Source organism: Phocoena phocoena, chromosome 1, assembly GCF_963924675.1.
Source record: "Phocoena phocoena chromosome 1, mPhoPho1.1, whole genome shotgun sequence".
NCBI lineage: Eukaryota > Metazoa > Chordata > Mammalia > Artiodactyla > Phocoenidae > Phocoena > Phocoena phocoena.
In genome coordinates, this window is record NC_089219.1 from 159,919,014 (window position 1) to 159,991,102 (window position 72,089).

Genomic DNA, 72,089 nt, shown 5'->3' on the forward strand with positions numbered 1-72,089 from the left:
AACATGAGTTCTCTGTTCATAGCTACTCATTAGAAGTGAAAGAAAAAAGTAAAATTCATCAAAAGTGAATTTTAAGACACAAAGAAAAATGTTTGCCTCGAATAGTACTTCTTTGGATGAAATATAATGTCCCCTTTGCATTTTTCTAGAAATCCCTCACTGTGAGAGGGTGTAGCCACTTAATAAATCTCAGGAGTTTGCTTGTCTCAACCTGGAGGGGGGCGGTTCTGTTGGACGAGACAGAAATGACTCAAGGGTCCCAGCAAGCCACCTGTGGTGTTGATGAGTTTGTTGAATGTATAGTGGAAATTTTATACTTATCTGGATTGAGATTTAAAGTTTTTATCTGTTGAATGTATTTTCACGTGAGTAGAAATGGGTTTGTTTTTTCAAATGCTCTCCTTTGAGGAAGTCGAAACTGAAAATTTGGTCAGAACCTGGCAATGCTCTTTCAGTGCAAAATCATACCCTTCCCTGGGACACTCTGGGAACCTGAGGGACATTGCAGACACTTGTGTTTGCTGAACTCTCCTGTCAGCAGCAGGCAGCAGGCAGTTGTCAGAGAGGGACCCGGACGGTCTGCATTCAGAGACAAGGATCTAAGACACTTAGGGAGAGACAAGACCTGTCTTTTATTTCATCTTACATGGTCTGTGCAGTCATCATTAGGGTACCATGTAGACCCCTGCAGTCTTGCTCTCAGAATAAATGTGAAGTTGGTCCAAAGAAAAAATGTGCTCTTTCCCATCATTGCATTGTTTCGCGGTCAGGTGGTGCAGAGAGAAACTTAACACGTGTCAAAGAGCATGATTCCTAGGAATAGCTGAAAAGACACTTCTCTCAACGTCAGTGAAAAAAAGAAACACAAAATCAGTTAGATATGAGATCTCATAAGATTTCTTATATTCAGACTGTGTTTAGGGAAGAAAACACATGAAGGATGCTTCCTGAATATGTACGTACCGGGAACTTGGTTTCACACGGGTGCTACTGTCTTAAGTCCATTAACAAACCATTGGATGTTACTAAACCAATATCTATTCAGCACCTACTACAGGTAAAGAAATATCTAATACTCTCTGTAAAATAAAATATTTCTAAAAAGTCTTATCTGGAATTTTGGTGTACTATGTAGAATACCTAGACTCATTCTGTAGGCTTAGATTAATTTAAAGCTATCTTTTTGGTAAAATAAAGGAAACTGAATTGAGATAATTCTAAAACAAAGGGGGGGAAATCCTCAGAATTTATTATGTTTTTAAGGAAACTGATCACTGGTTCACTGCTGAGCTGGGCACAAAACACTTTGTACTTGTCCCATCCAGCCATTATGTTTCAGTTCTATTCATCTCTTGATTTTTTTCTTTTTGTCTGACCCCATTCAGACTCCTTTATTCTCCCACACTGTTCCCCTCTCCCCAAGGGCTTAACGGATGAAAACCGCACACATGGAAAAATGCTGGATTCCCAACCCCCTAGGATAGCCAAAAGACACCTATTTAGTTCTTTATTGGGCTCTCAGTGGATATAAAGAATAAATATTTTGTATACGTATAAAGATAATATTATATTTATATCAGATAGAGACGATCTGAGCTTCTCTTCTGCTACCCATAGCTCTTCCATTCTCGAGACTTGCTTGGTGACTTTTCAATTCTACTCCAATATCCCTTGGCTGCTAAGTTCCTCAACTTTTCTCTGTGTCTTTTTCTCCTGAACCCAGTTCAGATGCTCTCCATCTGATCCTCTTCCCCAGGGTGGTTGTGGCCTTCGGGATGCAGTTTAGGTGTTAAATGAGTGATTATTCTTTGTAATCTCCAAGCATGAGAGCTCTCCTCTCCGTATAGAGGCTCTACTCCCTAGAGAACAGTTTGGCAGCATTTTTCTCAAAGTGGAATAAGAAAATGCATCACAGTTATATATATATTAAAAAAAAAAAAAACACATGGCATCTCCCAGGAGGCTCCTGATGCAGGTTCCATTTCTGTCAAGAGAAGATGCATGCTGTAGTGGAAAAAGCATTGAACTGGGATTCAAGAGACGCCCACACTTCCAGTCCTGGCTCTATTAATTACTAACTGGGGGATCTTGTACAAGTCACCTACCTCCCTGGGGGCCTTAGGTCCTCAATGTGAAACTAGAAGCTGAAACCAGGGAACATCCAAGGTCCTCTCAGCTCTGATATTCCCTGAGTCTAGGAAATGGGACACTGAGCCATTAAAAGGAGACTTTTGTCAAAGCTGGGATTTGATGCCTCGCGACTAGGTAACTCAAGCTTCTACATTTTTGGTACTTTACTTTCCAATCAAAGTAACTTTGCCCCCTTTGCCAGGCTTCTCTAGGAAGAACATCTAATAATTATTGAAAGTACAATTTACCTTCAGAAATGAATTTTTTTGAAAGCTTGAAACCAACATTCTTCCTTTTTTTTTTTTTTTTTTTGGCAATGCCTGCAGAGTAAGATGCAATAGATTTAAAAAATGGTCAACTTCATAATTTTGTCTACTTTATTGGTGAATACTACAAAGCATAAGGCTTATTCTGAGCAATCACTTTAAAAAAATAAAAGTTTTCTTTCTGATTTGAGAGCTACAGCTAGATCAACCCATAATTCTATCTATCTACCTGCCTATCCATATGCATACTTATTATACTATTTTAAAAATAAAGTTAGGAAACGTTCCTTTTCTCTTGTCTCGATAAATATTCCATATTAAGTACTTTGTGTTGAGAAGATTTTCATCATTGGGATGCATTTCAGATATACTTAAAAAAAAATTGTAGAGGATCTGGAAATAAATAATGAGAAAAACTGCTCCATATTTGCATGAGGAAAGGAGAGAAGAGAGGAAGGTGGGGAGGGAGGAAATAGTGAAAAGCAAACAGGCATGAATGATTGCTCTTAACTGTATTTGTACAGATCTGAGCAAGACCCATGTTCCCTGTGTTGGGGACAGACTCCATTACTACCCCTGAGCTCAGATACTGCACACTAAAAGTATTATGCCCAATTATATGAAGTAGTATAAGAAGTCTTTTAAAAAGTATCCTTTGATCATGGATGCTTTGGAAAGCTCGTTCAGTCCAGTGTTTTCCTCATCCCCAGCTCAGAATGCACTGGTACACCATGAAACCCTCTCTGAGATGTGAGTATAAGCCAAGCTTTCCCCAACCCAAAGGATACCTGTGACCCTGTTCCTGAGGCTCTTCCTTTCTTCCATCCGTTGGTCAACCCACATTTCTGAATGCCCTCCCAAATCAAGACCCAGTTCAAAGTCAGGCTGCTTGCAGCAATCAATCTCACCTTCTTCCTGGACCCCATCTCATTGTAACCACACATCAACCGTTTCTCCACTCCTCACATTTCTAACTATCTTGGAAGTCTCTTCTCTAAGTCTCTTCTCTTACCCTTCTTTGCCCCTTGATTTGGTTAGGGACACTTTCTCAACTTACCCTCTGGTAGATTAAGTTAAAGAAAATGTTAACCTCTGTCAGTAAATAAAACAAACATTTGCAAGGCACTGGACTGGCCTAGAGAGCCCAAATCCCCATCTGTAAGTTAAGTTAAATTCATTGTAGATGGATCATGTCTTAGATCTCTTAGATCACGTCTGCTCAAAACTTTCCAAAGTACTAGGATACTGTTTGGTGCTTATTTGTTATTATAATGTTATCAGGAAGTGACTTAGAATCACTTGATGTGAACCGATATTAAATCTCAACCTGGATATCATATGGGTCTTGAAGTTACATAAGGAGGCTAACTTTTCAGTCCATGGTAATTCCCTAAATTTGTAACAACTCAACATCTAAATCTATAGATTTGATAACCAAGTTTATAAATTATTGAAGTGATATTAACTACCAATTATTGAGTACTTACTGTGTTCTAGGCAGTGTGCTAAGCATTTTCTGTGTGTTATCTCCCTGCATTTTCTCAACAAACTTCTGTGGAAGGTGTTATTAGTCCCTGTTGGGCAATTTGCCCGAGATCACACAGCTAATAAAATCACAGTCAGAATAGGGACCAAAGCCTGACACATAAAACAGTACTTTCAATCATTATGTTAAACATGAAAATGTGTAGTTTATATTTCTTAAAGTGTTAACCATGGAATATAGACTCTGAAGCACATCATTCATAATGGGAGCATTTGAGTAAGACTTTGTGGAAGGATCCCACTGCAGGCTGCAGGGCTCTTTGATTCTAGTCTTCTTGGGCACAATGATCTCACACAGAAGACAGTAACATGTTATTCTTAAACTGGAGGGGAAAAAATGAACATTTGCTGGAATAAAAAGGATTTAGATTAGGTGTATAAAATATTTTCCCACAGTAGAGAGCTGTGAGAAGCAGGAATGTGTCTTGAATGAAAGTGATGGAACCTATTTCACTGTAGGATAGATTTTCCTTTGAACAGAAGTAGAGAAGATTCAAAGGCAGGGTCCAAGTTTCCTTTGTTTTAGGATTCTGCAATCATCACGCAATTCTAAATAGCCTCCTGGCTTAACATTCTTTTAGCAACAAGTCATCTGAGATCATGGTAACCAAATATATGCAGACCTCAATAAGTGAAGCCTGGGAGTCAAAACTGGATGAGATTCCATCATTCTGAACCTTAAAATGACAGTTTAGATGAGAAATGAGTCATTGCTGAAGGAAGGGCATGAATCAAGGAAGAGGATTTTTTCCTGATTTAATATTTGTTAATTGAATAAAATTAGACCTCATTCCTGTTCTTCAGGTACAGGATTCAATCCTATAACGCCATTGAAAAGAGAAAAATATTCTTCCTTTTCATTGCTCCTATAAGGGAGGCAAATTTTCTGATCCTTGATAGGCCTTTAAATTTGTAGCTCACTTCTATTCTGAAAGCTTAAGAAATAAAATAATAGTGTTTTGAAACAATGAAGGTTTTAAGTTTATACTTCTTAAAGTTGTTAAGCATTAATCAAAGAAAAAAATCTCTATTCATGTGCCAGGTGAATCAGGAATTTGAGATCTACTCAACAAACATCTGTAGAAGGTCTGTTAGTCCCCCTGTAGTAGGAAATCTACTTTAATTTGTGAGCATCATAGGGGTGGGTATCCTGGGGGGAGATATAAGAGGACATATCAGAGTTAAATCAGTCTGTGGGAAGTAAGAATTTTAATAAAATTTGGAACTGTGATCCAAAGAACTGTTTCTTGGTGATATCTCAAAGCTCTGATGGCTTACTGTTACCAGATGCATCATTATTTTGACACTAATAAATGTGGGAAAACCTGGGAAAATCTGGTGAGCTGGAAATTGCCTGTGAACTAGGTCTAGCTTTTAAAACTAATTTACTGGAAAAGATAATCACTGTCTTTTTTCTTTCAGTCGTAGAAAAGATTATTTCCTTTGTGCCATTAAGTGTGTTAGTCTATTTTTTTAAGAAGCAACAACAGTAACAATTTCCTAAAGCCCAAACACGCTTAAACAGGTTATTTTAAGAGAAATATACATGAGTTATGGATTTGAGCAAAATCCATATTTAATCCAGATTATAAATTCCATAGCAGTTTAAGAGAGTGTTTGTTTTCATTTCATTATTCAGCTCTCCATTATGTCACTTGGACTCTCTTCAGAGGTTCTGATTTGAGTGTAACTTTTCAATTGTTTTCTTTATTGATTTAATCTTATAATTTGAGGTTTGCAACTGATTATCCAGCTTTTTATACAGCAGTACATTTTTTTTTTCCCTGCTTAACACATCGCAGAGAACTGAGTGTCAGGTTTCTATCTCATATGTTCCGTAATTCTGTGTTCTGGTGTGATGCCGGCATAACTGGTATAATTTGAGATAAATAGTGATCTTTCCAAGTTTCATAAAATAAATGCTTGTGATTTATAGGAATTAGAAATGCAAATATTGAAATGCTTTAGAATAGCACATGGTTACATATTTTTTTTTTAATTTCAAAGGCAGAGAGAATTACATACAGTGACCTGCCCTTCTACAAACTACAGCTAGCATTCTAGATTGTTCAGGAATAAGTAGAATGAGTCCCTCAGAAGGACAATGTAGAAAGAGAAAACAACTGTCATCCTGTCACATTGTCTGTTTCTCATTTAGAAAGATGAACACCATTCTCACACGGCCATGCACACCTGTTCATATGTCCATTCAATATTGAAAAATAAAGCAATATTTAGGTGGATGTAAGCATCACTGTCAGTTGTTGAAGTCTCCACCGTTATACCAATTGTGTTTTCCCAAATGTCTTAAAAATCTGTTTAAATAAAAATGTCAAACACTCGTATGATTTCTAAAGTTGTGGGGGCATTTGAGGTGATATACATAGTTGAGGACAAGATCTTAATTATCTCTCTGTCTCCCACAATGCCTAGCACAGGGTTTTGCTCAATAATTATGTATTTAACGTTGGAATAATTGAATGGATCTAGTTCAACCGATATCACAACAAAGACGTCGCTGCTTTGCACCCCTGAATATCGCCCTCGTCAACCTTAGTCTACTGTAGTTTACCTCTAATGGTTCCAAAGATTCCCCTGATGTTGAGCTAAAGTTTGTCTGGCTGTGATCTCCACCCACCAATCCTGGTCTGTACTTTGGGGAGAGTGTTCTTTTCCCTTTACTACAGAACAATCTTTCAAATATTTTAAGGCAGTTATCAGACAGATGTTTACTGTCTTCTTGTAAACATCTCCAGAATATTTCCCAGTTCCTTCTACCATTTCTTGTAAGGGAGGCAGTGTAATAAAGAGGAAATTGTTAGTGAGTGCTCAGTAAACTTGCATTTGTGTCCCATCTTGGTTATATATGCGTATGAGCCCCATGACATTTGGTGGGCCACTTAATTTCTCTGGGCATTTATAGATTCATATATAAAACATGAATTATATTAATTACAGATTAACATTTGTCAGCTTACCTGAGAGTTCTGTTTTGGAAATTAAACCCTCTGGAAATTATAAGATGTTAAAGAAACGTAAGACATTATTATTATTATAAGATGTAGTTTCCAGCTACTTCACCAATCTAGCATCCACCTTCTGGCTGTACCTATAGTTTGTCATTGTGTTCCTTAAAATGTAGTGGCCAAAATTAAATACACTGTTGCTTCCATGACTGGCCTTGCACAAAGTACAAAAGAAATTAAAGGAGGAGAAAGGAAGAAGTGAACTCACATTATTTACAACTTACCATGTACCAGGCTCTCATTCGCGATTTATTTTAATCTACATAATAACCCTTTCAGGTATGTATTATATAGGAAAGGAAATAAAACCTCACATCACTTCGGTCAACTTGACTCATGGGCTTTCTACTCTGCCATGTTCCCCATAATTTCCAATATTCCCCTAATTAGGACACTGCTTCTGTGACTGGAGCATTAGATGCTGAGGACATTTTTACCTGGCTGGAATGTGATGCTACCTTGTGTTAAGCTTGCAGTCGGCTCAGGGCCGCCAGAACTGTGAGAGAAGAAATTTCAATTGTTTGAAGCCACCAAGTTGGTGGGTGTAGCAGCCACAGGAAACGAATACACTCCCTTATATTATTCTTATGTGCTCCTGAAGCTCTTTTGTAATCTCCTTGGGTTGTATGCTCCATCTTCCTTTTTTTCTCTATACATATTATTTATGTTTAAATGCACCACTTTCCATGTGTTTTCTTTTAACATTTGAGCTCACCATACTGCTATCCATGCTTCACATTGGTTTCTTTAAGTGTCAACGTTTAGAGGTCAGAAAATATAAAACATTGTTTGGACAGATATGTAATGATTTTCAAATGTCTTTCTTCTTGGCTTTTCAAATATCAGTGGTAGAAGGATGTTTACCATTTATTTTTAAAATAGAACTTTTGTTCAGTAGATTAAGAATTTTGTCTTAGAAGCTCTATTGATGCCAGGAGACCCAGTGAGCTAATACGACCTGGGGGGAGAGACCCTGCTGGATGGGAAATGGGTCCTACAGAGACCATGGACAACCTTCTCTGCAGTCAACCCCTGCCCTCCAACATCCTGAGGGAACGCACCTAAATCTGCTGACTTTTACTCTGGATAGACAGCTTAATGCCTCTTAATAACCCCATCAGTACTGGATAGTTAAGTGGGTCCCAATGTAACAGCAACAGAGAATTTATGTTTACTTAGATCCCTTTTCCTATTCTTTTTTAGTTGAAAAAGATATATATATTTCTTTGCCACTTGTCTAATGTTCAAAATAATCAAATCTTAGAGAAGTTGCTGTGTTTTAGAAGTGCCTGGAACAACCTCATATATCATTATATGTTTGCTCTGCATAAAACGTATCGTACATGGAAACGATTTAGAAAGGTATATATAGAGAGAAAGAATTCAGTGCTACCAAGGTTACTCAATTTTCTTGTGTTCTGTTAGAGCTATTCACCATATCTGGATATGTGAAAGGTGATTTGGGAGGGAGAGGAGAGGAAAGCAAGTGGAAAGGGAAGTAAGGAGGAGGTGGGACAGAAAAAGAAGGAGGCACAGAGAAAGGAAGCAGGTTTGACCTAGATTCCCAGCTGCCCATTCTTTGAATATCAGAACTCAATTAAATGCTGTTTGGGGGGAGGGGCAGAGAACAGAACTTTTAGAAGTATGAAGTTAGAGTCCAAATCTCTGATTCTATTCATTTTCAAAACAGTGTCACCGAAGGCCGGCTCAGTGTGTAAAGTCGCACTCTCAGATTCCCAGGCTTATCTTCCAACATGGTATGTCTTCTTTCTTTAGTGAGATGAAACTAATTTATTCTGCCACATGCCTCAGAAATACTTAACCTTGTTATTTGATAGCCGTGGAGGTGGGGGGAGCTGTTCGGACTCTTTTTCACTGTGAAAGACATGGACTGTTTGAATTGCAAGAGTCTTGGCAGTTGGGAGTGGCAGCTTGGGAAGTGATTAACTGAAGGGGACCCAGTACACCCCAGGGGTTGCTCAGACTCACCCTCAAGCCACCATACGGCAGGAATGGTGCCAATGCCTATTTCACTTTTCTATTTATAGAAAAGGATTCTTCCAGGAGTCTTGATGAGATAAACCTAACCTATTCACAGATACTAGTGGAAGAAGGTGAGGATTTTTTGTTTGCCTGTTTCTCTGATGTTCTCTGAGGCCAACAATCCTATTATTGCATCTTAGCTGTGCAGCTCTTTTTGTTTTTTAATTAATTTTTACTGGAGTAGAGTTGCTTTACAATGTTGGATTAGTTTCTACTGTACAGCAAAACGAATCAGCTATACATATACATATAGCCCCTCTTTTTTTGGACTTCCTTCCCATTTAGGTCACCACAGTGTATTAAGTAGAGTTCCCTGTGCTATACTGTATATTCTGTTATGCTCATGGATCTTTATTAAGCATCCATTGAGTGGAGGGCAAGGTATTTGGTCCTGTGATGAGCATAGCAGAGGAGCCTTGGTCCTAGAGGGGGACCAAGGACCCCAAACCTGCAGATGACAAGCACTCCCCCATGGCAACATGTAACCACAGTGCCCTTGACAGCAGGCAAGGGTTACATCAGGGGAGCTCCCAGCACTGAAAGTCTTCATCAGGGTTGCCCTGCAGGAGGAACAGCGTGGGAGGAGAGGAAACCACTAAGCAGGGCTAGGGCTAGGGCTAGGGCAAGCTGACTGAGGAATTTGCTCTGGTGCAAAATTTAAAGGTGCACCAAAAACTCAGTAATCAAGGTAAAGAATATTTTAGTGCAATATTTTAAGAATCACAATTCATATTAAACTTAAATTTGTAGAATACAAAATTAATAATGAACAAAATGTCAAAAATTTAAAGAGAGACGAAATTGATATTACTGATTTTTCCTGTTTTCTCAGGTTCTCATTTGATTCCACACAGCCTGCTACTGAGCCTGTAAGTAAGGAGGGAGAGGAGATGGGGTCAGCTTTAGTCATAGGTATAAAAGCTCTGAGGAAGGAGTAAAAAATTCACACTATGCTCTTAAGCAGATAAACTTAAGAGCATATAAGCTTAATCTTATTATTTTCCATTCTGAAAGTCCAAAAGGTCTAAACAAGGGGACAGTAAAAGATGAAGGGTGCAAAGGGGGAAAGAGATATGACAGTCACTGAGGGTGGGATGAAGAGTCACAGTGAGAACTGAGAAGCAAGGTCTGTCATAGTGGATTATCAAAAATGGTGGGGAGTGGTCCATAAAGCTAATTGTAGCAGTAGGGTATAGGATAGGCGGTAAAGGGCAGGGATTGCCTTTGGGAAGCCACTTAGGATAGACATGGGGTAAACACAGGTGTCTGCTAAGGGATTCCTGTGGCAATGGAAAAGAAACATTTCCAAAAGACGTTATAGATAAAAAGAACTGGCAGAACTCAATCATTTGGATGTGAGGAGAAAGGAAAAAGTAGAAGCAAAGACTAGCCATCTGCCAGGCTTCTGGGTGGATCTCAGTTGGAACTGCCCATGAGGACATCTTCGGCAGCAACTGGCATGGGGGACCTAGAGGACCACAGAGGGACAAAGTGGGAGAGACAGTCTTGAGGATCTTATGTGTATGTGGGAGATTTGATCCCAGTTGAAGCAAAGTGCTCAAAGGTAGGGTCTCAGAAATAATAAATGAAAGGTCAAGAACTTGGTTTTCCCACTGAGTGTTTCCCCAAAGTGTAGTGCTGTAAGAAGTCTTTGTCCTATGGAACAGTTCTGTGTATCCTAGAAAATTAGCATTCTTCCTCCTCTCCCCTCCCCCACCTCCCTCACATTACATGCCAGTAGCCTGTCACTGGACAACAGGAAGAGGCCCCTCATACATCCAGATTCTCTCCAGGATGTGGTTCCTGACCCTCCAACTCACTGAGAAAACCTCTGGAGAATAAGAAAATCTGAATTCAGAGAAAGAGTTGTCCAAGAGATAGCAAGAAATAATAGTGTGACAGAAAGTCCAAAGGCAAAAATGTTCCCAAAGGGAGGGTAATCAGTTGTGTCAAATGTAACTGAAAGACCAATGAACAAGGACACCTTGAAAAACAAAAGACAGCCGGGGTGGTGTTTCTCATAACACCTTTAGTTATTCCAAAACAATTAGGTGTTGTCCTATATGGTAAGTGATAGGACAGCTGCATTTTTTCAGGCAGGGTGCAATTTTTATGCTTCATTGTCATCATCATCTTCATACAGTTATGCAATCTGAAAATCTAGCTCTATTAAAAAATATACATGTTTGTATATGTACACGTGATATGGCTTGATTCACAGGAAGAGCACGGCTTTTATAATAAAATGTTATCTCATTGTTATACATCTATTAATGCCATCTGTGGAGCTATCTGTAGGATGACAATATGCAAATATCAGGAAACTTAGCTAAAAATTTCCTTTTACTTCTTTCTAAATGTAAAGAATATTTTTGTGGGTGTGTGTGTGGAGACAAAAGGGCAGCACCATCATTTGAAAATGAACTTGTCCAACTATATGTGATAATTTTTGTAATTAACTGCAGTCAAGAAGCTGATAATGGTCTCTTTCTTATCAGCCATTGCACCTTCAGAGATGTTTGGGCTCTTGACCTGCATTTCTTTGTATATATAGTTTATCCTTGAAGTTGCACAAAGGTTTTGTTATGGTTTCATCTTTTGGAATATTCTCTCTTGGAAGTAAAATGAAGAAGGTAATTTTCACATATTATTTTCCATTCTGTTTAGTCTACTCTTGCATTTGGACACTTAGTTTGGCATATGGTCTTTGGAATGATTATGGTTGTCCATTTCTACTCAGTTCTGTTGGTTATACTGAAACAGATCAGATACAATTTTGTGAATTTCTATTTCGTGTTCTATCAAAGTCTTCTCTAAATTGTTGGTTTAGGAGTACCAACAGAAGATTGGAAAAGGAACTATGGGATACTATTTCTAAACATAAATTACTACCTTTAAGTGTTTTTAATTCCTCTTTCCAAATCTCATATTGTCAACAAAGGTCTTGTTTCCTCCTCATGATGTTCAAAATGATCTGCCCTTTTATGAATGCCTTGAGACTATCACACAAAGTTAACGGTGAGGGAGCAGATGCCTCATTCAATTCCAAATAGAAGGAAATCTGTTGTCTCAAATAATCCCTAAATTCAGACACTTTCAGACAGCTATTATCAAGAGACCACATTCTAAGAGCAGATGTGTTATTAAGGCTGAGAAATGTTATGAGGACTTCGTGATCTGACAAATGATTTCAATCTATCCAACATTCCAACATTTCATCTTTTAATAAATTAGCGATTAAAATATTCATCTTGGGGAGACAAGTTGTATAAGGTAGTTGGGAACTGGAGTTGTAACTGATAAATCATTTCCATGTAAAACCTTCCTTAAATTATGCTTACAGATCCCTCTTATGTATCAAATCTGTTCATTTGACTAAAGCAATTATGATGTATTTTAATCTCCATATAAAATCCTATGGCTCCTTCCCACAGCTATGAAACACAGCTCCTGCCTTCCAGTGAGGAATGAAAAACAAATACCTCTAGACTTCAGTTGTCCCACCTAAATGTGCTCAATCATTTCTTTATACCATTAAGTTTACCATTATGTGATTACTCTATTTAGAGCCCTTTCAGTGAGGCAATTACTGGAAATTCTGCTGAGGGCTAATACTCTCCTTTTCTTGTCTGATACTAAACCTCTTTTCTCTCTCTCTCTTAAGGTGCAATAGAGTTCTTACACTCCTTGGATAATAGACTCTTGTTTTGCGTTCAAGTGAATGTTTTTCAACCAGCCCTATTCAGAGTCACAAAGTGTACCATCCATGACAAAGTGTACATTCCTCAGCATTTGCAAACTGCTTGTTATGCAGGGGTTGTACTTTGATCTCCCCGAAATACCTGTGGTGCTGTGAAATTTTTACGTAATCCTGTCATTGTCAAATATAATAAAACTTAGATCCAGGTGAACATCAATCACTGTAAATAACCTGGAAAGCAACAAAGGCGTCCAAATTCTCTTCAGCAGAGATGTCTCCAACCGTACCCAGGCAGAAGTTTATATTCCACCTGCCCTTACAGAAAGTGGGTAATAAAATGGTCTTGACTGGTTTTCTTTAATTGTCTGGAATTGCTCTCCTGGCTCAACATTTTTTTTTTTATAATTTATGTATATTTATTTTTGGCTGTGTTGGGTCTTCGTTTCTGTGCGAGGGCTTTCCCTAGTTGTGGCAAGCGGGGGCCACTCTTCATCGCGGTGCGCGGGCCTCTCACCATCGCGGCCTCTCTTGTTGCGGAGCACAGGCTCCAGACGCACAGGCTCAGTAGTCGTGGCTCACGGGCCCAGTTGCTCCGCGGCACGTGGGATCCTCCGAGACCAGGGCTCGAACCCGTGTGCCCTGCATTGGCAGACGGATTCTCAACCACCGCGCCACCAGGGAAGCCCCTGGCTCAACATTTGAAGATGCTTCTTCAGTGTGAAATTTGAGAGCAGAAAATAAATCTTCTCCTAATATTCTCCTTTGGCAGGTAATAATCTTATCTCAGACCTTAAGGATCAGAATTTGGCGACCAAATTCAGAAAACAAATGACACTTACGTTGTAATTTTAAAATACCTTAAATTGTCAAAATCCTCAATATGGAAATGTTGCACAACAAAGAGAATGGAACCTCACAGTTGGGCAGAGGGGCAACTCTCCTCTTTATTAGCAGTCTTGTGGCCTCACCTTGGCCTCCAGTGGGGTTCCCTCTGGCCAGAACACTTCTTATTTTTTTACGCTTAACAAATTTAAGTTTTATGGTGGTCATTATCCAAAGCTTGTTCATTTATTCATTCATTCAATGTTCATTTAGCTCCTACTATGTGCAGCATAAAATAAAAATGTTTGCAAAGTCTTTGGAAAATAGACATTTAAAGAAACTTGCTACAGACCACAAAAATGATATTTTATATAATTTTGAACTAGTTGCAGTGAAATGTTTAAGATTGCAGATTTGTACAAGGAGTTGAAAGAGAGCAAAAATTAGTGACAACTTTGCAATTTACCAGCTTTGATTTAGGGTACGTCTCTAAGAGCATCCTGCCTCAGATTCCTAATCTCTCTAAAACGGCAATGACTAAGTAAGTACCTACAGTGTACAGGCATGTATTGGCACTTTTGGGAGTACAAAGATAAGTCAGACACAGATTCTGACCTTATTTAGCTTCCAGTAGTTATGAGAGCAGACAGACACATAATTACAACACAGAGAAGAGGTGCTCTTGGTAGAAAGGCACAGGTCAATACGTAAGTTCAGGGAAGCAAGTCACTGTTTGCATTTGGGGACATGGGGAAGGAAAATGCATTTGGTTTGGGTCTGAGGAAATGCGTAGGATTTGGATGTACAGAAATAGGTAGAATTTTACCCCATGCAGAGGGAGCGTGACGAAAAAACTCAGAGGTGGGATGAAGCACAAGTGTCAGGCTCCAGTTCAAAGAAAGTGCCTTGTCATTGCTTGCTTCCTTGCTTGTTTATTTTTGGTGAGGAACACTCTTGATCTCATTTCTAGGCTCAGGGGCATTTGTCCAAGAAAATATTTTAAAGGTGGGTTGGGGGAGGGGGTGGGAAAACAATAGCATAGAGTCTTGGATCAGGTGTGGGGCACAGGGACAAGGGGAGCGACACTGTGGAGAAAGAAGGTGAGATGGAGCGAAGAATGAGTGTGTGCAGAGGTTCAGGCAGAGCTCAGGGGAGCTGGGAGTCCATACTTAATGGCATCCGTGTTCTCTAGGACAGGTTGGCATCTGTTGAGTCCAGGAGCCAGGGGGAGGAGGCTGAGAAGACTGATGAAGATTTAGAAGCTCTGATGAAATGGATGGGGAAAGAGGTCAACTACGGTTATGTAGAAGAATTGCTGAGCAGTCCTGAGGATCTGGCTGAAATTGGAACCATGCACTTGCAGTGGAACCAGACAGGATGGTGATTTCCTCTAAAAATTTGAGTATGGGAAGATCCAGGAAAAGGAAACATGAAAGACAGAAGGCAGAAAGAGGAAACATGATGGAGCCAGGCCATGGAGCAAGCAGAAGGATCAGGCATCAGTAGTGAAATGCAGTTAAGTAAAAAATGGAGGCCCATGTTGGCTTTGCGGGAGGTCTTGGAGAACTGAATAGACATTATTTTCTCTGAATAACAGGGAGGGAGGATTTTCAGCAAATTTTCTTTCTCTGAGGGTTAATACATTGAGGAATTTAATTGTGCCAGGTCCCGTTAAAACTGACAAATAAGTAATTTTCAAGGATATATTTTAGTGAACATTAAAAAATAATAACAAAGAAGCAGGCAAATGAAGCTTTGTGCTCCCTTATGTGAATTCATTCCTAATGTAGACAACACTTGGAAATAAGTCTAACTCAAGGAAGCAAATAGACTTAAACTAATCAATCAATTCCAGTTGCTTGATGGTGGCTGCTTGGAGTGTTCGTTAACAATTCTGAGGATCAATATTGCAATCAGTTTATGATGGCAGGTGAGGTCCCAGAAGAGGAGAGCGGGGTCTATACAGCACATACTTGCTGTTCATGCAGTTGATAGAATTCAAAAAGCTTTGTATTTTCTTATGTATTGTCACCAAAGTATTCAATAGTATAAAATCGTATGCAAATCGCTTAATTTGTTTTTATTAATTTACCTAAAATTAAATATAATATTTAACCATATCCGTATGCATTGCAAGTATTTTTATTTGCGAAGCCCTTTGGGCTCTTGCACAGAAGATGACACATAGTTACAAATTATTATAATGTGAGCAATATATTTTGTTAAATACATATCTATCTTTTATCTGAACTAAATTACTAACAGGAGACAGGTTTTGCTTAAGTGAACTCTGTCCATGGTCAAACCCTGGGAGCTTTAAAGGCACTTGTACTTTAACAGGCTGACAAAAATAAAGAGAACTGCAATGGTTATTTTGTTTTATTGAGGACAAGAAGAGAATTACTGTTTACTAAGTCCTGTTTTGGGTTCTGCATGTGTGTCCTTATTTGGGTAACCTGACAAGTTGGGGAACAGAGGGAGGCTGAGGGAGGCTGTAATCTGCTCGGGGACAAACAGCTCACAAGTGGCAAGGGCAGAGGCGAAATCTAGTCTCACGGCTTCCAGTCTGTGGTCTTTCCATCACCAGGAACGAAGTGGGGTGTTACCACCTCTGCACGTGGATAATGTATTTGAACTAAATGTTAAAACTATCAGTTTTGCACTTAATACAAGGCAGAAATTATGATCACCATAATGCTGGACTGTACATCTTAACGAATTGCTCCTACTTCATTATCAGCAGAAAGAGAGGTTTTCAAATTGCATCTATCTAAGTTTGCTTTAGAAACGCATGACTAAGGAAGAGAAATTTTACAAGTGGATATTGTCAATTGATACAGAAATTCCATGTGTGTGAACTAGAGTTGAGTGACCTTTGATAACACCCATCTAATCCTACTTGGTTCCTCTTCTCTTGTTCTATTAGAGCCTAGATATGGGTTATGTTTTTTCTCAAAATCTTTTGGTGAAAAATTTTTAATGCCAGTCCAGGAGAGCCAGGGCCACACTAGCCAGCTGAGCATTCAGAGGTGTTGGTGAAGTAATAGACAAAAGTAGCAAGTAAAGTTGGTCCTCTGAAAATCCAAAGGCAATGCCAGCTTGCAATCCTGCAGAGGGGTTTCTGGGGTTCAAATATAAATAGTTTTTCTAAATAAAAAACAAATCTAACATATTAAGTGTTTCATTGAAGACCCCAATTATGCCTAGAGCTTTGCACTGAGTTTATTTTAAAATGTATCTGGAAAAGCTGGTGTCCAAGTTTTCCCATAGACGTACACATGATGAGAATCTGTCTCTTTATATTTAGCCGCAGGCCACCTAACAAGTTCTTAAGCGAAACACATTATTTTGCTTTTACAAGAAGAATAAATACTGTATTTGGAAAGTTCCAGTGTTCTTTAAAATATTGCTGTTTCCATAGCAATAACATAATGTACTAAAGAGTAGAATAGTGTTTCTTTAGAAACCACATGTATGGATGCATGTTTCCATGAAGGGTTTTGAAGCATCTCACCTGCCTGTGGTCCAAAAATGGAACAACAATCGTTAATGGAATCAATCATCATCTTATGAAATGGAACTTGGCCAGCATTTTACTGCCCGGTTATATGTCAGCCTTCTGCTTTTGGATATATGTACACATATGTTCTTTCTTAGGCTCTGTGCTCTTAGATGGATGAGAGTAGACTTATATTCATTCATTAATTCATTTAGTCAACAAATATTTATCAAGCAAGTAAATGTCAGGTACAGTTCTAGGCACTGGGAACTCAGTGACATTATGGCGCTTACATTCTGATGGAGAAGACAAGGAAATTCTCTTTAAACACAAGAAATGTCACATGATGTACAAATATGTATATAAAAGTGCTCCTTGATGATGGTAGTGATGTTTTAAATACTGTGCAAGAATACAACATCAAAGAATAGCATAGTAATAAGGTAAGGAATAAGAGAAAAGGAGAGAGGGCTAGGAACAGTTGTGACTGATACAGTGATTCCCAGGTTGCTCTGCAAGGAAATAGACCTAGGATGATCCTCATCATATTAAAGGTAGCACAGGTGTTTTAGGGGGGTGTAGAGTTACAGAGTTACAAAGAAATATAAAGACTGGGGAATGAGTTCTTTATGAAGTAATGCTCTTGGGGAAGATGGGGTGTGTCCCTTAGGATGCCACTGTGATCTTTAAAACTCACATTAGGTTGGAAGACTCTTTTTGAATACCTTCCTCCTCTTTACTCTGACTTGTAGTTGGGTGCCTTTGCCTTCCCGTAACCCTCCAAATTTGTCTCCTGTGCTGATTTTTGCCCTGATGAGCCCCACTTTGCTCTGTACCCCTGGCTTCAACTCCCAAAGCTGAGAGAGTGGACGGGTGGCAGGAATGTTACTGGTTAACTAATGGCCATCTGGCATCTGGCAAGCGGGGGATGCAGGTCATAAATGTCTCCATGCTCAGTCATCACCATTCAGAGAGAGAACAGTAAAGGAGCAGTGTCCCCAACTCCTCCCTGAGGCCATACATCTTTGTATCCTACACAGGGCTCCGCTTGTGCTTTCAGTAGTAAAACCTTGAAATATGTAATGTCTTAAGAAACCCCTATCTATCTACCATGTGCACAGTCCTTTTGTGCTGCGGCCTTGCTGGTGTCCTGGTCAGAAGCAAGCAGCAACCTCTCAGCTCTCCCAGACTTTGAAAGGTTTGGCGAACTGTCCACATTTCTCCAAAGAGCTCTTGGTTGCAGACACTTCTCAAGCCACCATGGGGACAGAAAGAGCTTCATGGGCCAGATGTGGGGTCATAGAGTCAAAAAGGCTCCCAGGGTGGCCACCCTTTCTTCAGAATCAGACAAATTGACCAGCTACCCCAGATGCCTTCTTAGACACTGCTAATAAATCAGTAAGCAGCAAGGTCACAAAAAGAGTGCTGAAATGTAAGCATATACTTTCAAGTGAAGCATTTCAAAGTTTTGCTTTTGCCCCCAGCAGGGCCAGAAGACCCAAAGGAAGGCGGTGGGAGGGTGAGAGAGGGGAAGTGAATCTAACTCTATCAAAGAAGGTGAATTTTTGGTTGCCAACCACCCAATTCTTTTAACCAATGTGATTCCACCCAGATGTTCTTTCTTAAATGCAAAGGCATCATTTTCTTGCCAAGAAACGGAACGATTGATCAAGCCTTCTTTAAATCATTTCATCTTATCCATTCCCATCTGAAAGAGCAGATATTGCGTTAATATTAATATTCTTACTATCTCCCTTGAGAGAGAAATGTCTCTGTAACCCCCCTCCCAATTACTGCCAGCACCATGGGGATATGAAGTCAGAGGAGGAAGCTACCAATGCAGGGTCTGCAGTTGTTTCATTGGCAACAGCTAGTGGCAGTCCCCTGCCCATTATTTTTTAATGCTATGTTTGTCAGATCCAGCTTCTTGAGACTGGATGGCAAAGGGTAAAACAAGAACATGGCATATTTCAGCTTTTGCATGCAGAAAAAGAGGATTTATGCTAAAGAGGACGCTGGCAACGTTCAGAAGCTGATTAAGAAACTTTACAAAAGAATATCTGTTCTCAATATTGTGTAGGTAACATTTGAGCAATTAGACAAACATATTGACTAACTGAAACCACCTGTAGCATTTGAAAAAACACTCTCTCCTTCTCATTTGTCCAAGATACTTTTATAGGAATAAAAATGTGGGCCACATATGTCTTACATTTATCCTCATTGTAACTTTATGTTTATGATCAAGGGTGGAGTTTGCAGCACCAGGGCTCCTTCTAACTGTGTCGGAAACAGTTGACTATCAAAAGGAAATCTGTGCCATTTGCCCAGCAGGGAAATAAATCTTCCATTACTCACTTTTGCCCTGATTTTTATCCAAGAAGCCCAAAAGGACACCGTTTCTTCTTATTTCACATTTGGAATTCCAGGTAGCATTTTCAGCTATATTAATTTCACATATGGAATGTACATTTAAACAAAGCTTTTGGCTGGTTAAACAAGTGTCCTTTGTAATTTTAGCTATTTCATTGTCATTTGTTTTTCTTTATCTAATCAAAATTGAATGAGGGCTTCCCTGGTGGCGCAGTGGTTGAGAGTCCGCCTGCCGATGCAGGGGACACGGGTTCGTGCCCCCGTCCAGGAAGATCCCACATGCCACGGAGCGGCTGGGCCCGTGAGCCATGGCCGCTGAGCCTGCGCGTCCGGAGCCTGTGCTCCGCAATGGGAGAGGCCACAACAGTGAGAGGCCTGCGTACCACAAAAAAAAAAAATTGAATGAATTTCATACATATTTCAAATCTATAATTATATATATAATTTCATATGTATATATTTATATATATATATACATAATTAGTGAACAAATACCATATTGTTAGCATTATGCAACCACTCTAATTTTATAGAATACCAATTATATATCATGCAAATAAGAACATTATGAATTTGCATCTGAAAACATGTTATAAGTAGTCATAGAAAAAGGGCATGGTTAAGAAACGTATTGCTTTTTCAAGTCCATAATGACTATTGGGAAGAAAATGGTTAACAAAATCCAAAACGTGCATCTATGATGTGCCTGTCTCTGGGGGAGAGAAACTAGAATAACGCCAAATAGAAAGAAATATTGGCCACCCTCCCAATTTCTTTCATGTGTAACAAATTTAAGACATATATTTCTTCCCTATGTATCAAATATTCTTGAAAATAAAAATTTCTAAATACAACAGTAATACTTAAAGGACTAACACTTAATACTGCGACGGAATCTTAAAGACAGCCACAATAATACCGCTGTGAAATGCGTGGTCCCTCTCCAGATAGTGCTGTTTCATGGACTGTGCACTCCCTGCTCTTCTTTTTATGGTCAGATCAGAGGAAAGTTCACTGCAAAGGAAGCAGATACTCCTGCTGTTGGCAGCCATGGTCTGTTTAAGTTAAGTTTATCTGTATATGATACCTGTGCAGTAAGTCCCCTATATACGAACAAGTTCTGTTCCGAGAGTGCATTCGTAAGTCCAATTTGTTTGTAAGTCCAACAAAGTTAGCCTAGGTACCCAACTAACACAATTGGCTATATAGTACTGTACTGTAATAGGTTTATAATACTTTTCACACAAATAAAACAAAACAAAAAAACACAAAGAAATCATTTTGAATCTTACGGTACAGTACCTTGAAAAGTACAGTAGTACAGTCCAACAGCTGGCCTACAGGCGCTGGCATTGAGTGAACAGGCAAGAAGAGTTACTGACTGGAGGAGGGAGGGGAGGTGGGAGATGGTAGAGCTGAAGGATCGTCAGCAATAGGAGATGAGGGCAAGCTGCAATTTCACTCACGCCTGACGTTGATGGCACAGGTTCTTGTTCCTTGCTGGATTCAATTCTATCCATCCTCTTGAAAAAATGATCCAGTGATGTCTGGGTAGTAGCTCTTTTCTTCTGGTCATAGATGACATGGTAGCACTGGATTGCATTCTGAACTGCTGCTGCAACCTTCGTGTACCGTTCTACATTTGGGTCCTGTGCATTTAAAACAAACAGTGCCTCCTCAGATAAAGAAAATCCCCTTGCAGTTTCCTACATCGTGAATCTCTTCTGTTCTTCAGTTACTTCTTCTTCCTCTTGTCTCTCTTCGTCCTTTCTCTGGGCCTCCAATACCACCAGGTCTTCATTAGTCAGCTCCTCGTGTTGCACAGCAAGGAGTTCAATGAGGTCGTCCTCTTGCAGGTCTAGTTCCAGCTTCTTGCTATGGGTCACTAAGTTGCTGAAGACCTCTTCGGACTCCTCATTCACCTTCTCAAATCCATGAAAATCATGAACAGTCTTCAGGCAAAGTTTCTTCCAAATTCCACTCGTGGTGACAGCTGTAACCTCACGCCAAGCAAAGTCAATGTTTTTTATGGCCTTGTAGATGTTATAGTCCTTCCAAAATTGTTGCAGGATTGTTCCTGTTTTGTCAGTCTCCTTTACTCCCTGTCGAAAAGTGTGACGTAAATAATATTTCTTGAAAGTCTCTATAACTCCCTGGTTGGTAGGTTGGATGAGCGACCTATTATTCAATGGCACTACTTTGAAGTTGGGATGAAAGTCGTCCATGAATGGGGTGTGGCCCAGAGCACTGTCCAGCAGGAAAAGAATGTTGAATGGGATGTCCTTCTCCAAGCAATATTTCTCTACCTCCAAGATAAAGGGGTAGAAAAACCAGTCCTGGAAAATGGCCTGTGTAACCCAGGCTTTGGGGTTACTCTTCCACACAACAGGAAGAGAGCCCTTGGCTATGTTTTTAAGGGCTCTTGGGTCCTCTGAATGATAAACTAAGAGAGGCTTCAGCTTCATATCACGAGAAGCATTGCCACCAAACAACAGAATTAGCCTATCCTTTGCTGCTTTATAGGCTGGCATCAGCTTTTTCTCCTTACTGATGTAACTTCCGTCTGGCATCCTCTTCCAGTACAGTCCTGTCTCATCCACATTAAAAACCTGCTCAGGTAAATACAGGCCTTCATCAAGAATTTCTCGAAGCATTTCAGGGAATTCCTGGGCAGCTACCGTATCTGCACTCACTGCCTCACCACTTACATTGTGAAGGTTGGCTCTAGCCTTGAACCGATGAAACCAGCCATGGCTGGCATTAAAAGATGCGCCCTCTGATTCTTCACCGTGTTTCTTCTTTAAGTCTTCATAAAGGCTTTTAACTTTCTCTTGAATTGACATTAAGCTGAGCAGGACTCAACGATGATACTGATCCTGCATCCACACACTGAGAAGTTTCTCCATCTTCTCCATCACTTTTCCATGCTTCTCCGATGTTATTGTTGACATCATCGGCACACCAGACTTCACATGTTCCATGATCTTGTCCTTGTTCTTTAGAGTCGTGCCGATGGTTGAACAATTCATGTTATAAGAACAAGTGACATCTACCATCTTTTCGCCTTGCTCCACTCTCTCAATTTTCACTTTTGTTTCCATCATTATCGCTTGGCGCTTCTCAGCAGTACCAGATACATCACTGCTGCTTTTACGCTTACTTCCGGACATCCTGGGCTTGAAATAAAGATACTGTACCAGTGTACTACTGTACTCTATACAGTACTGTACAGTAAAGTACACAAAGGTGCAACCACTTGTAGAGGATGCACGCACGTGACAACCTACGCCAGACACGTGAACTAACTTATGTGATTGGACATGTGAACACGTGTTCACATTGAAAGTTCGCAACTTGAAGTTTCATATGTAGGGGACTCACTGTATATGATAGTTTAGTGGGTGCAATCCTGGGGATTCATTTGCTTCTTATAACTTATCAAACACATTTTTTTTTTCAGGAGAAGGAATGCACCGCATTCTAAATGAATGTTGGAATGTTATTTTTAGACACTTTAAAAATTTTTGTGGTGGGCAGAATAATGGTCCACAAAGATGCCCACTTCCTAATCCCTAAAACTGTGAATATGTTACCTTACATGGCAAAAAGAGGCTTTGCAGATGTGATGAAGTAAAGGGTTTTTAGATGGGGAGGTTATCCTAGATTGCTCAGGTGGCCCCAAATACTCACAAGAGCCCTTAAACATGGACGAGGGAGGCAGGGGAGGAGTCCGTGGGAGAGGTGACTACAGAAAAGGGTCAGAGAGATGTGCTATGAGGATTCAGCCACTGTTGCTGGCTTTGAAAATGGATAAGGGGGGTCATGAGTCCAGGAATGTGGCAGCCCTTAGAAACTAAAAAATGCAAGGATGTGAACTATCCACTAAGGCACCCAGAAAGCAACAGAACCCAGCAGACACCATGGTTTCAGCCCAGAGAGACCTGGGTGAGACTTCAGTCCTCCAGAACAGTGAGGTAATAGTTGTTTTAAAGCCCTGAGTTTGTGGTAACTTGTGACAGCAGCAATAGGAAACTAATATACTTGTGATACATGTTTCCTTTTGTTTCTGAGGATTCTATTTGGAATGAATGACTGACTGACTCCAGAATGTTGTACCGGGAGAACTCTCCAAGACTCAAACCCAGACAGAGAAGAAAATGGATCTGGAAGGATGAGACTGTGCCCCAAGTGAGTAAGTGTAACAACACTATTTATCATTTCAATTATGTTTTCTGACAGTCCCTCAGAGGAAGCTGTGATTTTAGTTTCAAGAAATGGTACACCTTGGGTTGGCATTATGGACATTTGGTTTTATTTAGAATTTAAAGAAAATGACAACGTGCTCTCACATTAATTATTTAGCAAGTAGTAATATAAAATCTGAATTTTAATGGCTTCACTTTTGATTAATATGTTTATCTCACAACAAGCTTAAAAGACAACAGCAAAATCAATATCTTTAATGTTATTCAAGGACCATCGTTTAAATCTGTGGGAGAAGCCTTGATCAAACAGTTCCTTTTTGTTTCATTCTCTTTCATCAGGGAAGTTAGAGGTAGAAAAGACTCACTAGATCATAAATTAATGAACCTGTGTTAATGCAGATGTCCCTGCTAATTAATAAAGGAAAGTAAAATGTGAAGCTTGAATATATCTAAATACCTTTCAGTCTGGGAAAAAGATTAAGAATTTTTTTCCTTATACCTAGACAAAATTTTTTCATGTTTTACACTAAAAGTAGATTTATAAAATCCTGACCCTAAAGCTTAATCTCAGTGATTCCTTTAAAACAGATTTTCTCTTAAACAGAGGGGCAGGCAGAATTGGGTAGAAAGAGGAAATTCCCACAATGCTGTGTCATTAGACAACATCCCCAAGTGTAGCCAGTTGCTGAAGCTATCTTTTGTTTTTCCCAAACCCCTTTACTGGTTACTGATTTCCTTCTAGTGGATTCCAGGTACCCAATGCATTGGGAGCTATAGACCTCAGAAAAGATGTGCCTCCTTAATGGGCGTGTAATTTTATGAAATAGTACACTTAGAAATGGAAGAGAATAAGAATTAACATAAATAAATATGGAAGCCGAGTTTCTTTTATGTCCTAGCCTCAGAAATTACACACAAACATGTTTGTAATATTGTATTGATTACAAGGATCACCCTTACTTATTGTAGGAGGAGGCTACACAGAGGCGTGAAAACTTGGAGGTGACACTCATGGAGGGCCATTTTGGAGGCTAACCACCACACAACAAATTATCTTTCTTCAAAGACGTTGGTTAGTTTTGGTCCTTTTGACTTCAACCTACAGAAGCATGTCTTCCAGAACTGGGAGTTTATATAACTGTCTGCCCTCATTCTCTTTTTCCAGAGTGGTAGCACCCATATAATGACTGCAGGGCCTTGAATGGAGAGACTGATATTGTTATTAAGAAAAAAAATATCTGCCAAGTAAGTCAAGCCCATGAACAATCTCCTCTATGTTCTGAGAGAAAACCTTTCTTTCTTCTCAGTGCAAACAAGCAAATAACAACAAATAACTTCTGCCTGAGTGTCAACAAAATACTTCAAGACCTGACATTTGGGGAGTCACTGAATTTACATGGATGAAGGAAGAATGTCATATTCTCTTTTACTTCCTTGACAAAATCTCTTGAATAGTATCTATTCTTCATTATACATAGCCAATGGAAAATTCAAGGCTGTGACTCTGATAAAATTGACAAATTCTGCACAGCAGTGGACATGATTTCAAAATCGTTGGCCAAGTCTTAGATAAGAGCACATGCCAAGGTCAAAAGCAATAAGACACAATGGTATGTTGTGCTTCTTTATTTACTAAAGGAGCAAAACCAGGTCGGTTGATGCCAAGCATAGCATGTGCTTCATCAGTTAAAGTACGGTAACAAGGTTTTGTGTCCAAGTCAGACGCGTGTTTGGCGAAGGAACTTTTAACAGTTTTGAAGATGTCAGTGGCCTTTGAGGTTCCAAAAGGGACTCACAAAACTAGAGTTCTCTTGTATCAATGTGTACCGAACAGTCAAAAACCAAGAGCTAGATGCATTGAAAGATGTCAGTAACTGTCTTCAAGGGAAATGGCTTATAAGCCAATTCTTCCATGACCTTCATTAAATGGGTAAAAGAAATGATTAAAGAAGTGCTAGTGATTCTGGAAGAGATACCTCTACATGACAGAGATCCAGTTTCAATATTTCTTCTCTGATTCAAACTAGAAGTCTTTTGACTATTTTCCAGGACACGTGGTTTCACAATTGTGTGTGGCTTCTTTTCCTTGAAAATATTGTTAGCAGCTTTGAGAGATGCATGAAAACAAAGTTTTTTTGTGTTGAAGCACTGCCATATTTTGTAAGACTCCAACCAAAAGTATCTACCGTGTCTGATGTGTTGAGAGAATGGGCAGTTTGATTGGATTTGTGTTTTCATTGGCCACACAGGAACACTGTGGCTTTTGTAACCCATGATGTTCAATGGTAAAAACAGAAAACGTATTGTTTCTTTTCCATGACATTTCCCCTAACTTAACTTGGGCCTATATAAAAAGGCAGGGATGCCAGGGTACATTTCCTTTCATTATTATCTATAGGAAACGAATCTCAGTGTCATATCATGGTGGTGATGATGATTTTTGCTTTACCTGACCATGTACAATAGCATTGCTAACACTTATTAGAAGCAGTGATATCATTACAACGTGGTTGATATTAAACACGATTTAAAAAAAAAATAAAAGCAATTATCAAAGTAATAGAAAGGCAAAAAAACAAACAAAAACATTCTCTCAAGCTCATTCATGAATTCCGTTATGGGCTGAATGTGTCCTTCACAAATTCCTATGCTGAAACCCCACCCCCTATGCGATGGTTTAGGAGGTGGGATCTGTGGGAGGTGATTAGGGTTGACTCAGTCATGAGGGTAAAGCCCTCATGAATGGGATTAGTGCCCTTATAAGAGTCACAAGAGTGCTTGCTTCCCCTCTTTGCTCTCCACCATGTGAGGACGCAACGTGAAGTCACAGTCTACAGCTGGGAAGAAACCTTTCGCCAGAATCTGACCATATTGACACCCTGATCTCAGACTTCCAGCCTCCGAAACTGTGAGAAATAAATTTCTGTTGTTAAGCCACCTAGTCTCTGGTACTTTGTTATAGCAACCTGAATTTGTCCAAGACAAATTCCCTAGGAAACCTTGCCATATTTACTTGGTTTCTTGTCTTTTTCCCAGTAGACTGGGTTCCTTGTGGGCAGGAACCGTATCTTTAATCTCTTTATCCTGACAATGGTTTTATTTATAGTAACCATGCAAAATAGCAGTGACTATACTTTACATACCATCTATCCAAGTCTCAGAGCAATTAACTAGTGGTGCTGGCCCCGTAGCGAGTGTTCATTAAAAATCTGTTGAAGAAATGAATGAATGTGTACCCAAGAAAAATAACTTGTTCATGCATCTCTACTACTAGCTGGGGAAAAGAGTCCCTTGATAGAGATATTCCAATCTAACTGGCAGGTCAACTTTTATATTGTCTATGAGCACACCATGCTATCATAATCTCCAGAGTGATGAACTTGGAATCAGAGGACCTGGGTTCAAATTACATCTCTTCCACTTATTTGCTGGGGAACAGGTTTCTACTGGTTAATTTACTCCTTCATTTTGTAAGTACTTACTGCTTGTCTATTTACACTCAATCATGATGCTATGAATATCAATGAACCTCTCTGACCCTTGATTAACTCATCTATAACACGAGAACATTAATTGTACAAGATTACTGTGAGGATTAAATAAGGTTGAGTGAAGTGACGTGTGAAAGTACCTAGAATCTATCACAGTGCTTGACATACAGTAAGTGCTTGATAAAATTTAAATCCATACTCAACCAGATCACGCACCTTCCTTTGCACTGATCATATTCACCAAACAGCCTTCTCATGCTAATTTAATTTCTCAAGAAAACTTTTGGAGTAGAAATAAAAAATACTAATGACATGATGTAAGGGTTCTCATCTTAAGTGTAAATATGTTTTCATATAATTCTTGATTAAAAATCAAGCTTTTGGTTTATTATGAGTCATCTTCTAGAGGCTGTCACTCCTGGGTGAACATTAATTCATTCTTCTTGACCTACAAAACTGAGGACTAGACCTGGACTTGTGAGGACTACATTAAGGACACATACCTTCTGAAGCTCAGACTCAAACAGAAGGGACAGTATGTTTCCCTGCCCTCTACTCTCCAGCCATAAACACTGAAACAAATATATTAACATTTGCCTGTAGCTATTGAGCCCACAGAGGAGGTGGAGTAAGACCTTGTGATGGAATCAGCCTGCATGCAGGACTTGGGTTCACCCACTTATCCAGCTGAAATTCTCTGAGCATTAATTTTTGCCAGCCTCTGTGCCAGGCCTTAGTAACGAGAGGTGGAAAAACAGGGTCCCTATCCTTGAGACCTCGTGATCTGAGATGTGCTTGTTTACCAGTTTGGAGAGTGTGTTAGGTGCCTACCTAGTTCACATCTTGCATGAACCCACCAAACAAAAATTGGCTCAAAGTTGGAGATTGCATGTATCTGTAAGTGTTTAGACATACATACACATATACTAACCCATCATGGGAGGTCCTGAACTTTACAAAAACTGCTTCACAAACTTACTGTAATGCAGTTACTGACAGGTAGGTTTAGAACCTGACACATTGGAAGCTTCACCTGGTTGTCTGATCTATAAAGCTGTGTTGTTGAATATTTCATTTGGAAGATGTGCATATTTCATTCATTCATTCATTCCCTTATTCAACAGCCATTTATTGAGAGCCTGCTGTGTGCTAGGAATTGTTCTAGTTTCAAGACTAAGTTGACTCCATAGATTCAAATCCTCCCCATCAGTCTAATCCCAGCTTCAATTTCACTCTCTCCATAATGTCAGCCAGACGCTGGTGTGTGATCCCTCTGAACTCCTGTACTAAGGTCTCTATTACTTTTATATTACCTTTGGGTAATTAAATAAAACTTAACTGAAGTTTAACATGTATACCAAAATTATGCATAAGTTTACATTATTACAACTGAATATACTCATGTAACCAGCACACAGATTTTAAAAAAACAGAATGTAGAAGCCCCTTAACCCTTACCCCCTCCCAAATGAGGGTAATTACCATTCTAATCTGTAACAGCATAGATTAGTTTTGACTGTTTTGTACTTTTTATAAATGGAATCATATAGTTTTTATCTTTAGACATTTATAGCATACTGCCTAGATCGCTGTATTTTATAAATGTGGTTTTTTTAAATGATGAGAATACAAGTTTCTTTATGTAACTTCCTGGTAGGAAAAAAACCCAGAATCTGTAACATGTATTGGATGGAATACATCAAACAGGGTGCTCCTCAGCCTATTCAATTCACTCAAGTCATGGAGATGTAGACTTAGAAATTTGTCTGAGAATTGGATCTAGTTTTTTTATTCCAGTCATTCTAGGACTCTACTTGGAGTGTGCACATGGGTAAACTTATTCTGCCTATATATAGTATATATAGTATATATAGTATATATAGTATATATCACTGCCTAATTTAAGCAGCATTTCTGAAAATGTGCATGAGAATAAAAAATAAGGGTTTTTCTATCCTGATAGTATTAATGGAGAGTTCTCGAGACTGGAGTTAACTTACTGCTGACATTTTGGATTTATCTTAAACACTGTTCTTAGCCTCATAGCTTCCTTCTTGGGACTTTATTGATTGACATGAGAAGAGTATCACAGGGTCCCATTAGCGATGGTGTGGCAGGTGACTTGTCTTCCTCTCCAACCTAGGAAACACCAAGTTGCTATAATGCAATTGAAAGATCCTTATACCTATGGCCTATTCTCATTTTCCTTTTTGTTTTCTTTTGTTTATTTAACTCTTGCTAAAAGCTAGGCAGGTTCTTTGTCAAGAACCAACATGCAACCCTACTGAGAATACTTTTCTATATAACTGACTTTCATTTTCAGCCTGTTACCAGTGTAGCAGGCCTTCTCAATCCCCAGTATTCTGGTGAGCATTGACCTCTACTATGCACTCAGGACCCTAGCAAATGAGTTGTTCCGAGACGTCAGGAAAGAAGCCCTTGAAATGTAGCTTCCTAATGGAACCATTCTGGGAAACACTGACCTAGCAAATGGCCCCAGTGTATTCACTGTGGATGTCCATCTCCAAATAGCCACAAACAAATTCTGGAAAGTCACAGAAGTGCAAGATGTTTAAAGGGCATCAAAGGAGTAGGAAGACAATGGTTGAATAATAAGGAAAATCCAGCTGACAGAAGCCTGCAGTTCAGGAAGCAAGCTCCAGGTTGTGGTGGGTGGAGCTCAGATCTGTTGAGCTTGAAAGTCACATCCAAGATTGTCTGCTCACTGCTTCCATTGTTAGCTTTCTTGTTGCCAGCTCAGTGTTAGATACTACACCAAACCTGGGACTGACATCCTGCATTCTAGATCATTAGTCCATCTTCTGGCTCCCCATTATAACATCAGCATCAACCCCTTTAGAACTCTGCCTCTTCTAGGCAAGACTTTGAGACAATCACTTCAAGATCTATAGAGTTACTTCTGACCCTCTCCTCCCCTTTCCCTACACACTGATACTCTTTCCTCTTATTCATAAGATGGATCACACAAATGCTATCAAGCAAGAGTGCTAATAAACCAAACTGCACCTCCAGCGTATTAGTTCATATTTTGTTGCTTCCATTTGGTTCTAGCTGCAGTTTTCCCATTTTGCCAACTAGAAGAATGGAAGGGCAGCAGACCATGGGAAGCTCAGGGGCAGATTCAGAAGCACTTTGTCTTATCACTTGCTTTTGTTGAGATGGTGACCATCAGTGCCAACAAGTGACCTGCCCATCTTCCTTAGTTGCCATGGCAGTGACTAACAGGATCTCCAGTTGGACAAAAGGCCTTTCTCCAGTTTAAACAAAGCAATGGGAAAATATGTTTTCTTGATCCTTTGCAGGAAATCCTGCCCAACACACACAAGAATGCAGCATTTCCTGGACTGTCGGTTGCTCCCGTCCAGCCATCAAGGGTGGGCTTGAGTAAACCTGGGAAAAGATGCTCACGTTCTCACTGAATGAGAAAACCTGAAAGTCATTACCCAAGTCTGAATCTGCCAACATGCAGCAAAACCCCAGCATGAATTAATTGGCCCTTTGGGATATTAAAAAAATGATATGAATGGTTCAAAATAGACTAAAAGAAGGGAAAGATATACATTTGACCCTGACGTTGCCCACTTGCCATGCTTAGTTTTAGATTTCTTACAAAGTTTCTACCCACCAAGAGCAACAGGGTAAGATACTGGTCTGAAAGAGAAGAAAGGGAGGTCTGTCTCCTGACAATAGAAACAAATGATGGCTCAATATCTTTATTATAAAAGCCGTGGTCTCTAAATTAAGGGGAAAAACATGCAAGCTACAATTTCCTTCCCCGTGTCCTGGGGAAGTCACAAGAATAGATAATGCACAGCTGTCTTGCTCTGCACTGGCCCTCTCAGGTGGTGACATATCTGATCAGCAATGGTGTCTACAAATAAAAATAATGAGAGAAACATCTGTCTTCCTGCTTCTCTCTTTTCCAGGCAAATGACACTTGAGTCTCATCTTGGACTTGTAAGTCCTCCCCCCTGGAAAAGCAGCTTCTGTGTTAACCACATCTCCTTCTTTCTTTGAATCTGTTGGTCACTTTTCCTTTATTAGTATTTTAAGAGAGTTTAAAAACAGAGAAGACAACAACAAAATGCTTGCGTATCACTGACACTACAGGATTAAGAAAAAAGAGGTGAAGAATCCAGTGGAATGGAGTGTTACATGGGCACAGATAGTTTTTTCTTCCTTCTTGAAAGAAATTAGGAGAGACAGTGTTTTGGAAATGTTTGTATGTAAAATACTGTAGAGGTTCGCAAATTATAGAGTCAATCAGATCAGGAATGGAACGGTGTTGGGAGTGGTGCCCTCTTATGGTCAGGATAATAGGCCAAATGTGATTTTCTCTCTCTCTCTCTCTCTCCTCTCTCTCTCTCTCTCTCTCTCTCTCTCCCCCACACGTACGCACCCTGGCCCATATACAACTAGACTCACTTTCACAAGACATGCAGACAATGTCTTTCACATTAAAGAATGTCTTGTGAATTGGTGTCTAAAGCAGCGAGCTGGAAACACAGGCCTTGCATTTTGCCGCTGGATTATATAGAAGAACATAAGGAGATACCATTTTTCCTTTATTTTGGCTTCACATAGAATCAAGATAATTTAGAGCTGGCAGGAATTTCAAAAATTAAGCAATTCAGCCCCTAGATGTTCCTCATGAAGGAACCGAGGCTCAGCAAGGTGCCCCAGGGCCACGAAGATGGCATCAGGGCCTGGGTCCTCATCCTTTCCTTACAGGGTCGCCTCTCCACCTCCTCAGGAATTTCAGATACACCTCCTCCTCCAAGCAGCTCACCATCTCTTCCCAAAGTACTCCGCTGCTGTTATGTAGAAAGCAAAGAGCACAGAAGCAATGTATTTCTGCGGGTATCTCGGTGTAAGGACTCCGCAGCACATGACTAACACGCCCAGGAACACCAGAGGGCGGAGCCTGCTGGCACCCAATCCGTCCAAGGTCTGCCGGCGGAGCTCTTCCCAGCCCTCCGTTTTCATTTGTAAATGAAAATATTTCTGAAAAGGTCCATCTCTTTTAAAAGTTAACTCAATTAAATAAATTAATTAAAATAGATTGATTAAGAGGTAATTAAATGGATAACCATTTAATCAGATTAAAGACAGCCTAAAAGGAAGACAGAAGAGAAAACCAGTGTAGATTCAAATTTATTCTGGGTTTGGTTAGTATTACAAGTTGATGGTCCATCTGTCCATCCATCCATCCATCCAACAAAAGTTAATTCAAGCAACATTTCATTCAAAATCATTTTTCGCACACGTTCTAAGTGCCAGTTATTTGGTATACAAAGTCACGTGAAACACAGTCTAGTTAGGAAGATAGAAAAGTATAAATCATGATTACACTACAGTATAATAGATACACAATGTATCAATACACATATATTCAACATTATATACTTCTGACAAATGTTTATGCAAGGCTCTTGATGAACACTATAAAAGACATAATAATAATAGTTCCCGCCCATTACGAACTTTAATTAAATAGAAACCATAAGACAAAAAATTCTAAGGCAAAGTAGAATAGTATCATTTACTCTAAATTACTCTGTAATTTACAGCATTAAAAAAATTAGGGGCAGAAGCTCCCTACCTAAATACTAGGAAAGACATAGAGTGGGTATTATTATATTGGAATAGAACAGAAAAAGATCTTGAGGGTCAGAGTATCTCGTGGATTAAAGATAATAATCAGCAAAGAGCCCCCACAGTTTAAACAAAGAACTTGACGTTTGGATGCCTAAACAAAGAGAGTTCAGCAAATATGAATCATAACGGAATCAGTGCTCTCTAGACTAGGATTGGTCTTCATGACTTAAGGGAAAATTGGAAGAGATAGAGACATTTTATTTAACAGATGAAAATGAAGAGAGGGTTTCTAATAAAGAAAGGCTAAAGTAACGTAGTATTTTACTGAGTGAAGAAAAGACAGATGCATTCTTACTGCTTAGTCACAGAGGAGACTTGAATGAGGAATTTAGGAGTCCCTTCCTGACACCAACTCCTCCTGTGCTTCTTGTAGTTTTTTAAAAGAGGAGGGTGGCATTGGCTGAGCGAGCTGAGTTTGGATATGGTCCTTCCTGGAGATTAGGAGATTGACTTCTTAGGTGACTTTCTTCTTCCTTTTTTTTTTTTTGGTGTTATCAAATACTGTAACTGATCCTTCTGTAATTATTTTTTACTTCATCATGTGAAGAAGAGGAGAACCATTACCTCCACAATGATCTGAAAAATTTCTTAAGGAGTGAAGCCTTCAGAACCTGTAGATATAAAAAGAATCCTTTTGTTTAACTGAGTACCAAGTTATTATTTAAAAGGCCTGCCTTTTCAAAGTCTTCTGCCTATAAGACCCATCTAAAAATGAGAAAGCATTTTCTCTACTTTTCCTCATGCATATTTCCTTGAAAAGTGTTTTCTATCTCCCCTCAGTGCTTTAATAAGTCACATTTCCTTTCTTGCTTTGATTTTATGGATTTATCTCTATAATTCATGCCTAGACTGTCTTTCTTCACTCCGAACCCTAATGCTCACTTCATTTTGGTTATTTTTGAAGGGTTTGCCCAGACAGCCAGGTTTTTCCTTGTCCTCATGCTGAGGTCGACCTTTCCGATGCCCATATTGTACTTCCTTGAAGAAGATTCAGCTACTCTGGGCTGATGTACCAATCAATGAAACCAAACCACTATGTAATAGCTAAACTCACTCCCTATCTACTGTCTTAAAAAGAGTCATCAAGAATTTTGAATTATCACTTGACCATCAGTTAGGAGAGAGAATGCTCTCTCTACAATTTTCTTCAAACCCTTTCTCTTTTGAAATAAACTAATGAAAATAAAGGCAACAATTAAAGTGGAAAAATATAAATTCTTCTAAGTAACACTATGGCTATAATCCTGTCTTCCACCTTCCACAGAACCTAATTTTAATAATATTTTAATTGATTCTTAAATGTTTGTTTATTGTTGTTTTTAATTTTGGCCCACAATCAGTTCTCTAAGTGAATACTTTTCTCCAAATCGTGTTAAGAAAGGGGCTTGACAGGAAGTTAAAATAAAATGTCAAATTTGAACTTAAAATAATTTTGAATTCTTTTAAATAATTTAACACTATTTAAGGCATTAAAGATCACAATGTAGGGAGTCGTAAAACTTTTAAAGAAGTATAATTTTAAAAATATGTACAGTGCCATGGTGGAATTGTGAAAGCTGGATGACAGAAACAGCACTTAAAAAACCGAACCTGACTTCCACATGCGGAAACATCTGAACTGAGCAAAACTGTCCTTCTCAAACTGGGCTCATTATATTTTTTCCCCCTTGGCTGTGCCACACAGCTTGTGGGATCTTTGTTCCCCAACCAGGGATTGAACCTGGGCCCTCAGCAGTGAAAACATGGAGTCCTAACCACGGGACCTCCAGGGAATTCCCTGGGCTCATTAGTTATTTAAGGAGCCATGAATAGATCATGAATAAAAACACTTGTGGTGGTTTTAAAACATGGCTGCAAATTCCTTGGCATTTCTCCCATTGAGAGGTGGAGTTTAACTCCCTTTCCTTTGACTATGGGTTGGTCTTACTGATTACCTTCTAACAAAGAGAGTGTGACAGAAAGAATGCTGAGAGACTTCTGAGGCTCAGTTAGAGAGGTGATAATGCTTCCATCTAACTCTCTCCTGGAAGTCTCATCCTCACAATGCAGCTGCCATAATGTAAGGAAGCCCAAGTCACATGCAGAAACCACATGTAGCTGATCTGGCTAATGGCTAAGGTCCCAGCTGTTTTAAAATGTACCCAGGATTTATTTTAGTCAGGTGTGTTAAGCCTTGCCGACACAAAAATGAGTCACTTCATGACTTCACAGCTCCCTATAACAGAAGACATGCCATGCCACACAGGATAACATGGAAGTTCCAGGAGACAGCAAGAGTGAGGGGAAAATGTGGGCAAAAATGGAGGCAAAGGTGGCCTCCACAAGAAGGAACAGATGAGGCAGGGTAAGCAGTCTTCGCATTGGCTAGTTTGAGTAATTTTGATGGACTCTGGGTTGTAGGACTTGTCTCTAGTTGTCTGATACCTGCTCCTGGGTGACAGGCAGGTATCTAGGAGTCCAGAGTGTGAGAGCCCATAAAGGAGGTGGTTGGCTTGCATATGAAAGTCATTTATTCTCTAGGAACCAGCTAGGTCTGGGAGGGGTGGTCCCTCCAGGGTCAGCAAGGACCCAAATGTCAAAGCATCAGAATAAAAGTTATGGTTAACGCACCAACTGACAGCCAGCATCAACTACCAGACATGTGAGCGAGGAAGACTTTAAGGTGCCCCAGTCACTGTTGTCTGATTATAGTCGTAGGAGAGACCCTGAGCTTGGTCAACCCCCCAAACCTGTGTGAGACAATCATCATCACCATCATTTAATAATTAGAATAAAAATGATGATTGTTCTTGACATTTTATGTCACTAATGGGTGGTTTGTTATGCAGCCATGGACAACCAGAATATCCTCTCTTTAAGAAATTGACATTGCATAAATCACTTTTGTATGCTATTGCTTATACTTTAAACATTGAAAAGAACTTTATGTACATGGCTAATGTTACATATTCTCGTATAGAAGACACTCTCCTGTATAAGACATTTTTAAAGCATAATTACGACACTACTAGAATGATTTAAGCACATAGATTGTCTTATCAGTCGTAGCTTCTATTTTGAAGCAAATTACTCTCATCAGTTACTACATACAAATAAAGACATCCCTTTTAGTGATGTTCATTTTAGCTAAGGACCAGTGAATATGAGAACATGCCTGCTTGAAGACACTAAAATTCTAGAGCAAAAGCTTTGATTGGGCGCCTACCAATAGGGCATTGATAAAAAGTTTTCCAGGTGCATAAGAGGTAGTGCACCTTTGGGAGAACAGCACAGGACTGCAAGATTCTTACCTGGGCTTCCTGAGAGGTCACTGAGGCTAACCTCTGTATGTAATCCGATATTTATTCACTATTGCAAAGAGCAATCTCTGGCTTTTGGACCCATTCATCAGTCTGTTTCTGTTATTAGCTCATCCACTAGCAGCACAGAGGCCTAACCCTGGAGATAAAACGTTTCATCTCACCCCCAATAAGAAGGTGCGTTCTTTGAGCTGATGATGCTGAAGTGTGCAATGGTTGCAAAATAGCAAGTCTTCAGAGGGTTTGGGTGCTAACGACCGTCAAACGCCTCACCAGAATCAGGAAGGGAAGCCACTGTCTTGCAAAAATAAGAGAGGAAACCACATATTTTCCTCCTGTCTTCCTCTCTAAACATCTCTGATGACAGGACCTAAGGTAAACCAGGTATGGGTGCTGCAGAGTACCCTGGTCTCCCTTACAGCTCCTCTGTCTCTCCCCTTTCCAGGTTTCTTCCCCTGCCCCCATCCCCAGGTGCCCCTGTCCCAGTTCTATAGATTTCTTATTTAAAAGGGAGCTTTTGATATCATCTCAGCCTCTGAGACCCAAATTTGTGATGCTCTAGTGATGAAGAGACAGGTGAGAGTTGGGGATTTGGAGACTAGGGAGTTATGCCTTGAATCTCTTCAATTCAGACCAGACTGGCTCTCACCAGCTCAGTGTGCTATGAGGCTGGCCTGTTCTGTGGGACTACCTCAAGAGAAATCTCAGTTCTACTTCTATTATGTTAAAAGACAACCTGAGAAAATATAACTCAAAGCATTTCAGGGAACATAATTTTAAATGCCACAAACCAGAGGGTAAAATAAGGGTTTTTTTTAAATCCTAGGATTCTGACATTAACATTTTGATAAGTTGTTATGAATACATTTTCAAAATAAGACCTGAAATTATCAGTGAACCATAAAGGAAATCTCTTTGAAGGCAGAGCAAGGAGAATTTCCTTTGATTCCATCTAAATGTCCTTGAATGTCTACCTTTTAAGGTTCTGCATCATCTTGTATCCCCAGTTCCTAGCTACATAATGGGTGCTCATTGTTGAGTGAGTGAGTGAATGAATGGGAGAGAAAAAGCAATGCAGAGAAGTAACTTATGCACTCAATCAAACAGACCAAGGATGACTGATACTTCTTTTAACACCAAATACTGGAATGAAGAACTGTCTGAGGCAGGATCTATACTACTAATTAAATCTACAGCAGCAGCCAATTGCGCCTGAATCTGGCTGCTCTGTGATCAACAACTTCCACCCCCGCCACACCACAACGTCCTGCCAAGTGAGTAATCTTCTCATTAATTCAATTAAGCTGTTTAGAAATTGGTGTCTTGTTAGATGCAGGGTCTGGTTCTCTAGAAAGCTTTGTTCCTCAATTAGGTATACTCTTTATTTTGATATAGGTTAGGATTTTGGTTGAAGGCAAGCCAAAAGTTTTGATGGCTACCTTGGTTGCATCTTGTCTTTTAATTTATGATTTCAGCATTTGCTACCTGTATGTAAATTTGGACATTTTTCTTTGATTCTCTTACTGCTATTCTTTATGAGTCTATAACTCACCACAAACTAAAATGTAATCCTCTGAATGATTTGCATCTATATTAAATGCAAATATTAGAGTATATAAATGCATTTATAAATAATTCATTAAACAGTCAATAACGCTATTGAAAAATCTGGACTATAAATGCAGGCAAAAACCACTGCATGAAAATGTGTCCAGTCAGCTAAATAAATGCACAGTAAAACATGGGTACTGCATACATGTCCTGAAAACCAACCCTTTCCAAAAATGAAGAAAGGAAATGAGTAAATACAGAGACCTGACCTACACAATATCTCCTAGGCTCATCTGTATTAGGATTTGAAATGGCTATTTAATTACTTATATACAATGAGCATCTTTAAAAAGGGGGTGGAGGATTTCAGCAACTTTTAATAAAAGCAGAGGAACAATAATACCCCAAACCATTAACAGAAGATTAAAGCAAAAAGATAGTAATAGCCAAGACGAGGGATGAGATTAGGTCAAGAAAAGCTATACCAACTGAGCATAGAGGTTGGCTCTGAGTTTCCTGGCAGGCCAGGCCTACATGGTCATTTAATGATGTTGAGCTATTGCAGGTGACCAAAGGAAAGGAACAGTAGTACACTGTTCTTTCACCGAATATTTATAGAGCACCCAAAACAGTGGTGAACAACTCATTCAAAGTGTCCTTCGTCATAGTCATAGAATTTTAAAGCTTCCACGAGACATATCGATCAAGCGTCACAAGACATCTCTCCAAGGCACTTGAAATTCGCAAATAACATGATATAATGCTTAGTGGTTCCTCAGATGGTGAGAATTAGTTTCCTACTTTGAAGGGTAGATAATCCACAGCTGGGGAACTCAAGCTCTTATAGGAAAAATAGGATTACTGGGACAGAGGTCACAGATTGAATTTATAAAAACTTTGTACATATTTTTATATCCCCTAAAACAAAATAGCACAGCAAAGAATAATAAGCATTAATGGCATTTTTCATAGCTCAAACCAGTAATAATGAATACCATGAACTTAATTTTTATTTATAATTATTTGTTTGCTAGGATTTCCTTCTCAAACATTTAATCAGATGGCTATATTTTCATATCTTCTTACAAATAATAATGATACTAATTCTGTATCTAATTCTCCATTTAAATACTCAAACACTTTAAACTTTATCATTTTGATTCTCACATTCCAGGTTTTGCAGTGTTTATAGAAATTAGGATTATTGAATTAGGAAAGGCGTTACACAAGTTGCTGCAACACATCTGGTTATAGGGTCATAACACTGGCTGTGAAAAACTCACAGCCTCATAGACACAGCTTGTTTCTCTCCTTTCCAACAAAGGAAGTCTAATTTTAAGAACCTAGTTTCCTTTCTCTTAGCTGTCTTTATTTCCTAAAATGTTGTTGCAAAATCTCTACTCTTGTATCTTTGTTTTAAATTTCTAAACTTTCCTTCTTTTCCAATTATCCTCTGAGCAAATGACTCACAGTTTTAAGGTATTAGAATCAAACTCTTCAATTGTTGAAAAGATATTCAGAGAAAAAAACATCATGTGCTGGAATTGTTTAAGAGGAATTTGCGTTGAGCATGGTGAGCTCTATTATTTGCCAATACTGAGAGCTCTGGAAGTTGGTGGGGATGGGATAAACATGTATTAATTACCAACAATGAGCCAGACACTGTTCTAGGCACTGTGTATATGTTATTTCCTATCATCATTACAACTCTCTAAGCTATTTGACATCCACTACACAGAGGAAAAACGGAGGCTCGGGAAGGTCAAGTACATTTGTTACGGAGTCCAAGCTCGTACTGCTCACCACACGACAGGCCAATAAATCGAGAGATGAGTTGTTGGGACAAGGAATAGCGACTTTATTTGGAAGGCCAGCAGACCAAGAAGATGGTGGACTAACGTCTCAAAGAACCATCTTGCCTGAGTTAGAATTCAGGCTTCTTTTATACTAAAAGGGGAGGGAGTAAAATCAAACATTTCCTGGTTCTGGTCAGCCTCTGGAGGGGATGTGTTAATTTCCTCCTTCCTGCAGTCATTCACAGGTGGGCCTGGTCAGGATGTTTCCTGTGAGCCAAACAAAGGTATTTTAGCTTAATGCTCATTACCTGGGAGTCAGGGTTCCCAGAGATGAGCCATTATGTATTTAAGCTTATAGGCAACATTCCTTTAGTGATTAACTTGTAATAGGATACAAAGGTTCTTCCCTGTTACACATTCTCCAAGGTTTTGCTGCTGGTTAGTAGTAGAGCTGCAATTCAACTATACTTTTCTCTGGTCCCAATCTTCCTTAGCTTTCTTTGGAATCTTTTTCTTTAATACATATTAAGGTATGTCTTAAAGTATTTGCTGCATCAAAATGGCCACACATGCTAACAAAACCACTTTTAAATGCTTGAATCTTTTCTTAGCTATTTACCTTAATGAATTAAGTTATATAGACTGGATAGTCACCCTAATTTATTTGACCACTTAGAAAACATAAAAGTATACAACTGACGGTTTTTGATAGACATGAACAATTTAGTATTAGTCCACCTGAGTGTTTCATTTGTCTTTATTTTAGTGCCCATCTTTGTCATGAAGGAACAGTACAGCAGTGAGAAGTGTAGCTTACCTGGATTATTTAACAGTTGTGTGACCTTGGGTAAGTTTCTTTAACCTCTTTATGCCTCAGTTCTCTTTGATAAAACATGGATAATAATAGTACCTATCTCATAGAATTGTTAAGAGGACAAATGAGTTAATATGTCCAAAGTACTTAAAGCAGTGCCTGGCACACGGTAGTTCTGTCTGGGTCTCTGCTAAATTAAAAAAAAAAAAAAAAAGTTTAATGATAATGTAAATTCCCATATTAATCCTTTGAAAAAAAATGAATCATAAAACTAGACTAAACACTTTTCACACATGTATCTAGGTTGTTAAGAAAAGGAAAATGTAGGTCATTTTGGTCACAACATTGTGAATGTAGAATGGTACTCTTACAAATTTCTCATTTGGCAAGAAGGACATTGAAACCCATCTATATTAGCAACTAATTTCTTGTTTTATATCAATGCAATAAATGCTTGTGAAAGTCACATTTATTATTATGATGCCAATATCTGACCTATAAAAAATGGATGATTGAAATAGTTCAACATAATATTAATGGATATGAAAAAACAGTGCTCATTGGAAACTAAACAACTTTTCAACTTCCACTTTGCTCAGAATGAATGCATCTGGATGTTTTAGACACTGGGTGACTTAGGGGAAGTTGTGAGAATTTTCCTCTGTGTTTGTCTTTCAATCTTGAACTATGGGAAACCATGCCCCTAGATTTAGCCACAGCATTTCTTGGAGTTTCAGACAAAATAGAATTCTTTTCCATTATTCTTTACTTTGTAGGCTCAAGAATGTCAAAGCAGCTAGTCAGTACAGGAATAGACTCCATTAATGATCACCACAGACTTTTAAAAAAGGTTTGACGGGATGGTGGGGGAGGGATGGAGTGGGAGTTTGGGGTTAACAGATGCAAACTAGTATATATAGGATGGGTAAACAACAAGGTCCCACTGTATAGCACAGGGAACTATATTCAATATATTGTGATAAACCATAATGGAAAAGAATATGAAAAATAATATGTACATGTATAACTGAATCACTTTGCTCTACAGCAGAAATTAACACAACATTGTAAATCAACTATACTTGAATAAAATAAAAATTTTTTAAAATCTCAACAAACATTTACTGAATGCTTCCTAAAAGCCAAAACCTAAGAATATAAACATCAGAAACTTTGTAAACATCATAATAAGCAGCAGCATTTGACCAGGTACCATTTCATGAAAACTACATGCCAGTCACTGTGTTCAGTACTTTACATACATACCTCTTTCAAACCCCTGGGAAGTAGGATCTCTGCACCTAGGAAGATGGCAACTCAGAGAGGGAACCAGACAAGCAACCATAAAGTCACGCGATGGGCTGTCTCCCTGTAAGGTTCTTCCAGGCTGACGTCCCCTCTCCACAGCCCATCTGAACCTTAGACCAGCTGCCTCTAGAGGCTGCTTGGGCTACTCTGTGTGTGTCCTCTGGAAGAAATCAGCTCCCACAGAAGAGCAGGAGCTGATGCTTTATTGTGAAAGGGGCCACATTGAAACACTGAGAGGGTAGGTAAATCCCCAAGGTGTATAAAGAGTGTACAATAAAAATTAATTTAAAAAAAGAACGTACAATAAATCCAGATCTTCCTCTCCCAGCTAGATTTAGATTCTCAGTTTAGGCCACGAGATGTATATAGAAAAAGGTAGGATGATAAAACATAAATAAAAATCCTCTACATTTTAGGCGCAGCATTGGGTAAGCATAGTCACAATCCTGATCAGCTATCACTTATCAAATGCCAACAATGTGCTAGGGGCTCTGCATGCACCTAGGGGCTTCATCTGCGCAGCAATGCTCTGATGTAGGTACCATTGTCATTTTCACTTTATTGTTGGAGAAAACAATGTGTAGGGCAGTTAAGTCACGGCTGCATGGGGGTTTGAACCCAAGTCTGTCTCACTCTAAGGCCCATGGTGTCCCTAAGACATTAAGCCCCTCTAGCCTAGGTGCAGATTTATTTTCTGCCTCTCTTGGTCTGCAATCTTCCCATTTTCTCCACTATTTTAGCCTCTTCCTTACTGTGATTTCAGCCTGTCACTGGCTTCCAGTGGCAATTGCAGCAAGGGCACTGCCTGGCCAGAGATGCCCAAGAATGGAGGAGTAAGATGAGGTTTTATCCAGAAATGGGATGAGGCGCTTTTGTGGAGGATATAAGAAAACACTAGGAGGGTTCATGTCCTGGAACCCTTCCACATTCTCTAAGGAGCAGGTGACAGAGTGCTGAGGCCTTCCCATCCATCAGTTCAACAGCAACACGTTACTAATATTTACCAGCTGTGCACCCTTCCTCCCCTTTTACAGATGTGGATGCCGAAGAAGAAGGAATGGCAAGAGGCTGACCTAGGGTCACACACAGCACAGCAGGGATTAAAACCCACAAACTTTGAATTTCTAGCTTCTGGCTCAGCCTGTCAATCGACCATACATGCCGACGTGCATGGTTGGCTAGGTGCCTCAAGTGATGGAGCGTGACTCTACTTAATCTGCTCTGATTCACCCTTCTGAGAGGCAACAGTGGAGAGAGCTTGGACTCTGCATTTACCTCCAAGGCACATGGGGAAGCCTCACAGAAGGAGACAGGCTCCAGAAGCCAAATGTAAGTTCAGGAATCACAACCCCCAAGGACCCAGCAGGCTGTGTGGGTTTTCTATGCTTTGCTTAATTATCCAGGTATCTACAGGCGCACCAGTTTCCTCTGGAGAGTCAGAGACTCAGGTAGGGATTCTAGCTGAACACGCTCATCTCAGAACCAGCTCTGTTTCTCCAAATTCTGTGCTGCACAAACGGGAACCACGCCCACTCCGCTGAGGCCAATGTTCTGACATTTCAAAACCAAACTCCTCTTCAGTATGACTAAACAAAGATACATGCACGACGGTGACTCCAGCGCCTTATCTTTGGAAAGCCCACACTTCTAAGAAAATGGCAAATAGGTCTCCTTTCTCCTTAGGCTGTGAATGCAGTGTGTAGGGAACATCACGAATTCTGAGTTCTGTTTGCTATTCCACAAGGCAAGTGGGGATGACCATGGGTTTTTATTCGCATCTTGGCCTGAATTAATACAACCTCTGCATAGAGTACATACAAGCCACAGCTTTCACATTTGGAGGTGCCTTCCCCACTGGGCCCCTCGTTCCCCGGAAACCACTTCCCTGCCAACAGTTGCAGCTGGAATGGGAATAGTGCACCATGAGCCCCAGACTAAGGGTGACACTTTGTGCCCCTGGTTCCACCTGGTCACCCTCTTACTTCCTGCCCCTACAGGGATGCTCTACAATACCAGGGTCTCAGGATGTGATCTGTGGATGGCCACATGTGGCCATCTGAAAACAGATTTCAGGTTTTGATTTACTCTTAATATTTGTAATAATGTAGGAATATGTTTTATGGAATTAGTCATTTGCTAATATCTATTTAATTAAAAGACATAGCCCCTCATTATTGTCTTATGTGATGGAATAGTACCATATCAATAAATTCTGTTGAGATCAGTTGCTTTAGAAGGCCAGGGATTATTGGTGGAACAGATGTCCCATGGATTCTTTTCTCATGGGCCATAAAATTTTCAGAAGCACAGAAATACTAAAGCACAATACTAATGTGATCATAAATAAACATTCAAAGGTGATTATGATAAAAACCAGAATGCTGTATAGTAACTTCCAGGTACTATAAATCAGAGCATTGTAAAATCATAAATCTGGCAATAAACTTGAGAGGATACATTCAGACTAATGTTAAGAGTCGGAAGACCCCGGTGATATCAACCATGTTTATACAATTGGTATTTTTAAAAATGTTACTATAAACTGGAATATAATAAACCTGGCAATAAATTTGAGAAGCTACCTTTCATGTAAGGCTTGGAGTCAGAATTCCCCAGTGAAAAAAAATTTTTTTCTTACAATTTGTATTTTTTTAAATGTAATATCCAAAATAATTATGCTGAATGTGTGTGATAAATGTTTACATAAACCATTGGGGTTAAATTACTCATAGGCCCTACATTATACTACCACTTAAAATGTTTCCAACTTAGTATTACTTTTAATCCTTTTGATAACATAATTCACAAAGTATTTACTTTTCTTCTGATTGTATTGAGAGTTGCACATAATGTTTTAAGAGTTGTTTAGGCTCTCAGATCTAAAGGCTGCCCTCCCCCATCTCCTTCCTCCTATTTATTATAGCTTGTAAACTGACACCTTTGCCTTCATTCTAGAAAGTTCTATATACCTTTTTACATATAAGGCAAAGTAAGATAAAGGAGAATACTGAATTGATGATTTTGAGGTATTTGCTTAGCTTAAAATTATTTCATATATAATCCTCTACTCTTTGAGATAAAACTGAATACACACATACCATACCATAATTATTCCCATTTTACAAATGAGAGAACTAAACTCTTACGATTAAATGAGTTGTTTGAGATCTCCCTGTTTATTTACATTGAAAAATGTCTCAATACATGATTTGCCTGATGCTGAAGTCAACTCTTTTAACCACTCTCACACTTTCACACTCTACTTTTCTCAAGCTTCACACGTGCTTGAGAAAAATCCAGAGCACCATTGTAAGGAACACACTGGATTGTCTCCACCTTCAGGGACCTGTGCTGCTTACCGCTTTAATTCATTAATTCATTCCATCATTCCTATAGTCTTTCATTCATTCATCTATTCAACAAATAGTTATTGAACACCTTTTCAATGCTGGACACTGTGCTAGGTGCTGGGGATTTATCATAGAACAAGAGAGGCAGGCACGGCCCAGTTCTCATAGAGTGGGAGAGACATCCAAGTAATCGCATGATTATGCACAAATACACATGAATCACATCTGCGATTCTTATGATTCAAGGAAGACATAGAGCCTGAGAGTGTATGAAAGAGACCCTCATTGAGTGTGAGAGAATAGGAAAGTCCCTCCTGAAGAAGTGGCCTTTAAACTAAAGGAGATGAACTTCAGAAGGAGTGAGAGTACAAGTCTGGCTCTTGAATGTTCATAACAAAATGACAGCTTTGTCCTCCTACCCACCCCAATACAGCTGTCATTCAGAAATTTCTGTTCTCACTTCAAGCAACAACATAGAACATCTTCCTACAGATACTTGTAAAATTCAGCCCCAATTCAACTGTTTTTGAAGCTTGCCTAAGAGATTGGATATTGAAAAATATAGATTCCTCTTCTTTACCCTCCAATTTATCACAATCTTGTGAATTTTACCTCTTGTATTTGCATGTATTTGTCCCCTCATTTGTGTATAACTGCTCACTGCCTAATATCATTTCTCACCAGGAATTTTGCAACCATCTCCCTGCCTTCATTCTTGTCAAATAAATTGTCCCCATTGCTGCCAGTGTGTTCTCTCTAAAACATGGATTTAACCAGGTTGTTTCCATTCTTACTTTGCTAGCTCCTGTTTATCAGGCTGGGTTAGGTAGCTCTCAGCCATGGCATCTGTGCATTTCTACCTTTGCTTTTGTTGTGGCACACTGCTGCCATTAGCAGGGCTGTGGTTGTGTGCATGGAATCAGGCAGGCAAAGACTTGGGAGATATTCAGGATCCATTAAGATGATACTCACATACCTCAAAAGAGTTAAAGAAACAAATCTAATTGTGGCAGTGGAGGAAATTAGTTATAACTTGGTTGGAATTGTAGATTTGAGGAAGTAGACAAAAAACTAAGTAGTATAGAATTTAACTCTTGAGACATGGGCAAGAGACCAATCCCTTTATCAAGTTTTGAAGTACCTTTTATAGTGACAACAAAGAGATCTCATTGTATCTCATCATGACTGCAGCAAGAATCAAGCCCAGGATCTAACAAAGGGTATCTCTAGGTCAGGGGTCCCCAACGCTTAGCCTGTTAGGAACCAGGCCACACAGCAGGAGGTGAGCAGTGGGTGAGTGAGTGAAGCTTCATCTGCCACTCCCCATCACTCAAAGGACTGCGTGAACCATCACTCACATTACCACCAGAACCTCCCTCCCCACCCCACCCCCCATCTGTGGAAAACTTTTCTTCCACAAAACCGGTCCCTGGTGGCAAAAAGGTTGGGGACCGCTGCTCTAGGTCTTTAAGAAACCTGTATATATTTGCTTTGGTCAGGATGACAAAGTTGTTACTTTAGTTATTTGTTCTGTTTTGTTTTTTTAATCCTGATAAGGTATAGAATTAAATGTTGAAATAAATAAAATGTATTAAGATTTTAGCTAAATTTGGAAATAATATATGTATATTTGCTGTATTGAATATTTGGAATGTTTAAGAGAAATAGGCACATTTCAATATGTAACAGGATGTCATTCTAATTTCAAACTTTATTTGAAAATATGAAGTTTTGTTAATTAATTTGAATTATGATTTTAAGGTGAAAAGTATAGGAGAATATTGCCAAGGTTCTAAACAATATAGTTAATAGTTTATAAGAGCTTAAGATTTATCATACATATAAATTTCCTTTTACTAGGTTTAAAGGAGCAATGTAGGTACTTGAGAAATTTTTGTTTATTAATCAGACAATTGAAGCACTACAAAAAGAAATCGAGTGTATAGTTTTTATAAATGCTGTTTAAAAAATTAAAAGCATTCAATTAAGTAGTGAAAGGTTTCTTAAAAGTGGTTGCAAAATGTAGTAGATGTATAAATAGAATAAAATGATTTTAGTTGACCCCAAAAGCTTAAAATTAGGTTTTTGAACTTGTGAATTTTTAATTAAAAAAAATCAAATATAAATTGTCTCTGCAAGGACAGGAAAATTCAGATTGAGAATTGCAGTTATCAATAATTTATCATATTTTTCCATTTTGCTGTGAGTACCTTGAAGGTAAGGGTCAAGTCTCACTAAAATGATAATTCTTTCATTGATATGGTCTTTCATCAATTTTTTTACCTTTTTATAACTGGGTGACCTCCTTTTTAATCTGCTGATATATAGTTCAGGATTATAATATTAAGTTAACATCAGTTTTCTTATTTTATTCAGGCAGATTTTAAGATATAAGTGGTCTTGAAGCTAACTTGTTTAATAAAATTGGCTCCAAAATTCTGGGGAGATATTTTATTTTTCTTTTTTTCAGCTTCACTGAGATACAATTGACATATGTGTAAGTTTAAGGTGTACAATATAATGATTTGATACGTGTATATATTGTGAAATGATTACCACAATAGGTTAGTTTGCATATTATTACAATTTTTTAGGTGTGGTGAAAACTTTTAAGATCTACTCTCTTAAGAGTACAAATATAAAAATATACAATACAGTATTATTAACTATAGTCACCATGCTGTACATACACAACTTATTCATCTTATAACTAAGATCTTCATCCTTGACCTGATCTGCCCCTGGCAACAACCACCAATCTTCTCTCTGTTTCTGAGTTTGGTTTTTTGTTTTTGTTTTTGCTTTTAAGATTCCACATATAAGTGAGATCATACAACATTTGTCTTTCTCTGTCTGACTTATTTCACTTAGCATAGTGCCCTAAAGAGTCATCCATTTTTAACATTTTAAGGACTTCTTTTCCCCATTGAGTATTCTTGGCTCCCTTGTTAAATATTAGTTGAGCAGAGACACATGGGTTTATTTCTGGATTGTCTATTTTAATTCCATTCATCTGTGTGTCTGTTTTTATGCTGATACCATACCATTTAGATTACTATAGCTTTGAAATCAGGAGGTGTGTTGCCTCCAGCTTTACTCCTCTTTCTCAGGGTTAACTTATCTAATTGGGGTCTTTTGTGGTTCCATACAAACTTTAGTTTTTTTCTATTTCTTTAAAAAATGCTATTGGAATCTTGATAAGGATTGCATTGACCCTATAGATGGCTTTAGGTAGTATAGACATTTTTACGATATTAATTCTTCTGATCGATGAAAGCAGAATATCTTTCCATTTATCTTCAATTTCTTTCATTGAAGTCTTAAGAGTCTCCAGTGTACAGATCTTGCATCTTGTTTAAATTTATTCCTAATTATTTTCTTATTTTTGATTCTATTATGAATGAGATTTAAAAAAATTTTCTTTATCAAATGTTTCCTTGTTAGTGTATAGAAACACAGCTGATTTTCTGGGTGTTGTACCCTGCAACTTTAATGAATTTGTTGATTATTTCTAGCAGTATTTTTTTTGGTGGAGTCATAAGAATTTTCTATATTATCTTCAAACAAAGAAAATTTTACTTCTTCCTTTCTGATTTGGATACCTTTTATTTCTTTTTCTTGCCTGATTCCTCTAGCTAGGACTTCCAGTACTATGTTGAATAGGAGTGGTAAGAGTAGGCACCCTTGTCTTGTTTTTGATCACAAAGAAAAATTTTTCAGCATTTCACCACTGAGTATGTTAGCTGTGGACTTGCCTTGCCATATAAGACTTTTGCAATATTAAGGTACCGTCTTTCTATACCTAATTTGTTAAGAGTTTTTGTCATGAACAGATGCTGAATTTTGTCAAATGCTTTTTCTACATCTATTGAGATGATCATGTGATTTTTGTCTTTCATTTTTTAATGTAATGTATCACATTAATTTGATTTGCATATGTTGAACCATCCTTACATCCAAGGAATGAATTCCACTTGATCATGGTGTATGATCCTTTTAATGTGCTACTAAATTCAGTTTGCTGGTATTTTGTTGAAAATTTTTACATCTCTATTCATCAGGGATGTTGAGATGTAGTTTACTTTTCTAGTACTGTCCTTAACTGGCTTTGGTATCAGGATAATCCTGGCTTTGTAAAATGAGTTGGGGAGTGTTCCCTCCTCTAATTTTTGGAAGGATTTGAAAAAGATTGGCATTAATTTTTCTGTAAATCTTTGATAGAATTTACCAGAGAAATCATCTGGATTTTTCTTTGTTGTTGGAAGATCTGTAATTACTGATCCAACCTTGGTAAAGTTAAGTTTTTTATTTGAGATCTTTCTTTTTTCTTGATGTATGCATTTATCACTATACACTTCCCTCCTAGAACAGCTTTTGTCTGATACAAATATAGCTACCCCTGGTTTCTTTTGGTTACCATTTGCTTGAAATATCTTTTTCCATTCTTCACTTTTTGGCTAACTGCATCCTTAAAGCTAAAGAGAGTCTCTTGTGGGCAGCATGTCATTGAATCTTGTTTTTTTTTGAATAAAATTCATTCAGCCATTCTATGTCTCTCATTTGGAGAATTAATCCATTTATGGTTAGAGTAAATTTTCATAGATAGGGACTACTATTTCCATTTTGTTAACTGTTTTTTGATTGTTTTGTAAATCTTTTGTTCCTTGCTTCCTATTTTGCTGTCTTGCTTTGTGATTTGAAGACATTTTTGTGGTGATACGTTTTGACTCTTTTTTTCCTTCTAACATCTTTATTGGAGTATAATTGCTTTACAGTGGTGTGTTCGTTTCTACTTTATAACAAAGTGAACCAACTATACATATACATATATCTGCATATCTACTCCCTCTTGCATCTCCCTCCCACCCTCCCTATCCCACCACTCTAGGTGGTCACAAAGCACTGAGCTGATCTCCTTGTGCTATGTGGCTGCTTCCCACTAGCTATCTATTTTACATTTGGTAGTGTATATATGTCCATGCCACTCTCTCACTTCGTTGTCCCAGCTTACCCTTCCCCCTCCCTGTGTTCTCAAGTCCATTCTCTATGTCTGAGTATTTATTGCAGTCCTGCCCCTAGACTTTTCAGAACCTTTTTTTTTTTTTTTTTTTTTTTTAGATTCCATATATATGTGTTAGCATACGGTATTTGTTTTCCTCTTTCTGACTTACTTCACTCTGTATCACAGACTCTAGGTCCATCCACCTCTCTACAAATAACTCAATTTCGTTTCTTTTTATGGCTGAGTAATATTCCATTGTATATATGTGCCACATCTTCTTTATCCATTCATCTGTTGATGGACACTTAGGTTGCTTCCATGTCCTGGATAATGTAAATAGTGTTGCAGTGAACATTGTGATACATGACTCTTTTTGAATTACAGTTTTCTCAGGGTATGTGCCCAGTAGTGGGATAGCTTGGTCGTATGGTAGTTCTATTTTTAGTTTTTAAAGGAACCTCCATACTGTTCTCCATAGTGGCTGTACCAATTCACATTCCCACCAGCAGTGCAAGAGGGTTCCCTTTTCTCCACACCCTCTCCAGCATTTATTGTTTGTAGATTTTTTGATGATGGCCATTCTGACTGGTGTGAGGTGATACCTCACTGTAGTTTCGATTTGCATTTCTCTAATGATTAGTGATGTTGAGCATCCTTTCATGTGTTTGTTGTCAATCTGTATATCTTCTTTGGAGAAATACCTATTTAGGTCTTCTGGCCATTTTTGGATTGGGTTGTTTGTTTTTTTGATATTGAGCTGCATGAGCTGCTTGTAAATTTTGGAGATTAATCCTTTGTCAGTTGCTTCATTTGCAAATATTTTCTCCCATTCTGAGGGTTGTCTTTTGGTCTTGTTTATAATTTCCTTTGCTGTGCAAAAGCTTTTAAGTTTCATTAGGTCCCATTTGTTTATTTTTGTTTTTATTTCCATTTCTCGAGGAGGTGGGTCAAAAAGGATCTTGCTGTGATTTGTGTCATGGAATGTTCTGCCTATGTTTCCTCTAAGAATTTGAAAGTGTCTGGCCTTACATTTAGGTCTTTAATACATTTTGAGTTTATTTTTCTGTATAGTGTTCTAATTTCATTCTTTTACATGGAGCTGTCCAGTTTTCCCAGCACCACTTATTCAAGAGGCTGTCTTTTCTCCATTGTATATTCTTGCCTTCTTTATCAAAGATAAGGTGACCATATGTGCGTGGGTTTATCTCTGGGCTTTCTATCCTGTTCCATTGTTCTATATTTCTCTTTTTGTGCCAGGACCATACTGTCTTGATTACTGTAGCTTTGTAGTATACTCTGAATCTGGGAGCCTGATTCATCCAGCTCTGTTTTACTTTCTCAAGATTGCTTTGGTTATTCGGGGTCTTTTGTGTTTCCATACAAATTGTAAATTTTTTGTTCTAGTTCTGTGAAAAATGCCATTGGTAATTTGATAGGGATTGCATTGAATCTGTAGATTGCTTTGTGTAGTGTAGTCATTTTCAGTGTTGATTCTTCCAACCCAAGAACATCGTATATCTCTCCATCTGTTTGTATCATCTTTAATTTCTTTCATCAGCATCCTATAGTTTTCTGCATACAGGTCTTTTGTCTCCTTAGGTAAGTTTATTCCTAGGTATTTTATTCTTTTTGTTGCAATGGTAAGTGAGAGTGTTTCCTTAATTTCTCTTCCAGATTTTTCATCAATAGTGTATAGGAATGCAAGAGATTTCTGTGCATTAATTTTGTATCCTGCTACTTCACAAAATTCATTATTATTTCTAGTAGTTTTCTGGTAGCATCTTTAGGATTCTCTATGTATAGCATCATGTCTTCTGTAAACAGTGACAGCTTTACTTCTTCTTTTCCAATTTGGATTCATTTTCTTTTTTTTCTTCTCTGACTGCTGTGGCTAAAACTTCCAAAACTATGTTGAATAAGAGTGGTGAGGGTGGACAACCTTGTCTTGTTCCTGATCTTAGAGGAAATGGTTTCAATTTTTCACCATTGAGAATGATGTTGGCTGTGGGTTTGTCATATATGGCCTTTATTATGTTGAGGAAAGTTCCCTCTATGCCTACTTTCAACAGGGTTTTTATCATAAATGGGTGTTGAATTTTGTCAAAAGCTTATTCTACATCTATTGAGATGATCATATGGTTTTTCTCCTTCAATTTTTTAATATGGTTAATCACATTGATTTATTTGCATACATTGAAGAATTCTTGCATTCCTGGGATAAACCCCACTTGATCATGGTTTATGATCCTTTTAATGTGCTGTTGGATTCTGTTTGCTGTATTTTATTTTATTTTATTTTTTTGCAGTACGCAGGCCTCTCACTGTTGTGGCCTCTCCCATTGCAGAGCACAGGCTCCAGACGCGCAGGCTCAGCGGCCATGGCTCACGGGCCCAGCCACTCCGTGGCATGTGGGATCTTCCTGGACTGGGGCATGAACCCATGTGCCCTGCATCGACAGGTGGACTCTCAACCACTGCACCACCAGGGAAGCCCTATTTGCTTGTATTTTGTTCAGGATTTTTGCATCTATGTTCATCAGTGATATTGGCCTGTAGTTTTCTTTCTTTGTGACATCTTTCTCTGGTTTGGTATCAGGGTGATGGTGGCCTTGTAGAATGAGTTTGGGAGTGTTCCTCCATCTGCTATATTTTGGAAGAGTTTAAAAAGGATAGGTGTTAGCTATTCTCTAAATGTTTGATAGAATTTGTCTGTGAAGCCATCTGGTCCTGGGCTTTTGTTTGTTGGAAGATTTTTAATCACAGTTTCAATTTCAGTGCTTGTGATGGGTCTGTTTATATTTTCTATTTCTTCCTGGTTCAGTCTTGGAAGGTTGTACTTTTCTAAGAATTTGTCCATTTCTTCCAAGTTGTCCATTTTATTGACATATAGTTGCTTGTAGTAATCTTTCATGATCCTTTGTATTTTTGCAGGGTCAGTTGTTACTTCTGCTTTTTTATTTCTAATTTTATTGATTTGAGGGTTCCCCCATTTTTTCTTGATGAGTCTGGCTAATAGTTTATCAATTTTGTTTATCTTCTCAAGGAACCACTTTTTAGTTTTATTGATCTTTGCTATCATTTCCTTCATTTCTTTCTGATCTGATTTTTATGATTTCTTTCCTTCTGCTAACTTTGGGTTTTTTTGTTCTTCCTTCTCAAATTGTTTTAGGTGTAATTTTCAGTTGTTTATTTGAAATGTTTCTTGTTTCTTAAGGTAGGATTGTATTGCTATAAACTTCCCTCTTAGAACTGCTTTTGCTGCATCCCATAGGTTTCAGGTCATCGTGTTTTCATTGTCATTTGTTTCTAGGGTTTTTTTTCTTTCCTCTTTGATATCCTCTGTGATCTCTTGGTTATTTAGTAGTGTATTTTTTAACCTCCATGTATTTGTATTTTTTACAGATTTTTTCCGGTAATTGATATCTAGTCTCATAGGGTTGTGGTCAGAAAAGATATTTGATATGATTTCAATTTTCTTAAATTTACCAAGGTTTGATTTGTAACCCAAGGTATGATCTATCCTGGAGAATGTTCCATGAACACTTGAGAAGAAAGTGTATTCTGTTGTTTTTGGATGGAATGTCCTACAAATATCAATTAAGTCCATCTTGTTTAATGTATCATTTAAAGCTTGTGTTTCCTTATTTATTTTCATTTTGGATGATCTGTCCATTGGTGAAAGTGGGGTGTTAAAGTCCCTTACTCTGATTGTGTTACTGTTGATTTCCCCTTTTGTGGCTCTTAGCATTTGCCTTTTGTATTCAGGTGCTCCTATGTTGGGTGCAAAATTATTGACAATTATTATATCTTCTTCCTGGATTGATCCCTTGATCATTCTGTAGTGTCGTTCTTTGTCTCTTGTAATAATCTTTAGTTTAAAGTCTGTTTTGTCTGATATGAGAATTGCTACTCCAGCGTTCTTTTGATTTCCATTTTCATGGAATATCTTTTTCCATCCCCTCACTTTCAGTCTGTATGTGTCCCTAGGTCTGCAGTGGGTCTCTTGCAGATAGCATATATACGGGTCTTGCTTTTGTATCCATTCAGCCAGTCTATGTCTTTTGGTTGGAGCATTTAATCCATTTACATTTAAGGTAGTTGTTGATATGTATGTTTCTATTACCATTTTCTTAATTGTTTTTGGTTTGTTATTGTAGGTCTTTTCCTTGTGTTTCCTACCTAGAGAAGTTCCTTTAGCTTTTGTTATAAAGCTGGTTTGGTGGTGCTGAATTTTCTGAGCTTTTGCTTGTCTGTAAAGGTTTTAATTTCTCCATCGAATCTGAATGAGATCCTTGCTGGGTAGAGTAATCTTGGTCGTGGGTTTTTACCTTCATCACTTTAAATATGTCCTGCCACTCCCTTCTGGCTTGCAGAGTTTCTGCTGAAAGATTAGCTCTTAACCTTATGGGGATTCCCTTGTATGTTGTTTGTTTTTTTTCCCTTGCTGCTTTTAATATTTTTTCTTTGTATATAATTTTTGATAATTTGATTAATATTTGTATTGATGTGTTTCTCCTTGGATTTATCCTGTATGGGACTCTCTGTGCTTCCTGGACTTGATTGACTATTTCCTTTCTCTTATAAGGGAAGTTTTCAAGTATAACTCTTCAAATATTTTCTCAGTCCCAAATTTTCTTTGTCTCTTTTTCTGGGACCCCTATAATTTGAATGTTGGTGCATTTAATGTTGTCCCAGAGGTATCTGAGACTGTCCTCAATTCTTTTCTTTCTTATTTTCTTTTTCTGCTCTGTGGCAGTTATTTCCATTATTTTATCTTCCAGGTCACTTATCCTTTCTTCTGCCTCAGTTATTCTGCTATTGATCCCCTCTAGAGAATTTTTAACTTCATTTATTTTGTTTTTCATCATTGTTTGTTTGCTCTTTAGTTCTTCTAGTTCCTTGTTATACATTTTTTGTATTTTCTCCATTCTATTTCCAAGATTTTGGGTCATGTTTACTACCATTACTCTGAATTCTTTTTCAGGTAGACTGCCTATTTCCTCTTCATTTGTTAGGTCTGGTGGGTTTTTACCTTGCTCCTTCATCTGATGTGTGTTTCTCTGTCTTCTCATTTTGCTTAACTAACTATGTTTGGGGTCTCCTTTTTGCAGGTTGCAGGTTCATAGTTCCTGTTGTTTTTGGTGTCTGCTCCCAGTGGTTAAGGTTGGTTCAGTGTGTTGTGCAGGTTTCCTGGTGGAGGGGACTGGTGCCTGTGTTCTGGTGATGAGGCTGGATCTTGTATTTCAGGTGGGCAGGACCACGTCTGGTAGTGTGTTTTGGGGTGTCTGTGAACTTATTGTGATTTTAGGCAGCCTCTCTGCTAATGGGTGGGGTTGTGTTCCTGTCTTGCTAGTTGTTTGGCATAGGGTGTCCAGCACTGGAGCTTGCTGGTCATTGAACCGAGCTGGGTCTTAGCGTTGAGATGGAGATCTCTGAGAGAGCTTTCACCGTTTGATATTACATGGAGCCGGGAGGTCTCTGAGGGACAGACCAATGTCTTGAACTTGGCTCTCCCACCTCAGAGGCAGAGACCTGATAGCTGACTGGAGCACCAAGACCCTGTCAGCCTCACAGCTCAGAAGAAAAGGGAGAAAGAAATAAAAAAATAAAATAGTTATTAAAAAATAAGAAATTAAAAAAATATATTAAAAATTAAAAAGTAATTAAAGAAGAAAGAAAGAAGAGAGCAACCAAACCAAATCCACCAATGATAACAAGTGCTAAAAACTATTCAAAAAAAAAAAAAAAAAAAGACAGACAGAACCCTAGGACCAATGGTAAAAGCAAAGCTATACAGACAAAATCACACAAAGTCCACCACCTCAATTTTGGGATGATTCATTGTCTGTTCAGGTATTCCACAGTTGCAGGGTACATCAAGTTGATCGTGGAGATTTACTCTGCTGCTTCTGAAGCTGCTGGGAGAAATTTCCCTTTCTCTTCTTTATTCGCACAGCTCCTGGGGTTCAGCTTTGGATTTGGTCCCGCATCTGCATGTAGGTCATCTGAGGGTGTCTGTTCCATACCCAGACAAGTTGGGGTTACAGTAGCAGCTGATTAGGGGGCTCTGGCTCGTTCAGGACGAGGGTAGGGAAGGGTACAGAATGCGGGGCGAGCTTGTGGCGGCAGAGGCCAGTGTGACATTGCAACAGCCTGAGGCATACTGTGTGTTCTCCCTGGGAAGTTGTCCCTGGATCATGGGATCCTGGCAGTGGTGGGCTGTATAGGCTCCTGGGATGGGAGGTGTGGATAGTGACCTGTGTTAGTACACAGGCTTCTTGATGGCTGCAGCAGCAACCTCAGCTTCTCATGCCTGTCTCTGGGGTCCATGCTGATAGCCACAGCTCGTGTCCATCTCTGGAGCTCCTTTAGGTGGTGCTCTGAATCCCCTCTCCTCGCTCACCCTGAAACAATGGTCTCTTGCCTCTTAGGCAGGTCCAGACTTTCTCCCGGATTCCCTGACAGCTAGCTGTGGGGCACTAGCCCCCTTCAGGCTGTGTTCACGCAGCCAACCACAGTCCTTTCCCTGGGATCTGACCTCCGAAGCCTGAGCCTCAGTTCCCAGATGCCACCCACCCCAGCGGGTTAGCAGACAAGCGTCTCAGGCTGGTGAGTGCTGGTCAGCACTGATCCTCTGAGCTGGAATCTTTCTGCTTTGCCCTCTGCACCCCTGTTGCTGCACTCTACTCCATGGCTCCAAAGCTTCCCCACCCTCCCACCCCCGTCTTCATCAGTGAAAGGGCTTCCTGGTATGTGGAAACTTTTCCTCCTTCACAACTCCCTCCCAGAGGTGCAGGTCCCATCCCTATTCTTTTGTCTGTATTTTTTCTTTTGCCCTACCCAAGTACATGGGGAGTTTCTTGGCTTTTGGGAGGTCTGAGGTCTTCTGCCAGTGTTCAGTAGGTGTTCTGTAGGAGTTGTTCCACATGTAGATGTATTTCTGATATATTTTGGGGGGAGGAAGGTGATCTCCACGTCTTACTCCTCCACCATCTTGAAGCTCTTTGACTCTTTATCATAATCATTTGCATACCTACTACAAACTTTTCCTTTGTAGTCACCATAATGCTTACATAAAATATATTTATAATGTCATATTTTAAACTGATAACAACTTAACTTTGATAGCATACAGAAACGTTATACTTTTACTTCTCTCTCCCTCACATTTTATGTTAGTGATGTCACAATTTACATTGTTTTCATACTGTGTGTCCAATAACAAATTATTATAGTTTTAGTTATTTTTAATAAGTTTGTTTTTTAAACTTTTAAACTAGACTTGTAAATGAATTACACACCACCATTACAATATTAGGGAATCTGTCTTTGACTATATATTTATTTATTTATTTATCACTACAAGTAAGTTTTACACATTCATATGTTTTTATGATGTTAATTGGCATCTTTTTATTTCTGCTTGAAAAACACCTCTTTTTGTCTTTGACTTTTGACAATTAAATTATAAAAATTCTTAAGCTTAGCCCTTTTCAGTTTCAACTTATGTGGGGTCCTTTGGGCCTCATGAATCTGGATGGCCATTTCCCTCCCCAAATTTGGGAAATTTTCAGCAATTATTGCTTTAATTAGATGTTCTGTCCCTTTCTCTTTCTCTTCTCCCTCTGGGATTTCCATAATGTGTATATTGTTTCTTTTGATGATGTCCCATGAGTTCTGTACGCTTTCTTCTGTCTTTTTAATTCTTTTTTCATTGTACTCCTCTGGCTGGTTATCTTCAAATGACCTATCTTCTAGTTCACTGATTCTTTCTTCTATTTAGTTAAGTCTGATATTGAACCTCTCTATTGAATTCTTCAGTTCAGTCACTGTATTCATCAGCTCTAGGATTTCTGTTTGAGATTAGTTTTTTTATGGTTTCTATTTCCTGTTGAACTTCTCATTTTGTTTATGCATTATTTTCTTAATTTTTTTTAGTTGTCTGTGTGTTCATATAGTTCATTGAACTTCTTTAAGAGGATTATTCTTTATTCTTTGTCAGATAGTTCATAGATCTCTATTTCTTTAGGGTCAGTTATTGGAACTTTATTAGTTTCCTTTGGTGCTGTCATGTTTACTTCATTCTTGATTCCTTGTGTTCATATCTGTTCATTGGAGTAAGTGGTCTCCTCTTCCAGACTTTACAGGTTCACTTTGGCATGGAAAGGCCTTCACCAATCAGCTCAGCTTGGGTTACTGGATGATCTGTGGGCAGGTGGGACTTGCTACTGGTGTCTTTAGTTGGGAGATGCCACTGCCCATACTGTAACATTGGGGGTTGTGCCACTGGCTGAGCTCTGTGGTTGGGTGGCTCTGCTGGCTGGACTCCATGTTCAAGTAGGGCCACTGAGTGGGTTCCTTGATTGGGCAGGGCTGACTTTACTCTGCAGTCATACAGGGCCACTAACTGGGCTCTGCAATCACCTCTAGTCGGATGAAGTTGTAGTCTGTGTTCCCTGGCATGGCAGTGCCACTGGTTAGATTCTGTGATGATGCAGGGTTTGGGCTCTGCAATTGCTTCTGGTTGGGTGGGGTCTCAGAACATGCTCCCTGACCAGATGGTGTCACTGGCTGGACCCCATGTTCAGTCAGGGCTACAGGCAGGGCTTCAAAGTTGGATGGAATGCTCTATAGATCTCAATTAAGTCCTTCTGGTCTAATGTGTTATTTAAGGCCTGGGTTTTCTTACTGATTTTCTGTCTAGATGATCTGTCCATTGACGTAAGTGGAATGTTATAGTCCCCCATAATTACTGTGTTACTGTCAATTTCTCCTTTTATATCTGCTAACATTTGCCTTATATTTTGAGGTTCTCCTGTGTTGGGTGCATATATATTTACAATTGTTATAACTTCTTCTTGGATTGACCCCTTGATTATTACATAGTGTCCTTCTTTGTCTCTTTAAATATATCATGCCACTCTCTTCTGACCTGTGGAGTTTCTGCTGAAAAATCAGCTGATAACCTTATGGGGATTCCCTTGTATGTTTTTTGTTGCTTTTCTTTTGTTACTTTTAATATTTTCTCTTTGTATTTAATTTTTGTCATTTTGATTAATATGTGTCTCAGCATGTTCCTCTTTGGGTTAATCCTTCCTGGGACTGTCTGCGCTTCCTGGACTTGGCTGACTGTTTCTTTTCCCATGTTAAGGAAGTTTTCAGCTATTATCTCTTCAAATATTTTTTCAGGCCCTTTCTCTCTCTCTCTTCTCCTTCTGGGACCCCTATAATGCAAATGTTGGTTCATTTAATGTTGTCCCAGAGGCCTCTTAAACTGTCCTCATTTCTTTTCATTCTTTTTTCTTTCTTCTGTTCCATGGCAGTGATTTCCTCCATTCTGTCTTCCAGCTCACTTACCCATTCTTATGCCTCACTTATTCTGCTGTTGGTTCCTTCTAGTGTGTTTTTCATTTCAGTTTTTGTATTCTTCAACTCTGCTTGATTCTCTGTATTTTCTAACTCTTTGTTAAAAACTTCTTATAACTTCTCACTCTGCATCCATTCTTTTTCCGAGATCTTGGATCATCTTTATGTTTGTTATTCTGAAGTCTTTTCTGGTAGATTGCCTATCTGTTTCACTTAGTTGTTCTTTTGAGGTTTTATCTTGTTCCTTCACCTGGAACATACTCCTCTACTGCCTCATTTTGTCTAAATTTCTGTGTTTGCAGACTCAGTTCCACAGGCTGCTGGATTGTAGTATTCTTGCTTCTTATGCCTGTCCCCTGGTGGGTGACACTGGTCTAGAGGCTTGTGCAGGCTTCCTGGTGGGAGAGGCAGGTGCCTGCCTACTGGTGGGTGGAGCTGGGTCTTCGCCCTTTGATTGGTGGGGCTGTGTCATGTGTCTATAGCCTTCTATAGACACATCTATAGTGGGTTCAGGAGGTCTTTAGGCAGCCTGTCTGCTGATGGGTGAGGCTGTGTTCCTGCCCTGTTGGTTGTTTGGCCTGAGGTGTCCCAGTATTGAAGCCTACAGGCTGTTGGGTGTCTTGGTGCTGATGACCCAAGCAAGATATCTGCCTCCTTGACATTCACATAGCTGAACACTCCCCAAAGTCTCCACCACCAATGTCCACGTCCTCAGGGAGAGCCACAGTGACACCCTGCCTCCCCAGAAGGCCCACCAAGACCAGCAGGTAGGTCCGGCCCAGGCTCCTATGAAGTCACTGCCTTTGCCCTGTGTCCTGGTATACACAAGACCTTGTGTGAGCTCCCCAAGAATGGAGTGTCCACTTCCCCCAGTCCTGTGGAGCTCCTGCAATCAAGCCCTCCTGGCCTTCAAAATCAGATACTTTGGGGGATCCTCTGCCAGACCCCCAAGCTGGGGAGCCTGACATGGGGCTCAGAACGCTCACTTCTGTGGGAGAACTTCTGTGATATAATTAGTCTCCAGTTTGTGGATCGCCCACCCAGGGGGTATGGGATTTGATTATATCATGAATGCGCCCCTCCTACTGTCTTGTTGTGGTTTCTTCTTTATATCCTTGGATGTAGAATATCTTTTTGGCAGTTTCCAGTCTTATTTATTGATGGCTATTCAGCAGTTAGTTGTGCTTTTGGTGTGCTCATGAGAGGAGGTGAGTCCAAGGTCCTTCTACTCTGCCTTCTTGGTTTTTGTCTCTCAGGGCTTCACAGTTGGATGGGACCTCAGGTGCTGCTCTGCAGTTAGATAGGGCTTCATGCTGTGCCCTGAAGTTGGGCAGGGCTGCAGGCTGGGATCTGTGGTTGAGAGGGCCCTCCAGCTATATACCTCAATTGGGTGGAGCTAGAGCCCATGCTCCACAGATGGGCAGGGTCACTGTCCAGGCTCCCTGCCTGGGCAAGGCTACAGGTTGTGTTCAGTAATCTAGCATAGCCATAGGCTGTGCTCTGTGGCTGGATATTACCACAGGCTGGGCTCCAAGGCTCCCTGGCTATGCAGGCCCAGACCAGAGGTCATATTAACAGTTGGGCAGGGCTGTTGGCTTTGATCCCTGCCCAAGCAGGGCTGCAGGATGGGTTACACAGCTGTCTGGGTTCTTTGACCAGTCAAAGAACTTTGGTCAAGTAGTACTAGAAGCTATATTCAGCAATTGAGTGGTGCTGCAAATTTGATTCCCTACCTGGGTGGAACCATAGAATGGGCTCCATGGGCAGTACACCTCATTAACTAGGGACCCAAATCAGGTAGAACTGACAACAAACTTCTTTGGCTATATGGAGCTACTGGCTTGGTTCTCCAGATGGGCAGAGCCACTGGTTGGGATCTGGGAGGTAAGACCCAAGTGGGCCTCCTGGGAAGCATCCTGTAATGATCAGGGAGCTGGATGTCCACCTTATGAGGCTCTGTTTTTCACACTGGAGAAACTGAGGCCCAGAGAGTTTATCTTGATGCAGCACTGTGCTGGCCTGAGGGAGGGGCAATGCAGTCAGAGTGTAGCTGCTCCTCTTACCCTTCTAATGTGGTCCTTCTCAGTCCCTGTGGTCCAGGCGAGAGGATTCAGCCTCACTCCTAGGTTCTGGGATTTTCACAATGCAGGCTTGTCTATGGATAGTGGATAGTTTGTCTTTCTGTGAGGGAAACTGAAGTCAGAATGACCTATGTTGTCATCTTGATAGTATCACTGTCTCTGAAGAAATATTTTCAATTCAATATACCATAAATATACTTTTTAGTCCTCAAGTCAATCCTGTATGAAGAGTGTATATTCTACAGTCCATTATAGACATAAAGTCCATGGAGAAATTTTTTATCTAATTTATAACTTCAGCCCATTTTTCTAGATTAGGTAAAAACTGAGTTTGTTTTCTAGCCCTCTTCAATGAAATGCCCCACATAGCCGGTGATATATACACATTATATAAGATTTTAAATTATCAATAAATTTGGTTGTGCAGTCAAAAATTTGCTTATTAAGAGGCAGAACCTTTAATTAAGGCAAGGTTGCATTTGAAGACGATCACCACTAAATGCACCACCAAAGATCAGCTGGGAGGTGGTGAAGCCAATGCGCTACCTGGGAAACAGTATGGCTTCTACCAGCCGATTGCTCATGGAGGGAAGATTCTGAGTGGTTTTTGCAGCAAGAGAGACATGTCTCCAACAGCTCAACTCTATTTTCTTGACCAGTCTCCCCTGCAATCAGGGACTCACACTTATGAGGTTCCTTGGTTAGTTGAACCTTCCGGAGTCACAGAACATGTGTGGGCAACTAAGCAGCTCACACAGACATCAGACTCATGACCTGGGCCTAGGCAATGCTAAACAACTGGCAGAAAGGTAGCTGCCAGTGTTGGACATTAGATATGGTCACAGTGGACAGCAAGGCGTGGCTTAGGCAGCCTCCCAGAACTGAAGGGCCCTCAGCCCATGCTGTGTTCTGTGGGCAGGATGTGTGTAGGGGCCCAGCAGCTGCTCTGTGCCAGCACAGGTGGAACAGCTGCAATGAATGGGCCAAAGAGCCACCTCAAAGGCACACTGTGCCCAACTTCAAACACATGGCCTTGCTCTGGACAGCTGAGAAACAGCAGCAGCAGTGGCAGCAGCAATAGCAACAAACGGACCGCCTGACCCCAGCCTTGGTGGGGAGGGACAGAATGACTCCCTATTGTGCAAAGCAAGCCAGCAGGTCTCACAAAGCTCTGTCAATAGCAGCTGCAACCACCAGCCAAAAGTTATCTTTACATGTGAATAATTTGGACAGAGCTTCTGGTCATGCAGGAGTTCTTTCTCAGCTCAGTCAGCATAAAAGACATCTCAAAAATTCCATCAGTATTCGTCATAGGTATAGAGGCAATTCTGCTGTTCCTCTTCTACTCAGCTCCGTTAGAATTCTTTCCACATCTGCATGGTCCTATTTCATAGTTAACGATCACTGATAGGGCTCTAGCTCTGGTAGATGTCAACTTAAGTAGAGAGAGACTGGTTATATACCCTCCTTGAGTTCTCCTGCTGTGCAGCTCCATCTGACTGCGTTCTTGGTTCTTTCTCCAAAGCCAGTGTCTCCAGGAGGAATGAACATCATAGATAGATTCATGTGTATTGTCCCTCTCCCCACCTAATGGGGGGTGGTAAGAGTTTGTAGAAACAAGGCATACGGGCATCCCACCACCAAAAACTGAATTTGAATTTTACTAGCTCTTTCTAAATGCGTACCCACCCTGCATCTTTGTTGTTGTCATGTTAACTAACTCTCAGAACTCTATCCCTGGACAGTGAACTGGTTGATGTTAGCTGGAATGCTCACTATTATGCTCAAAAACCATCAGACAGTTTTCTCTCAGTCCCCCATACTGTGTTCTTCCCTGATGTCATTTCCAAGGGTACCAACCACAACTGTACTTTGGGACATATTTCTTTCTTTTTTTTTAATTAATTAATTAATTTATTTATTTTTGGCTGTGTTGGGTCTTCGTTGCTGCGCAGAGGCTTTCTCTAGTTGCAGTGAGTGGGGACCACTCTTCCTTGTGGTGTGTGGGCTTCTCATTGCAGTGGCTTCTCTTGTTTCAGAGCACAAGCTCTACGCACATGGGCTTCAGTAGTTGTGGCACGTGGGCTCAGTAGTTGTGGTGCACTGGCTTAGTTGCTTTGCGGCATGTGGGATCTTCCTGGACCAGGGATTGAACCTGTGTCCCCTGCATTGGCAGGCGGATTCTTAACCACTGCACCACCAGGGAAGTCCCTGGGACATTTCTTAAACTGAAGAACTGTTTTTCTAACTAATTCCAATTTTGACTATGATGGTGATCTTGAGATGCTCTATAGCAACATTCCCCAAATTTAGAGGCCTTCTCCCTGATGAACTTCAGGGGAAATTGAGTTGGCTCCCTTGTACACATAATCTTTTTTTTTTCGGTACGCGGACCCCTCACTGCTGTGGTCTCCCCCGTTGCGGAGCACAGGCTCCGGACGCGCAGGCTCAGCGGCCATGGCTCACGGGCCCAGCCGCTCCGCGGCACGTGGGATCCTCCCGGACCGGGGCCCAAACCCACGTCCCCTGCATCGGCAGGCAGACTCCCAACCACTGCGCCACCAGGGAAGCCCTGTATACATAATCTTAATCACTACAAGTGAATGTTTAGAATAGGCTAATATACTAACTGCTTAGTGTTATTTAAAAAAATAAATAACACTAGATATTTGAAAAGGAAAAACTTTTCAGCTTCTCCCCCAAGGGATTAAGAAAAAAAGTATAAGCAAGAAACTTCTAGTACTACATCTAGAACTTCAAGTATTATTCCACAACTAGTTTCCTTATTCAGTTTTCATCACTGTATTTCTCATTGCTGATCCTTTTCCCTTTTAAAACTCAGGTATTTTTTACTGTCTTTATTTTAAACCCTCCCATCCCCCACCTTCTCTCCTCAGCCATAATATGCAACAATCCAAATGTTTCAGGAATAGCTTACTTTATCTCTATATTTGTGCCTAGTTCACTCTGGAAATCCTGAGCCCATTTTGTGAGGTACAGTTTAGTCTATTATTAGAACACAGAGATACAAAACAAACTTCTGTTCTTCAGAAGTTTTAGATGCAAAGAACAGGTCCCAAATAGTGAGTCAAGTGGTACCTCTTTGGTTTTTTCCTCCCTCCCTCCCTTCCTTTTATCTTTCCTCTTCTTTTTTTCTTCCTTTCTTTTCTCCTTCTTTCTTTCTTTCTTTTCTTCTTTCTTTCTTTCCTTCCTTCCTTCTTTCTTTCTTTCTTTCCTTCTCTCTCTCTCTCTCTTTTTTTAGTTGTGGCAAACTATACATAACATAAAAGTTACCATTTTAAGGTGTACAATTCAATGGCATTAAGCATTTTCATAATGTTGTATAACCATCACTACTATCTACTTCCAGAACTGTTTCATCATGTGAAGCAGAAACTCTATAACCACTAAACAGTAACTCCCCTCCCCCAAGTCCCTAATAATCTTGATTCTTTCTGTCTCTATAGGTTTGCCTTTAGCATAATGTTTTCAAGATTCATCCATGTAGCATATATCAGAATTTCATTCTTTTTGATGAATAATATCCCACTGCACATATACCACATTTTGTTTATCCATTCATCCATGGACACTTGGGTTGTTTCTACTTTTTGGCTATTGTGAATAATGTTGTTATATCTGATTGCTTTTTGAGCAGCTTAGATCTAACAGGTAACAAAGGTGTCTGTTTAGAATATTGAGGATTTTCTGAGAAATTTTTAACCTAATTCAAAGTATTCAGAGACTTTGGGTGTATGCAACTGCCTGTTAACTCAGTTCTATATGACCTTAAATTTCAAAAGCTAATAAAAAAAAATCAGAGAACACCATAGAATTTATATCAAGGATTCTTAATTACAATCTCACAATCCCATGTTTTTATTTATTTATTTATTATCTTTAATTTTATTATTTTTTTTTGGCTGCGTTGGGTCTTCGTTGCTGTTCGCGGGCTTTCTCTAGTTGCGGCAAGCAGCGGCTACTCTTCATTGCTGTGTGCAGACTTCTCATTACAGTGGCTTCTCTTGTTGCAGAGCACAGGCTCTAGGTGCACAGGCTTCAGTAGTTGCAGATTGTGGGTTCAGTAGTTGTGGTGCATGGGCTCTAGGGCATGCAGGCTTCAGTAGTTGTGGTGCATGGCTCAGTAGTTTTGGCTTGTAGGCTCTAGAGCACAGGCTCAGGAGTTGTAGCACATGGGTGTAATTGCTCCACAGAATGTGGGATCTTCCTGGACCAGGGATCAAACCCGTGTGCCCTGCATGGCAAGTGGATTCTTGACCACTGCGCCACCAGGGAAGTCCCTCCCATATCTTTTAGATGCACCCAATATTGTAGCAAGAAATATCCAGAGATTACACATAGGCCCAGAGTGTTTTATATGACAGTAGGTAAGAGGAAATCACTGTTTTGGCACAAATATCACATTTTTTGTGTGAATTATCATTTACTGTACTTTATCCTCAATTCTGCATTCTGTGATAGCTGTAAAGCCACATCAGAGATGAAATACATATTCATTTTTAGAAATTATGGGAATCAAAACTAACCAAAAAATTACCAATAAAAATGATCCCTCTTTCAGTTGGAGTCATTAGATAAGAAAAGTTACTATTTCTCAACTCAGAGATTTTCTCCTCTAAAGCCATATCAGATTCCATCTGTAATAAGTATATAGGTGATTTTGTCACACTCCTGTCCACCTTCTTTACCTACCTTCTCTCTCTCTCCTTCCACCCCTGCACTCCCCTTCTCTTCTCCTCCATCCTGAACTCCTAACAAATGGGATGCTATGTATATTTGCCAGGATTTTCTTACCTACCTGTGAATCTCCTTGTCCAAGAGATGTAGACATATCTACTTCTCATTCAAAGTTAGAACTATAACCTGGAAGGCTTTTTGCTGGGGCCCAGTCAAAGAAAAGTTCGTCTTTGTGAGAAAAATGGAGAGTTTTCTGAGCAGTCTGTGACCTCAGGCCTGTTGAGTATGTGGCTTTTGCTGGGAATGCAGCAAAATTTGTGCTGCAGATAATGTACAAATGTGCTGAAAGTGGTGAAATAAGGGTAGTGGGTTCTCAAGCATGTACTTTTCCTGTGAGTTTAGGGAACTGAAGACAAAATGTGTTACAAATTGTCTCTCTCGTGGTGACAGTGGCATGACGTGGTCCTGTGAACCCTCATGCACTGGAATTAGCAGTGAAGCAGGTGGGCAGCGTGTATGAGGGAGGTTGGAGAGGAACAAAGCCAGTGATATCCAGAAGAGGTGTCTTATTCCAAAGCTATGCCTAATTTGGAAGTCACAGTTCTGGTCAAAATTCAGGGTCTTAATATATGTGTTCCCTACTCTGTGCCCAAACCTGGGACCATCACCTATCTGTATCCCCTGGCTCTTGACCCATACAGTATAATCATATACTAACTACAGTATACTAGCTAACATTTTGAGCTACAATGTTCCCGGCACTATTTTACAGCACTTCACAGTAATTCCACGAGAAGGTTATATTGTTTTCATACCCAGTTTTATTGATGATACAGCTGAGGCTTGATGAGATTGAGATATCTATGGTTACACAGCTCATGAAAGGCAAAGGTAAAATCCAAGCCAGACGTGTCTCCCCTCGGAGCCTACTCCTCCAGCCGACATGCTTCACTGTGGTGGAGGCACCATCTCTGTGGCTTGTTACATTTTGAGGGCCATTGGCAATGGCTCCATGGGTGTCTTGAAACGCCTCTCCCCGATGCCTCGTGTTGATGTCCCCCAATATATCTCACTTGCAGGGCAGCAGAATCTCTATTCTTGGGATCCTCATCCTTTGTGCATTCAAGGTCACACCCCATTTAAGTGAGAATCGTAATATACTCTGAGAAAGGCAAGCCATCATAACTCAACTCTGCAACCCAGAGTTATCTTGGGTACTCAAAGCTCCCTGCCTCTTGATTCAAAGTCAAAGTGAAACCTAGAATAAGCTTGTCCAATCAAATGATGAACCTACTCACCGGAGAGTATTCATTCTTGTTTTACACCAACATATTGCTGGCCTCGATTCTTGTCCGATGGATGTCAATCTTTGCAAGTGGTCTTGATCCTGAGGACTTCCTCTTAGTGCATCAGCCCGGATGGATTTCCTACTATGTGGAGCAACCCTACTAGGTTCTGTGAAGAGAACCCACACTGTGACAGCCCTGGAAGACCTCACTCACTCCAGTGTCTAGCACGTGGCACTTCTGGAACGAATGAATCCCTCATTCTAGAAATCACCTAAAAAAAAAAAAAAGCTGGGTGTACAGCTGAATGGAGCCCTTGGGATGAGAGAAACTACACTTCTTAGAGGAAAAGAAAATGTATCAACTCTCTTGACCCCAAAGTCACTTTCTTTGGCCTGCTCCCAAGACTGCTGTAACCAAAACCGACCACTTATGTCTGCCCCTCCGCCTTCCTTCCTTCCTGTCCAACTATTTGGACTATCTATCGAGTTGAAAAGCCCGTAAGAAGAACTTAAAAACCACTAAAGTTTCACCACACTCTTCATGCATGGAGTATTCTTAACTATGGAATAATGAAATGACGGCACAAAAACTGTTTCCCTGCGCTCACTTTCTAGAGCACAGGTTGTGGGTGCAGTTTCTGCCACGTGCACACATGCCTGTGTGTGTTTCTAAAGCAGGGACAATAACGTTATGACCTAATATACGCATTCCACACACTAAAGCAAGTGATTTTTGTCTCTACTTAGAGTTGGAGAGGGAAACATGCATCAGGGTTAAGGGTAGTCCTTTGACCTACAGCTCTGTGGGTGGCCTGAGTGGGGACAGGGCTCAAGTTCTGCCAGAAGATGGGGGGAATAAAGAGGAAGGTGGGAGCCTATGCTGAACTTAAGCTCAAGACCCTCCAGAAAGAGGCCCCTGAAGTGTATTTCTTCCTCGGTTCATTAAGCTTGGACAGGGAATATGGGAAAATGTGGGACAAGCGAGCAGCCATTTTCCATTTTTTCTTACCTATGGGAATGGGGCAAGAATATGGTGGGAGCAGGGAGTCCATAAATAGTCTGGCTCTGGTTTAAAAGAGACAGTTCCTTTCACCATCACAGCGTTAGCATGTGCTAAAAATGACAATGCCATCCAGTGTCAATGGTTCCAGGGAGACCCTTCATTGCTAGTTACAGCAATAAACCCGCTGGTGGTGGTCCCACTGCTGGCCGTCTTCATTATCATTTCATTGTGCTTGTGTGAGGCCCGGCGCACATTGGAACTCTCAGACATTTAAAAAGGCTTTCAGGCATTGGAGTGGCTTGACATTCATATTTATATATCACACTTGCAGGGCAGCAGAATCTCTATTCTTGGGATCTTCATCCTTTGTGCATTCAAGGTCACACCCCATTTAAGTGGGAATCGTAATATACCCTGAGAAAGGCAAGCCACCATAACTCAACTCTGCAATCCAGAGTCCTCTTGGGTACTCAAAGCTCCCTGCCTCTTGATTCAAAGTCAAAGTGAAACCTAGAATAACCTTGTCCAATCAAAGTATTTGAGTTTACCTTAGAAACGATAATGTTTGGAAACTTGGGAAACTTTCTCTTTTTTTTTGCGGTACGCGGGCCTCTCACTGTTGTGGCCTCTCACGTGGCAGAGCACGGGCTCCGGACATGCAGGCTCAGCGGCCATGGCTCACAGGTCCAGCCGCTCCGCAGCATGTGGGATCTTCCCGGACCGGGGCACGAACCCGTGTCCCCTGCATCGGCAGGCGGACTCTCAACCACTGCGCCACCAGGGAAGCCCGACTGGGAAACTTTTTAAGTTGACTTGCCTCCTTTAAAAAATATCCTTCAATGGTGCATTTATAAGCAAAGTGGGCTTCTCTAAATCAGAAACCTGGGCATCATAGCCAACTTCTCTTCTCTCTTTATACTGTGGGTAATCAATTCCGGGCACTTCTATTCATGAAGTATCTATCTTTCAATCCCACACTTTCATCCTCATCCTAAACCTCTAGTATTGCTCCTCTCTCTTCTGTCCCTATACTGCTACCAGGATAAATTGTCTAAAATATAAGCCCAATCATACCAGGTTCCCCAGAGTAAATGTCAACTTTCTTAGTATAGCCTAGAGGGATCTTTGTTGCTCCGTCTCTGCCTACCTCAGCTTCTCCCAAGTACCCACACCCACCCTCTCCTCCAGCCACATCTCTGAAAAGGCCTTGCTCCCCCACACATCCAAACCCCAGCGTCAGTTCTTCCTGGGCGTGAGGCATTTTCTCTTAATTTCTATTTCTCCTTGAAAACTCAGCTTCAGCATCTTTACTTTCACCCTGATGCGTACCCCCATGACATACTGTGCACACCTCATAGACAGCATGGCCCACAGAACTGTCATTGTTGATTTGCTGGGTTGCGTTTCTCACTGATCATGAGCTCCTTGAGAACAGGAGCTGTATTTCTTCTTTCTCTGGATCCCCAGGGAGTCCACAAGCCTGACCCATAGGGAGAGGGCAAGTGGTTGTTGAATCAACTGTTTTGCTAAATCACCCTGGAAATAATCTTTCAAGGTGACAGCATACATTAAGAGTCTGAACCCATCAGAGTGATAAATAGCTTCTTACCACCCCTTGACATCATATGAGGAACAACTGAAATTCTAAACAGGAGGCTGTGAGAGGTGGACTTGGGAGGACCCTTGAAAGGCCGGGGGTGGGGGGCAGGGGCACGTACTGCTTCTTCTCCATGGCCCTCCCGGGCGCTGTTTGCTCCAGCACGTGTTGACTGGTTTGCTTGCTTTCATGGTTAGTTTCCCATTCCCTCCTGAGGAGATGGCGGTGGCATCGGGATCCTTCCCTCCACCCAGGCCACCGATGGTTCACCTGAGAATCTCATAGCAAATGGCAGAATGAGTCACAACACCTCCAGGGCCAGGAGGAGGTATACTCAGAATTTATCCCTTAAATAGAGCTCCCCAGGGCTTCCCTGGTGACACAGTGGTTGAGAGTCCGCCTGCCGATGCAGGGAACACGGGTTCGTGCCCCAGTCTGGGAAGATCCCACATGCCGCGGAGCGGCTAGGCCCGTGAGCCATGGCCGCTGAGCCTGTGTGTCCGGAGCCTGTGCTCTGCAACGGGAGAGGCCACAACAGTGAGAGGCCCGCGTACCGCAAAAAACCAACAAACAAACAAACAAAACCAGCAGAGCTCCCCAGCATTCACAGAAGTATTTTAGTTGATAACTTTGTGAAAAATGAAAAGGGGTTCTTCCTCCATTTCTGAGAGTGAGTTTGAGATTAGGTTGTAGAAAACATTCTGAGAAATGAGACTAGGGTAGAGTTCGCTGAAAGCCCCGATGGGCGATCTCCACACGCCCTGGGCCTCCCTCACTCTGTTCCTGACCTCCCAGGCACGCGGCACACTGCCGCCTGGCAGCCTTCCCTCGTGTTTAGGTGGCCTTTGTTTAAGCATCAGATGTATGTTTGCAAAATTATTTAAGTGATTTCCCACAATTTATTCCAAGCATTTACCGGAGTTGGCTTCAGGAATTTTAAGTACTGTGTAAACTACAGATCACTTCCCTAAATGCACTATGTCCAGCATTAGTTTTACATTTTAAAAGATGGGACATGGCATAGTTATCAAACTACTGCCAACTCCCCAGAAAGGCCCTGGGTACACGGGAAATGCCTTCAAGGGCCCTCCTAGTGCTGTCCAGAGCGGCTGCCCCTCAGTGTGGCCCCCGACCTGTTCCTCCCTCCACCACTATATTCTCCTTAAGACCCTTCCCCAGACACCTTTTCTAGAATTCAAAGACAGAACCTGAAAAAATCTGAGAATTTTTTGAAGCCCAAGGATATAAACTAAGCCTCTTACAAAATACGATTGTCCTCTTTCTCCAGTGCTGTAAGCGAGCTCTGACTCACTTCCCCTCCTGGATAGGATTTCCTCCTGCATGTACTCCCAGTGCAAAGGGATTCTTTGAATGCCTTTGCCATTACCCCTGCTTCTACAGTTTGTGTCTCTTAATATTCTTAGCCCTTGCTGAAGGTGTTTCTAGCCACATGACACCATCTCCATAGCTTTTGGCATTACCCATACTGGCCTCACTTCTGGGGTAGTCCCTGGGGATTAGTCACCCAGCACCTTCCATACGCTTCACTAGGCATAGATTAAGTTGTTCTATGTCTAAGGAATCTCCATCATCAGAACTCAGGCTCCCCCTAGCCTAGGCAGGCAGGCCTGCAGCAACCCCCAAACCGGGGAGAGTTCTGCATCTTTCAGGAAGTATCAATGACAATTGATGCTTCATATCCACAGGGAATTGGTTCCAGGACCCACCAGATACCAAAATCTGCAGATACTCAAGTCTCCTAATAGAAAATGGTACTTGCTATTATATCTAATATATATAATACTATGGTATTTGCATATGACTTACACATATCCTTCTGTATACTTTAAATCATCTCTAGATTACTTATAATACCTGATATAATGTAAATGCTATGTAAATAGTTGTAAATATAATGTAAATGCTGTGTAAATGTAAATGCTATGTGAAGAGTTGCCAGTGTGCATCAAAGTTTGCTCTTTGGAACTTTCTGGAATTAAAAAAATATATATTTTCCATCTGTGATTGGTTGAATTCATGGATGCTGAACTGACGGATATGAAGGGCCAACTGTACACTTAGTGTCAGTCTGAACGAAAGTTACAATTTAGAAAGTGAGCAAAGCAGACTTACAGGAGTACTCAGGACATACCAATC